The sequence below is a fragment of the Mesoplodon densirostris genome, chromosome 18 (assembly GCF_025265405.1).
Source record: "Mesoplodon densirostris isolate mMesDen1 chromosome 18, mMesDen1 primary haplotype, whole genome shotgun sequence".
In the NCBI taxonomy this organism is placed as follows: Eukaryota; Metazoa; Chordata; class Mammalia; order Artiodactyla; family Ziphiidae; genus Mesoplodon; species Mesoplodon densirostris.
The window spans coordinates 66,172,191-66,244,279 of NC_082678.1; positions in this window are offsets into that span (position 1 = coordinate 66,172,191).

The following is a 72,089-nucleotide window of genomic DNA, read 5'->3' on the forward strand; positions in this document are numbered from 1 at the left end:
GGAACAGTTCAGCAGCAGCTGGCCTGGGGCTCAGCTCACGTTTACTCACAGATGCCTCAGCACGGTCCCCCAGCTTTGCAATGAGGACACTCCTTGAATGGGGGGTGGGTTGCTGGCTGTATGGGAGGTGATTCCCCACCTCTGACCAATTTCAGAATTGTTTACCGCTGGAGCAAGTGCCCTGATAGGGTTTCCCTCTGTATAACTGGTGGGTTCAGCATTTTTTTTTTCTTTTATGGTTCAAGTTAGATTTGATTCCTCTTTTATGTATTTATAGATATAAGCATGGAAATAATTCATTCCTATAAATACATCTGTGTGAAGGGAAGAACTTTTTTCTGTTTTATTTTTAAATTTTATTTTTTTAAATTTTGAAATTTAATTTTATTTATTTTTTTATACAGCAGGTTATTATTAGTTATGTATTTTATGCATATACATGTATACAGGTCAATCCCAATCTCCCAACTCATCCCACCACCACCCCCCCATGACTTCCCACACTTCGTGTCCATACGTTTGTTCTCTACCTCTGTGTCTCTATTTCTTCCCTGCAAACCAGTTCATCTGTACCATTTTTTAGGTTCCACATATGTGCATTAATATACAATATTTGTTTTCCTCTTTCTGACTTACTTCATTCTGTATGACAGTCTCTAGATCCATCGATGTCTCTACAAATGACCCAGTTTCATTCCTTTTTATGGCTGAGTAATATTCCATTTTATATATGTACCACATCTTTATCCATTCATCTGTCTGTGGGCATTTAGGTTGCTTGCATTACCTGGCTATTGTAAATAGTGCTGCAATGAACATTGTGGTGAATGTGCCTTTTTGATTTATGGTTTTCTCTGGGTATATGCCCAGAAGTGGGATTGCTGGATCAGATGGTAATTCTATTTCTAGTTTTTTTAAGGAAACGCCATACTCTTCTCCATAGTGACTGTATCAATTTACATCCCCACCAATAGTGGAAGAGGGCTCCTTTTGTCCACACCCTCCCCAGAATTTGTTGTTTGTAGATTTTCTGAGGATGCCGATTCTAACAGGTGTGAGGTGATACCTCATTGTAGTTTTGATTTGCATTTCTCTAATAATTAGTGCTGTTGAGCAGCTTTTCATGTGCGTCTTGGCCATCTCTGTGTCTTCTTTGAAGAAACGTCTCTTTAGATCATCTGCCCATTTTTGTATTGGGTTGTTTGTTTTTTTAATATTAAGCTGCATGTGCTGTTTATATATATTGGAGATTAAACCTTTGTCCATTGATTTGTTTGCAACGATTTTCGCCCATTCTGAGGGATGCCTTTTTCCATTCCCGTTTTTTTAACAAAAAAGGAAAGAAAGAAAAAGAAGCAGAACACTAATGTGCGTAAAATATGCCTTTGGAAATGGTCGTTTTGGAATATGGACGTCCTTTGAATTTTTTGGTCGATATGTGACCCCAGGATTTGTTTTCAGGGCAGGTGTCATTTACAGGCCTGCAATGATTTTGAATATCAACTGACCATTAGCGCTGGGATTAAAGCTGCTGTTGCGTGAAACGGCCACAAGGTGGCAGCAGTCCTTCCTTACCAAATCTGGTTACTAGGGCAACAGAGCCTCAATGGAAGTCGTGTTCTAGATTGGAATTTAGAATGGAATGTGCCAGGAGAAAGCATCTCAAGTTTGTCTCACTACTTCTTGTTCGTGTTTTTAATTTTTTTAAATTTTATTTTCTATTACAACAAGTTTGATTACAATGTTTGGCTTGTTGTAGGTGTGGAAGATGTGGTTCTTTTACACATATACAGATGTCTGTTCTTCCTGGGATCCTTTTCCCGTGTACGTTAGGACAGAATGTTGAGTCGTCTTCTCTTGGTATTCCGTAGGTCTTTGGTGAATATATATGTCACCTGTGTTTGATTATGTCTGTTAACCCCGATATCGTAATGAAACCAATCCTCACACCTTTCCATTGGTGAACCATAAGTTTGTTTAATGAATCTGTGATTGCCCTTCTCCGTGGAAATATCTGCCCTGGTATCCATTTTTAGGTAATACCTATAAGTGATATGATACGATATGTGTCTTTCACTTTCTGACTTACTCCAAGTCACGTGATCACCTCTAGACTCATCTACGGGGCTGCAAATGGCATTGTGTCCTTTTTTTCCTTGGCTTCTATTCTGCCTTAGTGAGGTCCATTTTCAACCATGTGATTCCCTGAGGGTTGTGGATTAGCTGACCTGGGCAGCCTCACCCTGCCGGCCGGCCCTCCCCAGGTGTGCCTGGTTGAGGTCAATATAAACAGCGTTCCAGGCAGCAATAGCCCCTGAAGTTGCGCCTGACTCCATATTCTCTGCCCCGTCAGCAGTCTCGGGGCTGTGCTGGTGGGAGGGAGTGAGGGGCCAAGGCTTTGTTGGTGGCCCGGTGTGAGTGGGGCTCTGCTGGCCTTTCTGCAGGAGTTGCCAGGCTGCCACCTGTAAAGAAGAGGATGTGTCACCCATACCTTCCGATGGAATTTCTCTCCGGACAGAGGTGAGGAAGGATAAAAGCAGTGGGGGCCGGGACAGGAGGGGTATCTCAGGTAGGGCAATAGAAAGCTTCCAGAAGAGCGCCCGGGGCCAGGACCATCCTGGCTGGCCTGCAGGCACCAAGTTGGCCTGCGTGCTGTCGCTGGTGTGGCTCCAGGGCCCTTCCTCTAGGCTTTCAAGCCCTTGTACATATTCAGGTGTTTTACCTGGGAAGGGTGGGAACAGTTCAGCAGCAGCTGGCCTGGGGCTCAGCTCACGTTTACTCACAGATGCCTCAGCACGGTCCCCCAGCTTTGCAATGAGGACACTCCTTGAATGGGGGGTGGGTTGCTGGCTGTATGGGAAGTGATTCCCCACCTCTGACCAATTTCAGAATTGTTTACCGCTGGAGCAAGTGCCCTGATAGGTTTTCCCTCTGTATAACTGGTGGGTTCAGCATTTTTTTTTTCTTTTATGGTTCAAGTTAGATTTGATTCCTCTTTTATGTATTTATAGATATAAGCATGGAAATAATTCATTCCTATAAATACATCTGTGTGAAGGGAAGAACTTTTTTCTGTTTTATTTTTAAATTTTGAAATTTAATTTTATTTATTTTTTTATACAGCAGGTTATTATTAGTTATGTATTTTATGCATATACATGTATACAGGTCAATCCCAATCTCCCAACTCATCCCACCACCACCCCCCCATGACTTCCCACACTTCGTGTCCATACGTTTGTTCTCTACCTCTGTGTCTCTATTTCTTCCCTGCAAACCAGTTCATCTGTACCATTTTTTAGGTTCCACATATGTGCATTAATATACAATATTTGTTTTCCTCTTTCTGACTTACTTCATTCTGTATGACAGTCTCTAGATCCATCGATGTCTCTACAAATGACCCAGTTTCATTCCTTTTTATGGCTGAGTAATATTCCATTTTATATATGTACCACATCTTTATCCATTCATCTGTCTGTGGGCATTTAGGTTGCTTGCATTACCTGGCTATTGTAAATAGTGCTGCAATGAACATTGTGGTGAATGTGCCTTTTTGATTTATGGTTTTCTCTGGGTATATGCCCAGAAGTGGGATTGCTGGATCAGATGGTAATTCTATTTCTAGTTTTTTTAAGGAAACGCCATACTCTTCTCCATAGTGACTGTATCAATTTACATCCCCACCAATAGTGGAAGAGGGCTCCTTTTGTCCACACCCTCCCCAGAATTTGTTGTTTGTAGATTTTCTGAGGATGCCGATTCTAACAGGTGTGAGGTGATACCTCATTGTAGTTTTGATTTGCATTTCTCTAATAATTAGTGCTGTTGAGCAGCTTTTCATGTGCGTCTTGGCCATCTCTGTGTCTTCTTTGAAGAAACGTCTCTTTAGATCATCTGCCCATTTTTGTATTGGGTTGTTTGTTTTTTTAATATTAAGCTGCATGTGCTGTTTATATATATTGGAGATTAAACCTTTGTCCATTGATTTGTTTGCAACGATTTTCGCCCATTCTGAGGGATGCCTTTTTCCATTCCCGTTTTTTTAACAAAAAAGGAAAGAAAGAAAAAGAAGCAGAACACTAATGTGCGTAAAATATGCCTTTGGAAATGGTCGTTTTGGAATATGGACGTCCTTTGAATTTTTTGGTCGATATGTGACCCCAGGATTTGTTTTCAGGGCAGGTGTCATTTACAGGCCTGCAATGATTTTGAATATCAACTGACCATTAGCGCTGGGATTAAAGCTGCTGTTGCGTGAAACGGCCACAAGGTGGCAGCAGTCCTTCCTTACCAAATCTGGTTACTAGGGCAACAGAGCCTCAATGGAAGTCGTGTTCTAGATTGGAATTTAGAATGGAATGTGCCAGGAGAAAGCACCTCAAGTTTGTCTCACTACTTCTTGTTCGTGTTTTTAATTTTTTTAAATTTTATTTTCTATTACAACAAGTTTGATTACAATGTTTGGCTTGTTGTAGGTGTGGAAGATGTGGTTCTTTTACACATATACAGATGTCTGTTCTTCCTGGGATCCTTTTCCCGTGTACGTTAGGACAGAATGTTGAGTCGTCTTCTCTTGGTATTCCGTAGGTCTTTGGTGAATATATATGTCACCTGTGTTTGATTATGTCTGTTAACCCCGATATCGTAATGAAACCAATCCTCACACCTTTCCATTGGTGAACCATAAGTTTGTTTAATGAATCTGTGATTGCCCTTCTCCGTGGAAATATCTGCCCTGGTATCCATTTTTAGGTAATACCTATAAGTGATATGATACGATATGTGTCTTTCACTTTCTGACTTACTCCAAGTCACGTGATCACCTCTAGACTCATCTACGGGGCTGCAAATGGCATTGTGTCCTTTTTTTCCTTGGCTTCTATTCTGCCTTAGCGAGGTCCATTTTCAACCATGTGATTCCCTGAGGGTTGTGGATTAGCTGACCTGGGCAGCCTCACCCTGCCGGCCGGCCCTCCCCAGGTGTGCCTGGTTGAGGTCAATATAAACAGCGTTCCAGGCAGCAATAGCCCCTGAAGTTGCGCCTGACTCCATATTCTCTGCCCCGTCAGCAGTCTCGGGGCTGTGCTGGTGGGAGGGAGTGAGGGGCCAAGGCTTTGTTGGTGGCCCGGTGTGAGTGGGGCTCTGCTGGCCTTTCTGCAGGAGTTGCCAGGCTGCCACCTGTAAAGAAGAGGATGTGTCACCCATACCTTCCGATGGAATTTCTCTCCGGACAGAGGTGAGGAAGGATAAAAGCAGTGGGGGCCGGGACAGGAGGGGTATCTCAGGTAGGGCAATAGAAAGCTTCCAGAAGAGCGCCCGGGGCCAGGACCATCCTGGCTGGCCTGCAGGCACCAAGTTGGCCTGCGTGCTGTCGCTGGTGTGGCTCCAGGGCCCTTCCTCTAGGCTTTCAAGCCCTTGTACATATTCAGGTGTTTTACCTGGGAAGGGTGGGAACAGTTCAGCAGCAGCTGGCCTGGGGCTCAGCTCACGTTTACTCACAGATGCCTCAGCACGGTCCCCCAGCTTTGCAATGAGGACACTCCTTGAATGGGGGGTGGGTTGCTGGCTGTATGGGAGGTGATTCCCCACCTCTGACCAATTTCAGAATTGTTTACCGCTGGAGCAAGTGCCCTGATAGGGTTTCCCTCTGTATAACTGGTGGGTTCAGCATTTTTTTTTCTTTTATGGTTCAAGTTAGATTTGATTCCTCTTTTATGTATTTATAGATATAAGCATGGAAATAATTCATTCCTATAAATACATCTGTGTGAAGGGAAGAACTTTTTTCTGTTTTATTTTTAAATTTTATTTTTTTAAATTTTGAAATTTAATTTTATTTATTTTTTTATACAGCAGGTTATTATTAGTTATGTATTTTATGCATATACATGTATACAGGTCAATCCCAATCTCCCAACTCATCCCACCACCACCCCCCCATGACTTCCCACACTTCGTGTCCATACGTTTGTTCTCTACCTCTGTGTCTCTATTTCTTCCCTGCAAACCAGTTCATCTGTACCATTTTTTAGGTTCCACATATATGCATTAATATACAATATTTGTTTTCCTCTTTCTGACTTACTTCATTCTGTATGACAGTCTCTAGATCCATCGATGTCTCTACAAATGACCCAGTTTCATTCCTTTTTATGGCTGAGTAATATTCCATTTTATATATGTACCACATCTTTATCCATTCATCTGTCTGTGGGCATTTAGGTTGCTTGCATTACCTGGCTATTGTAAATAGTGCTGCAATGAACATTGTGGTGAATGTGCCTTTTTGATTTATGGTTTTCTCTGGGTATATGCCCAGAAGTGGGATTGCTGGATCAGATGGTAATTCTATTTCTAGTTTTTTTAAGGAAACGCCATACTCTTCTCCATAGTGACTGTATCAATTTACATCCCCACCAATAGTGGAAGAGGGCTCCTTTTGTCCACACCCTCCCCAGAATTTGTTGTTTGTAGATTTTCTGAGGATGCCGATTCTAACAGGTGTGAGGTGATACCTCATTGTAGTTTTGATTTGCATTTCTCTAATAATTAGTGCTGTTGAGCAGCTTTTCATGTGCGTCTTGGCCATCTCTGTGTCTTCTTTGAAGAAACGTCTCTTTAGATCATCTGCCCATTTTTGTATTGGGTTGTTTGTTTTTTTAATATTAAGCTGCATGTGCTGTTTATATATATTGGAGATTAAACCTTTGTCCATTGATTTGTTTGCAACGATTTTCGCCCATTCTGAGGGATGCCTTTTTCCATTCCCGTTTTTTTAACAAAAAAGGAAAGAAAGAAAAAGAAGCAGAACACTAATGTGCGTAAAATATGCCTTTGGAAATGGTCGTTTTGGAATATGGACGTCCTTTGAATTTTTTGGTCGATATGTGACCCCAGGATTTGTTTTCAGGGCAGGTGTCATTTACAGGCCTGCAATGATTTTGAATATCAACTGACCATTAGCGCTGGGATTAAAGCTGCTGTTGCGTGAAACGGCCACAAGGTGGCAGCAGTCCTTCCTTACCAAATCTGGTTACTAGGGCAACAGAGCCTCAATGGAAGTCGTGTTCTAGATTGGAATTTAGAATGGAATGTGCCAGGAGAAAGCACCTCAAGTTTGTCTCACTACTTCTTGTTCGTGTTTTTAATTTTTTTAAATTTTATTTTCTATTACAACAAGTTTGATTACAATGTTTGGCTTGTTGTAGGTGTGGAAGATGTGGTTCTTTTACACATATACAGATGTCTGTTCTTCCTGGGATCCTTTTCCCGTGTACGTTAGGACAGAATGTTGAGTCGTCTTCTCTTGGTATTCCGTAGGTCTTTGGTGAATATATATGTCACCTGTGTTTGATTATGTCTGTTAACCCCGATATCGTAATGAAACCAATCCTCACACCTTTCCATTGGTGAACCATAAGTTTGTTTAATGAATCTGTGATTGCCCTTCTCCGTGGAAATATCTGCCCTGGTATCCATTTTTAGGTAATACCTATAAGTGATATGATACGATATGTGTCTTTCACTTTCTGACTTACTCCAAGTCACGTGATCACCTCTAGACTCATCTACGGGGCTGCAAATGGCATTGTGTCCTTTTTTTCCTTGGCTTCTATTCTGCCTTAGCGAGGTCCATTTTCAACCATGTGATTCCCTGAGGGTTGTGGATTAGCTGACCTGGGCAGCCTCACCCTGCCGGCCGGCCCTCCCCAGGTGTGCCTGGTTGAGGTCAATATAAACAGCGTTCCAGGCAGCAATAGCCCCTGAAGTTGCGCCTGACTCCATATTCTCTGCCCCGTCAGCAGTCTCGGGGCTGTGCTGGTGGGAGGGAGTGAGGGGCCAAGGCTTTGTTGGTGGCCCGGTGTGAGTGGGGCTCTGCTGGCCTTTCTGCAGGAGTTGCCAGGCTGCCACCTGTAAAGAAGAGGATGTGTCACCCATACCTTCCGATGGAATTTCTCTCCGGACAGAGGTGAGGAAGGATAAAAGCAGTGGGGGCCGGGACAGGAGGGGTATCTCAGGTAGGGCAATAGAAAGCTTCCAGAAGAGCGCCCGGGGCCAGGACCATCCTGGCTGGCCTGCAGGCACCAAGTTGGCCTGCGTGCTGTCGCTGGTGTGGCTCCAGGGCCCTTCCTCTAGGCTTTCAAGCCCTTGTACATATTCAGGTGTTTTACCTGGGAAGGGTGGGAACAGTTCAGCAGCAGCTGGCCTGGGGCTCAGCTCACGTTTACTCACAGATGCCTCAGCACGGTCCCCCAGCTTTGCAATGAGGACACTCCTTGAATGGGGGGTGGGTTGCTGGCTGTATGGGAGGTGATTCCCCACCTCTGACCAATTTCAGAATTGTTTACCGCTGGAGCAAGTGCCCTGATAGGGTTTCCCTCTGTATAACTGGTGGGTTCAGCATTTTTTTTTTCTTTTATGGTTCAAGTTAGATTTGATTCCTCTTTTATGTATTTATAGATATAAGCATGGAAATAATTCATTCCTATAAATACATCTGTGTGAAGGGAAGAACTTTTTTCTGTTTTATTTTTAAATTTTGAAATTTAATTTTATTTATTTTTTTATACAGCAGGTTATTATTAGTTATGTATTTTATGCATATACATGTATACAGGTCAATCCCAATCTCCCAACTCATCCCACCACCACCCCCCCATGACTTCCCACACTTCGTGTCCATACGTTTGTTCTCTACCTCTGTGTCTCTATTTCTTCCCTGCAAACCAGTTCATCTGTACCATTTTTTAGGTTCCACATATGTGCATTAATATACAATATTTGTTTTCCTCTTTCTGACTTACTTCATTCTGTATGACAGTCTCTAGATCCATCGATGTCTCTACAAATGACCCAGTTTCATTCCTTTTTATGGCTGAGTAATATTCCATTTTATATATGTACCACATCTTTATCCATTCATCTGTCTGTGGGCATTTAGGTTGCTTGCATTACCTGGCTATTGTAAATAGTGCTGCAATGAACATTGTGGTGAATGTGCCTTTTTGATTTATGGTTTTCTCTGGGTATATGCCCAGAAGTGGGATTGCTGGATCAGATGGTAATTCTATTTCTAGTTTTTTTAAGGAAACGCCATACTCTTCTCCATAGTGACTGTATCAATTTACATCCCCACAAATAGTGGAAGAGGGCTCCTTTTGTCCACACCCTCCCCAGAATTTGTTGTTTGTAGATTTTCTGAGGATGCCGATTCTAACAGGTGTGAGGTGATACCTCATTGTAGTTTTGATTTGCATTTCTCTAATAATTAGTGCTGTTGAGCAGCTTTTCATGTGCGTCTTGGCCATCTCTGTGTCTTCTTTGAAGAAACGTCTCTTTAGATCATCTGCCCATTTTTGTATTGGGTTGTTTGTTTTTTTAATATTAAGCTGCATGTGCTGTTTATATATATTGGAGATTAAACCTTTGTCCATTGATTTGTTTGCAACGATTTTCGCCCATTCTGAGGGATGCCTTTTTCCATTCCCGTTTTTTTAACAAAAAAGGAAAGAAAGAAAAAGAAGCAGAACACTAATGTGCGTAAAATATGCCTTTGGAAATGGTCGTTTTGGAATATGGACGTCCTTTGAATTTTTTGGTCGATATGTGACCCCAGGATTTGTTTTCAGGGCAGGTGTCATTTACAGGCCTGCAATGATTTTGAATATCAACTGACCATTAGCGCTGGGATTAAAGCTGCTGTTGCGTGAAACGGCCACAAGGTGGCAGCAGTCCTTCCTTACCAAATCTGGTTACTAGGGCAACAGAGCCTCAATGGAAGTCGTGTTCTAGATTGGAATTTAGAATGGAATGTGCCAGGAGAAAGCACCTCAAGTTTGTCTCACTACTTCTTGTTCGTGTTTTTAATTTTTTTAAATTTTATTTTCTATTACAACAAGTTTGATTACAATGTTTGGCTTGTTGTAGGTGTGGAAGATGTGGTTCTTTTACACATATACAGATGTCTGTTCTTCCTGGGATCCTTTTCCCGTGTACGTTAGGACAGAATGTTGAGTCGTCTTCTCTTGGTATTCCGTAGGTCTTTGGTGAATATATATGTCACCTGTGTTTGATTATGTCTGTTAACCCCGATATCGTAATGAAACCAATCCTCACACCTTTCCATTGGTGAACCATAAGTTTGTTTAATGAATCTGTGATTGCCCTTCTCCGTGGAAATATCTGCCCTGGTATCCATTTTTAGGTAATACCTATAAGTGATATGATACGATATGTGTCTTTCACTTTCTGACTTACTCCAAGTCACGTGATCACCTCTAGACTCATCTACGGGGCTGCAAATGGCATTGTGTCCTTTTTTTCCTTGGCTTCTATTCTGCCTTAGCGAGGTCCATTTTCAACCATGTGATTCCCTGAGGGTTGTGGATTAGCTGACCTGGGCAGCCTCACCCTGCCGGCCGGCCCTCCCCAGGTGTGCCTGGTTGAGGTCAATATAAACAGCGTTCCAGGCAGCAATAGCCCCTGAAGTTGCGCCTGACTCCATATTCTCTGCCCCGTCAGCAGTCTCGGGGCTGTGCTGGTGGGAGGGAGTGAGGGGCCAAGGCTTTGTTGGTGGCCCGGTGTGAGTGGGGCTCTGCTGGCCTTTCTGCAGGAGTTGCCAGGCTGCCACCTGTAAAGAAGAGGATGTGTCACCCATACCTTCCGATGGAATTTCTCTCCGGACAGAGGTGAGGAAGGATAAAAGCAGTGGGGGCCGGGACAGGAGGGGTATCTCAGGTAGGGCAATAGAAAGCTTCCAGAAGAGCGCCCGGGGCCAGGACCATCCTGGCAGGCCTGCAGGCACCAAGTTGGCCTGCGTGCTGTCGCTGGTGTGGCTCCAGGGCCCTTCCTCTAGGCTTTCAAGCCCTTGTACATATTCAGGTGTTTTACCTGGGAAGGGTGGGAACAGTTCAGCAGCAGCTGGCCTGGGGCTCAGCTCACGTTTACTCACAGATGCCTCAGCACGGTCCCCCGGCTTTGCAATGAGGACACTCCTTGAATGGGGGGTGGGTTGCTGGCTGTATGGGAGGTGATTCCCCACCTCTGACCAATTTCAGAATTGTTTACCGCTGGAGCAAGTGCCCTGATAGGGTTTCCCTCTGTATAACTGGTGGGTTCAGCATTTTTTTTTTCTTTTATGGTTCAAGTTAGATTTGATTCCTCTTTTATGTATTTATAGATATAAGCATGGAAATAATTCATTCCTATAAATACATCTGTGTGAAGGGAAGAACTTTTTTCTGTTTTATTTTTAAATTTTATTTTTTTAAATTTTGAAATTTAATTTTATTTATTTTTTTATACAGCAGGTTATTATTAGTTATGTATTTTATGCATATACATGTATACAGGTCAATCCCAATCTCCCAACTCATCCCACCACCACCCCCCCATGACTTCCCACACTTCGTGTCCATACGTTTGTTCTCTACCTCTGTGTCTCTATTTCTTCCCTGCAAACCAGTTCATCTGTACCATTTTTTAGGTTCCACATATGTGCATTAATATACAATATTTGTTTTCCTCTTTCTGACTTACTTCATTCTGTATGACAGTCTCTAGATCCATCGATGTCTCTACAAATGACCCAGTTTCATTCCTTTTTATGGCTGAGTAATATTCCATTTTATATATGTACCACATCTTTATCCATTCATCTGTCTGTGGGCATTTAGGTTGCTTGCATTACCTGGCTATTGTAAATAGTGCTGCAATGAACATTGTGGTGAATGTGCCTTTTTGATTTATGGTTTTCTCTGGGTATATGCCCAGAAGTGGGATTGCTGGATCAGATGGTAATTCTATTTCTAGTTTTTTTAAGGAAACGCCATACTCTTCTCCATAGTGACTGTATCAATTTACATCCCCACCAATAGTGGAAGAGGGCTCCTTTTGTCCACACCCTCCCCAGAATTTGTTGTTTGTAGATTTTCTGAGGATGCCGATTCTAACAGGTGTGAGGTGATACCTCATTGTAGTTTTGATTTGCATTTCTCTAATAATTAGTGCTGTTGAGCAGCTTTTCATGTGCGTCTTGGCCATCTCTGTGTCTTCTTTGAAGAAACGTCTCTTTAGATCATCTGCCCATTTTTGTATTGGGTTGTTTGTTTTTTTAATATTAAGCTGCATGTGCTGTTTATATATATTGGAGATTAAACCTTTGTCCATTGATTTGTTTGCAACGATTTTCGCCCATTCTGAGGGATGCCTTTTTCCATTCCCGTTTTTTTAACAAAAAAGGAAAGAAAGAAAAAGAAGCAGAACACTAATGTGCGTAAAATATGCCTTTGGAAATGGTCGTTTTGGAATATGGACGTCCTTTGAATTTTTTGGTCGATATGTGACCCCAGGATTTGTTTTCAGGGCAGGTGTCATTTACAGGCCTGCAATGATTTTGAATATCAACTGACCATTAGCGCTGGGATTAAAGCTGCTGTTGCGTGAAACGGCCACAAGGTGGCAGCAGTCCTTCCTTACCAAATCTGGTTACTAGGGCAACAGAGCCTCAATGGAAGTCGTGTTCTAGATTGGAATTTAGAATGGAATGTGCCAGGAGAAAGCACCTCAAGTTTGTCTCACTACTTCTTGTTCGTGTTTTTAAATTTTTTAAATTTTATTTTCTATTACAACAAGTTTGATTACAATGTTTGGCTTGTTGTAGGTGTGGAAGATGTGGTTCTTTTACACATATACAGATGTCTGTTCTTCCTGGGATCCTTTTCCCGTGTACGTTAGGACAGAATGTTGAGTCGTCTTCTCTTGGTATTCCGTAGGTCTTTGGTGAATATATATGTCACCTGTGTTTGATTATGTCTGTTAACCCCGATATCGTAATGAAACCAATCCTCACACCTTTCCATTGGTGAACCATAAGTTTGTTTAATGAATCTGTGATTGCCCTTCTCCGTGGAAATATCTGCCCTGGTATCCATTTTTAGGTAATACCTATAAGTGATATGATACGATATGTGTCTTTCACTTTCTGACTTACTCCAAGTCACGTGATTACCTCTAGACTCATCTACGGGGCTGCAAATGGCATTGTGTCCTTTTTTTCCTTGGCTTCTATTCTGCCTTAGCGAGGTCCATTTTCAACCATGTGATTCCCTGAGGGTTGTGGATTAGCTGACCTGGGCAGCCTCACCCTGCCGGCCGGCCCTCCCCAGGTGTGCCTGGTTGAGGTCAATATAAACAGCGTTCCAGGCAGCAATAGCCCCTGAAGTTGCGCCTGACTCCATATTCTCTGCCCCGTCAGCAGTCTCGGGGCTGTGCTGGTGGGAGGGAGTGAGGGGCCAAGGCTTTGTTGGTGGCCCGGTGTGAGTGGGGCTCTGCTGGCCTTTCTGCAGGAGTTGCCAGGCTGCCACCTGTAAAGAAGAGGATGTGTCACCCATACCTTCCGATGGAATTTCTCTCCGGACAGAGGTGAGGAAGGATAAAAGCAGTGGGGGCCGGGACAGGAGAGGTATCTCAGGTAGGGCAATAGAAAGCTTCCAGAAGAGCGCCCGGGGCCAGGACCATCCTGGCTGGCCTGCAGGCACCAAGTTGGCCTGCGTGCTGTCACTGGTGTGGCTCCAGGGCCCTTCCTCTAGGCTTTCAAGCCCTTGTACATATTCAGGTGTTTTACCTGGGAAGGGTGGGAACAGTTCAGCAGCAGCTGGCCTGGGGCTCAGCTCACGTTTACTCACAGATGCCTCAGCACGGTCCCCCAGCTTTGCAATGAGGACACTCCTTGAATGGGGGGTGGGTTTCTGGCTGTATGGGAGGTGATTCCCCACCTCTGACCAATTTCAGAATTGTTTACCGCTGGAGCAAGTGCCCTGATAGGGTTTCCCTCTGTATAACTGGTGGGTTCAGCATTTTTTTTTCTTTTATGGTTCAAGTTAGATTTGATTCCTCTTTTATGTATTTATAGATATAAGCATGGAAATAATTCATTCCTATAAATACATCTGTGTGAAGGGAAGAACTTTTTTCTGTTTTATTTTTAAATTTTATTTTTTTAAATTTTGAAATTTAATTTTATTTATTTTTTTATACAGCAGGTTATTATTAGTTATGTATTTTATGCATATACATGTATACAGGTCAATCCCAATCTCCCAACTCATCCCACCACCACCCCCCCATGACTTCCCACACTTCGTGTCCATACGTTTGTTCTCTACCTCTGTGTCTCTATTTCTTCCCTGCAAACCAGTTCATCTGTACCATTTTTTAGGTTCCACATATATGCATTAATATACAATATTTGTTTTCCTCTTTCTGACTTACTTCATTCTGTATGACAGTCTCTAGATCCATCGATGTCTCTACAAATGACCCAGTTTCATTCCTTTTTATGGCTGAGTAATATTCCATTTTATATATGTACCACATCTTTATCCATTCATCTGTCTGTGGGCATTTAGGTTGCTTGCATTACCTGGCTATTGTAAATAGTGCTGCAATGAACATTGTGGTGAATGTGCCTTTTTGATTTATGGTTTTCTCTGGGTATATGCCCAGAAGTGGGATTGCTGGATCAGATGGTAATTCTATTTCTAGTTTTTTTAAGGAAACGCCATACTCTTCTCCATAGTGACTGTATCAATTTACATCCCCACCAATAGTGGAAGAGGGCTCCTTTTGTCCACACCCTCCCCAGAATTTGTTGTTTGTAGATTTTCTGAGGATGCCGATTCTAACAGGTGTGAGGTGATACCTCATTGTAGTTTTGATTTGCATTTCTCTAATAATTAGTGCTGTTGAGCAGCTTTTCATGTGCGTCTTGGCCATCTCTGTGTCTTCTTTGAAGAAACGTCTCTTTAGATCATCTGCCCATTTTTGTATTGGGTTGTTTGTTTTTTTAATATTAAGCTGCATGTGCTGTTTATATATATTGGAGATTAAACCTTTGTCCATTGATTTGTTTGCAACGATTTTCGCCCATTCTGAGGGATGCCTTTTTCCATTCCCGTTTTTTTAACAAAAAAGGAAAGAAAGAAAAAGAAGCAGAACACTAATGTGCGTAAAATATGCCTTTGGAAATGGTCGTTTTGGAATATGGACGTCCTTTGAATTTTTTGGTCGATATGTGACCCCAGGATTTGTTTTCAGGGCAGGTGTCATTTACAGGCCTGCAATGATTTTGAATATCAACTGACCATTAGCGCTGGGATTAAAGCTGCTGTTGCGTGAAACGGCCACAAGGTGGCAGCAGTTCTCCCTTACCAAATCTGGTTACTAGGGCAACAGAGCCTCAATGGAAGTCGTGTTCTAGATTGGAATTTAGAATGGAATGTGCCAGGAGAAAGCCTCTCAAGTTTGTCTCACTACTTCTTGTTCGTGTTTTTAATTTTTTTTTATTTTCTATTACAGCAAGTTTGATTACAATGTTTGGCTTGTTGTAGGTGTGGAAGATGTGGTTCTTTTACACATATACAGATGTCTGTTCTTCCTGGGATCCTTTTCCCATGTACATTAGGACAGAATGTTGAGTCGTCTTCTCTTGGTATTCCGTAGGTCTTTGGTGAATATATATGTCACCTGTGTTTGATTATGTCTGTTAACCCCGATATCATAATGAAACCAATCCTCACACCTTTCCATTGGTGAACCATAAGTTTGTTTAATGAATCTGTGATTGCCCTTCTCCGTGGAAATATCTGCCCTGGTATCCATTTTTAGGTAATACCTATAAGTGATATGATACGATATGTGTCTTTCACTTTCTGACTTACTCCAAGTCACGTGATTACCTCTAGACTCATCTACGGGGCTGCAAATGGCATTGTGTCCTTTTTTTCCTTGGCTTGTATTCTGCCTTAGCGAGGTCCATTTTCAACCATGTGATTCCCTGAGGGTTGTGGATTAGCTGACCTGGGCAGCCTCACCCTGCCGGCCGGCCCTCCCCAGGTGTGCCTGGTTGAGGTCAATATAAACAGCGTTCCAGGCAGCAATAGCCCCTGAAGTTGCGCCTGACTCCATATTCTCTGCCCCGTCAGCAGTCTCGGGGCTGTGCTGGTGGGAGGGAGTGAGGGGCCAAGGCTTTGTTGGTGGCCCGGTGTGAGTGGGGCTCTGCTGGCCTTTCTGCAGGAGTTGCCAGGCTGCCACCTGTAAAGAAGAGGATGTGTCACCCATACCTTCCGATGGAATTTCTCTCCGGACAGAGGTGAGGAAGGATAAAAGCAGTGGGGGCCGGGACAGGAGGGGTATCTCAGGTAGGGCAATAGAAAGCTTCCAGAAGAGCGCCCGGGGCCAGGACCATCCTGGCTGGCCTGCAGGCACCAAGTTGGCCTGCGTGCTGTCGCTGGTGTGGCTCCAGGGCCCTTCCTCTAGGCTTTCAAGCCCTTGTACATATTCAGGTGTTTTACCTGGGAAGGGTGGGAACAGTTCAGCAGCAGCTGGCCTGGGGCTCAGCTCACGTTTACTCACAGATGCCTCAGCACGGTCCCCCAGCTTTGCAATGAGGACACTCCTTGAATGGGGGGTGGGTTGCTGGCTGTATGGGAGGTGATTCCCCACCTCTGACCAATTTCAGAATTGTTTACCGCTGGAGCAAGTGCCCTGATAGGGTTTCCCTCTGTATAACTGGTGGGTTCAGCATTTTTTTTTTCTTTTATGGTTCAAGTTAGATTTGATTCCTCTTTTATGTATTTATAGATATAAGCATGGAAATAATTCATTCCTATAAATACATCTGTGTGAAGGGAAGAACTTTTTTCTGTTTTATTTTTAAATTTTATTTTTTTAAATTTTGAAATTTAATTTTATTTATTTTTTTATACAGCAGGTTATTATTAGTTATGTATTTTATGCATATACATGTATACAGGTCAATCCCAATCTCCCAACTCATCCCACCACCACCCCCCCAAGACTTCCCACACTTCGTGTCCATACGTTTGTTCTCTACCTCTGTGTCTCTATTTCTTCCCTGCAAACCAGTTCATCTGTACCATTTTTTAGGTTCCACATATATGCATTAATATACAATATTTGTTTTCCTCTTTCTGACTTACTTCATTCTGTATGACAGTCTCTAGATCCATCGATGTCTCTACAAATGACCCAGTTTCATTCCTTTTTATGGCTGAGTAATATTCCATTTTATATATGTACCACATCTTTATCCATTCATCTGTCTGTGGGCATTTAGGTTGCTTGCATTACCTGGCTATTGTAAATAGTGCTGCAATGAACATTGTGGTGAATGTGCCTTTTTGATTTATGGTTTTCTCTGGGTATATGCCCAGAAGTGGGATTGCTGGATCAGATGGTAATTCTATTTCTAGTTTTTTTAAGGAAACGCCATACTCTTCTCCATAGTGACTGTATCAATTTACATCCCCACCAATAGTGGAAGAGGGCTCCTTTTGTCCACACCCTCCCCAGAATTTGTTGTTTGTAGATTTTCTGAGGATGCCGATTCTAACAGGTGTGAGGTGATACCTCATTGTAGTTTTGATTTGCATTTCTCTAATAATTAGTGCTGTTGAGCAGCTTTTCATGTGCGTCTTGGCCATCTCTGTGTCTTCTTTGAAGAAACGTCTCTTTAGATCATCTGCCCATTTTTGTATTGGGTTGTTTGTTTTTTTAATATTAAGCTGCATGTGCTGTTTATATATATTGGAGATTAAACCTTTGTCCATTGATTTGTTTGCAACGATTTTCGCCCATTCTGAGGGATGCCTTTTTCCATTCCCGTTTTTTTAACAAAAAAGGAAAGAAAGAAAAAGAAGCAGAACACTAATGTGCGTAAAATATGCCTTTGGAAATGGTCGTTTTGGAATATGGACGTCCTTTGAATTTTTTGGTCGATATGTGACCCCAGGATTTGTTTTCAGGGCAGGTGTCATTTACAGGCCTGCAATGATTTTGAATATCAACTGACCATTAGCGCTGGGATTAAAGCTGCTGTTGCGTGAAACGGCCACAAGGTGGCAGCAGTCCTTCCTTACCAAATCTGGTTACTAGGGCAACAGAGCCTCAATGGAAGTCGTGTTCTAGATTGGAATTTAGAATGGAATGTGCCAGGAGAAAGCACCTCAAGTTTGTCTCACTACTTCTTGTTCGTGTTTTTAATTTTTTTAAATTTTATTTTCTATTACAACAAGTTTGATTACAATGTTTGGCTTGTTGTAGGTGTGGAAGATGTGGTTCTTTTACACATATACAGATGTCTGTTCTTCCTGGGATCCTTTTCCCGTGTACGTTAGGACAGAATGTTGAGTCGTCTTCTCTTGGTATTCCGTAGGTCTTTGGTGAATATATATGTCACCTGTGTTTGATTATGTCTGTTAACCCCGATATCATAATGAAACCAATCCTCACACCTTTCCATTGGTGAACCATAAGTTTGTTTAATGAATCTGTGATTGCCCTTCTCCGTGGAAATATCTGCCCTGGTATCCATTTTTAGGTAATACCTATAAGTGATATGATACGATATGTGTCTTTCACTTTCTGACTTACTCCAAGTCACGTGATCACCTCTAGACTCATCTACGGGGCTGCAAATGGCATTGTGTCCTTTTTTTCCTTGGCTTCTATTCTGCCTTAGCGAGGTCCATTTTCAACCATGTGATTCCCTGAGGGTTGTGGATTAGCTGACCTGGGCAGCCTCACCCTGCCGGCCGGCCCTCCCCAGGTGTGCCTGGTTGAGGTCAATATAAACAGCGTTCCAGGCAGCAATAGCCCCTGAAGTTGCGCCTGACTCCATATTCTCTGCCCCGTCAGCAGTCTCGGGGCTGTGCTGGTGGGAGGGAGTGAGGGGCCAAGGCTTTGTTGGTGGCCCGGTGTGAGTGGGGCTCTGCTGGCCTTTCTGCAGGAGTTGCCAGGCTGCCACCTGTAAAGAAGAGGATGTGTCACCCATACCTTCCGATGGAATTTCTCTCCGGACAGAGGTGAGGAAGGATAAAAGCAGTGGGGGCCGGGACAGGAGGGGTATCTCAGGTAGGGCAATAGAAAGCTTCCAGAAGAGCGCCCGGGGCCAGGACCATCCTGGCTGGCCTGCAGGCACCAAGTTGGCCTGCGTGCTGTCGCTGGTGTGGCTCCAGGGCCCTTCCTCTAGGCTTTCAAGCCCTTGTACATATTCAGGTGTTTTACCTGGGAAGGGTGGGAACAGTTCAGCAGCAGCTGGCCTGGGGCTCAGCTCACGTTTACTCACAGATGCCTCAGCACGGTCCCCCAGCTTTGCAATGAGGACACTCCTTGAATGGGGGGTGGGTTGCTGGCTGTATGGGAGGTGATTCCCCACCTCTGACCAATTTCAGAATTGTTTACCGCTGGAGCAAGTGCCCTGATAGGGTTTCCCTCTGTATAACTGGTGGGTTCAGCATTTTTTTTTTCTTTTATGGTTCAAGTTAGATTTGATTCCTCTTTTATGTATTTATAGATATAAGCATGGAAATAATTCATTCCTATAAATACATCTGTGTGAAGGGAAGAACTTTTTTCTGTTTTATTTTTAAATTTTATTTTTTTAAATTTTGAAATTTAATTTTATTTATTTTTTTATACAGCAGGTTATTATTAGTTATGTATTTTATGCATATACATGTATACAGGTCAATCCCAATCTCCCAACTCATCCCACCACCACCCCCCCATGACTTCCCACACTTCGTGTCCATACGTTTGTTCTCTACCTCTGTGTCTCTATTTCTTCCCTGCAAACCAGTTCATCTGTACCATTTTTTAGGTTCCACATATATGCATTAATATACAATATTTGTTTTCCTCTTTCTGACTTACTTCATTCTGTATGACAGTCTCTAGATCCATCGATGTCTCTACAAATGACCCAGTTTCATTCCTTTTTATGGCTGAGTAATATTCCATTTTATATATGTACCACATCTTTATCCATTCATCTGTCTGTGGGCATTTAGGTTGCTTGCATTACCTGGCTATTGTAAATAGTGCTGCAATGAACATTGTGGTGAATGTGCCTTTTTGATTTATGGTTTTCTCTGGGTATATGCCCAGAAGTGGGATTGCTGGATCAGATGGTAATTCTATTTCTAGTTTTTTTAAGGAAACGCCATACTCTTCTCCATAGTGACTGTATCAATTTACATCCCCACCAATAGTGGAAGAGGGCTCCTTTTGTCCACACCCTCCCCAGAATTTGTTGTTTGTAGATTTTCTGAGGATGCCGATTCTAACAGGTGTGAGGTGATACCTCATTGTAGTTTTGATTTGCATTTCTCTAATAATTAGTGCTGTTGAGCAGCTTTTCATGTGCGTCTTGGCCATCTCTGTGTCTTCTTTGAAGAAACGTCTCTTTAGATCATCTGCCCATTTTTGTATTGGGTTGTTTGTTTTTTTAATATTAAGCTGCATGTGCTGTTTATATATATTGGAGATTAAACCTTTGTCCATTGATTTGTTTGCAACGATTTTCGCCCATTCTGAGGGATGCCTTTTTCCATTCCCGTTTTTTTAACAAAAAAGGAAAGAAAGAAAAAGAAGCAGAACACTAATGTGCGTAAAATATGCCTTTGGAAATGGTCGTTTTGGAATATGGACGTCCTTTGAATTTTTTGGTCGATATGTGACCCCAGGATTTGTTTTCAGGGCAGGTGTCATTTACAGGCCTGCAATGATTTTGAATATCAACTGACCATTAGCGCTGGGATTAAAGCTGCTGTTGCGTGAAACGGCCACAAGGTGGCAGCAGTCCTTCCTTACCAAATCTGGTTACTAGGGCAACAGAGCCTCAATGGAAGTCGTGTTCTAGATTGGAATTTAGAATGGAATGTGCCAGGAGAAAGCACCTCAAGTTTGTCTCACTACTTCTTGTTCGTGTTTTTAATTTTTTTAAATTTTATTTTCTATTACAACAAGTTTGATTACAATGTTTGGCTTGTTGTAGGTGTGGAAGATGTGGTTCTTTTACACATATACAGATGTCTGTTCTTCCTGGGATCCTTTTCCCGTGTACGTTAGGACAGAATGTTGAGTCGTCTTCTCTTGGTATTCCGTAGGTCTTTGGTGAATATATATGTCACCTGTGTTTGATTATGTCTGTTAACCCCGATATCATAATGAAACCAATCCTCACACCTTTCCATTGGTGAACCATAAGTTTGTTTAATGAATCTGTGATTGCCCTTCTCCGTGGAAATATCTGCCCTGGTATCCATTTTTAGGTAATACCTATAAGTGATATGATACGATATGTGTCTTTCACTTTCTGACTTACTCCAAGTCACGTGATCACCTCTAGACTCATCTACGGGGCTGCAAATGGCATTGTGTCCTTTTTTTCCTTGGCTTCTATTCTGCCTTAGCGAGGTCCATTTTCAACCATGTGATTCCCTGAGGGTTGTGGATTAGCTGACCTGGGCAGCCTCACCCTGCCGGCCGGCCCTCCCCAGGTGTGCCTGGTTGAGGTCAATATAAACAGCGTTCCAGGCAGCAATAGCCCCTGAAGTTGCGCCTGACTCCATATTCTCTGCCCCGTCAGCAGTCTCGGGGCTGTGCTGGTGGGAGGGAGTGAGGGGCCAAGGCTTTGTTGGTGGCCCGGTGTGAGTGGGGCTCTGCTGGCCTTTCTGCAGGAGTTGCCAGGCTGCCACCTGTAAAGAAGAGGATGTGTCACCCATACCTTCCGATGGAATTTCTCTCCGGACAGAGGTGAGGAAGGATAAAAGCAGTGGGGGCCGGGACAGGAGGGGTATCTCAGGTAGGGCAATAGAAAGCTTCCAGAAGAGCGCCCGGGGCCAGGACCATCCTGGCTGGCCTGCAGGCACCAAGTTGGCCTGCGTGCTGTCGCTGGTGTGGCTCCAGGGCCCTTCCTCTAGGCTTTCAAGCCCTTGTACATATTCAGGTGTTTTACCTGGGAAGGGTGGGAACAGTTCAGCAGCAGCTGGCCTGGGGCTCAGCTCACGTTTACTCACAGATGCCTCAGCACGGTCCCCCAGCTTTGCAATGAGGACACTCCTTGAATGGGGGGTGGGTTGCTGGCTGTATGGGAGGTGATTCCCCACCTCTGACCAATTTCAGAATTGTTTACCGCTGGAGCAAGTGCCCTGATAGGGTTTCCCTCTGTATAACTGGTGGGTTCAGCATTTTTTTTTTCTTTTATGGTTCAAGTTAGATTTGATTCCTCTTTTATGTATTTATAGATATAAGCATGGAAATAATTCATTCCTATAAATACATCTGTGTGAAGGGAAGAACTTTTTTCTGTTTTATTTTTAAATTTTGAAATTTAATTTTATTTATTTTTTTATACAGCAGGTTATTATTAGTTATGTATTTTATGCATATACATGTATACAGGTCAATCCCAATCTCCCAACTCATCCCACCACCACCCCCCCATGACTTCCCACACTTCGTGTCCATACGTTTGTTCTCTACCTCTGTGTCTCTATTTCTTCCCTGCAAACCAGTTCATCTGTACCATTTTTTAGGTTCCACATATGTGCATTAATATACAATATTTGTTTTCCTCTTTCTGACTTACTTCATTCTGTATGACAGTCTCTAGATCCATCGATGTCTCTACAAATGACCCAGTTTCATTCCTTTTTATGGCTGAGTAATATTCCATTTTATATATGTACCACATCTTTATCCATTCATCTGTCTGTGGGCATTTAGGTTGCTTGCATTACCTGGCTATTGTAAATAGTGCTGCAATGAACATTGTGGTGAATGTGCCTTTTTGATTTATGGTTTTCTCTGGGTATATGCCCAGAAGTGGGATTGCTGGATCAGATGGTAATTCTATTTCTAGTTTTTTTAAGGAAACGCCATACTCTTCTCCATAGTGACTGTATCAATTTACATCCCCACCAATAGTGGAAGAGGGCTCCTTTTGTCCACACCCTCCCCAGAATTTGTTGTTTGTAGATTTTCTGAGGATGCCGATTCTAACAGGTGTGAGGTGATACCTCATTGTAGTTTTGATTTGCATTTCTCTAATAATTAGTGCTGTTGAGCAGCTTTTCATGTGCGTCTTGGCCATCTCTGTGTCTTCTTTGAAGAAACGTCTCTTTAGATCATCTGCCCATTTTTGTATTGGGTTGTTTGTTTTTTTAATATTAAGCTGCATGTGCTGTTTATATATATTGGAGATTAAACCTTTGTCCATTGATTTGTTTGCAACGATTTTCGCCCATTCTGAGGGATGCCTTTTTCCATTCCCGTTTTTTTAACAAAAAAGGAAAGAAAGAAAAAGAAGCAGAACACTAATGTGCGTAAAATATGCCTTTGGAAATGGTCGTTTTGGAATATGGACGTCCTTTGAATTTTTTGGTCGATATGTGACCCCAGGATTTGTTTTCAGGGCAGGTGTCATTTACAGGCCTGCAATGATTTTGAATATCAACTGACCATTAGCGCTGGGATTAAAGCTGCTGTTGCGTGAAACGGCCACAAGGTGGCAGCAGTCTTTCCTTACCAAATCTGGTTACTAGGGCAACAGAGCCTCAATGGAAGTCGTGTTCTAGATTGGAATTTAGAATGGAATGTGCCAGGAGAAAGCACCTCAAGTTTGTCTCACTACTTCTTGTTCGTGTTTTTAATTTTTTTAAATTTTATTTTCTATTACAACAAGTTTGATTACAATGTTTGGCTTGTTGTAGGTGTGGAAGATGTGGTTCTTTTACACATATACAGATGTCTGTTCTTCCTGGGATCCTTTTCCCGTGTACGTTAGGACAGAATGTTGAGTCGTCTTCTCTTGGTATTCCGTAGGTCTTTGGTGAATATATATGTCACCTGTGTTTGATTATGTCTGTTAACCCCGATATCATAATGAAACCAATCCTCACACCTTTCCATTGGTGAACCATAAGTTTGTTTAATGAATCTGTGATTGCCCTTCTCCGTGGAAATATCTGCCCTGGTATCCATTTTTAGGTAATACCTATAAGTGATATGATACGATATGTGTCTTTCACTTTCTGACTTACTCCAAGTCACGTGATTACCTCTAGACTCATCTACGGGGCTGCAAATGGCATTGTGTCCTTTTTTTCCTTGGCTTCTATTCTGCCTTAGCGAGGTCCATTTTCAACCATGTGATTCCCTGAGGGTTGTGGATTAGCTGACCTGGGCAGCCTCACCCTGCCGGCCGGCCCTCCCCAGGTGTGCCTGGTTGAGGTCAATATAAACAGCGTTCCAGGCAGCAATAGCCCCTGAAGTTGCGCCTGACTCCATATTCTCTGCCCCGTCAGCAGTCTCGGGGCTGTGCTGGTGGGAGGGAGTGAGGGGCCAAGGCTTTGTTGGTGGCCCAGTGTGAGTGGGGCTCTGCTGGCCTTTCTGCAGGAGTTGCCAGGCTGCCACCTGTAAAGAAGAGGATGTGTCACCCATACCTTCCGATGGAATTTCTCTCCGGACAGAGGTGAGGAAGGATAAAAGCAGTGGGGGCCGGGACAGGAGGGGTATCTCAGGTAGGGCAATAGAAAGCTTCCAGAAGAGCACCCGGGGCCAGGACCATCCTGGCTGGCCTGCAGGCACCAAGTTGGCCTGCGTGCTGTCGCTGGTGTGGCTCCAGGGCCCTTCCTCTAGGCTTTCAAGCCCTTGTACATATTCAGGTGTTTTACCTGGGAAGGGTGGGAACAGTTCAGCAGCAGCTGGCCTGGGGCTCAGCTCACGTTTACTCACAGATGCCTCAGCACGGTCCCCCAGCTTTGCAATGAGGACACTCCTTGAATGGGGGGTGGGTTGCTGGCTGTATGGGAGGTGATTCCCCACCTCTGACCAATTTCAGAATTGTTTACCGCTGGAGCAAGTGCCCTGATAGGGTTTCCCTCTGTATAACTGGTGGGTTCAGCATTTTTTTTTTCTTTTATGGTTCAAGTTAGATTTGATTCCTCTTTTATGTATTTATAGATATAAGCATGGAAATAATTCATTCCTATAAATACATCTGTGTGAAGGGAAGAACTTTTTTCTGTTTTATTTTTAAATTTTATTTTTTTAAATTTTGAAATTTAATTTTATTTATTATTTTATACAGCAGGTTATTATTAGTTATGTATTTTATGCATATACATGTATACAGGTCAATCCCAATCTCCCAACTCATCCCACCACCACCCCCCCATGACTTCCCACACTTCGTGTCCATACGTTTGTTCTCTACCTCTGTGTCTCTATTTCTTCCCTGCAAACCAGTTCATCTGTACCATTTTTTAGGTTCCACATATATGCATTAATATACAATATTTGTTTTCCTCTTTCTGACTTACTTCATTCTGTATGACAGTCTCTAGATCCATCGATGTCTCTACAAATGACCCAGTTTCATTCCTTTTTATGGCTGAGTAATATTCCATTTTATATATGTACCACATCTTTATCCATTCATCTGTCTGTGGGCATTTAGGTTGCTTGCATTACCTGGCTATTGTAAATAGTGCTGCAATGAACATTGTGGTGAATGTGCCTTTTTGATTTATGGTTTTCTCTGGGTATATGCCCAGAAGTGGGATTGCTGGATCAGATGGTAATTCTATTTCTAGTTTTTTTAAGGAAACGCCATACTCTTCTCCATAGTGACTGTATCAATTTACATCCCCACCAATAGTGGAAGAGGGCTCCTTTTGTCCACACCCTCCCCAGAATTTGTTGTTTGTAGATTTTCTGAGGATGCCGATTCTAACAGGTGTGAGGTGATACCTCATTGTAGTTTTGATTTGCATTTCTCTAATAATTAGTGCTGTTGAGCAGCTTTTCATGTGCGTCTTGGCCATCTCTGTGTCTTCTTTGAAGAAACGTCTCTTTAGATCATCTGCCCATTTTTGTATTGGGTTGTTTGTTTTTTTTAATATTAAGCTGCATGTGCTGTTTATATATATTGGAGATTAAACCTTTGTCCATTGATTTGTTTGCAACGATTTTCGCCCATTCTGAGGGATGCCTTTTTCCATTCCCGTTTTTTTAACAAAAAAGGAAAGAAAGAAAAAGAAGCAGAACACTAATGTGCGTAAAATATGCCTTTGGAAATGGTCGTTTTGGAATATGGACGTCCTTTGAATTTTTTGGTCGATATGTGACCCCAGGATTTGTTTTCAGGGCAGGTGTCATTTACAGGCCTGCAATGATTTTGAATATCAACTGACCATTAGCGCTGGGATTAAAGCTGCTGTTGCGTGAAACGGCCACAAGGTGGCAGCAGTTCTCCCTTACCAAATCTGGTTACTAGGGCAACAGAGCCTCAATGGAAGTCGTGTTCTAGATTGGAATTTAGAATGGAATGTGCCAGGAGAAAGCCTCTCAAGTTTGTCTCACTACTTCTTGTTCGTGTTTTTAATTTTTTTTTATTTTCTATTACAGCAAGTTTGATTACAATGTTTGGCTTGTTGTAGGTGTGGAAGATGTGGTTCTTTTACACATATACAGATGTCTGTTCTTCCTGGGATCCTTTTCCCATGTACATTAGGACAGAATGTTGAGTCGTCTTCTCTTGGTATTCCGTAGGTCTTTGGTGAATATATATGTCACCTGTGTTTGATTATGTCTGTTAACCCCGATATCATAATGAAACCAATCCTCACACCTTTCCATTGGTGAACCATAAGTTTGTTTAATGAATCTGTGATTGCCCTTCTCCGTGGAAATATCTGCCCTGGTATCCATTTTTAGGTAATACCTATAAGTGATATGATACGATATGTGTCTTTCACTTTCTGACTTACTCCAAGTCACATGATTACCTCTAGACTCATCTACGGGGCTGCAAATGGCATTGTGTCCTTTTTTTCCTTGGCTTCTATTCTGCCTTAGCGAGGTCCATTTTCAACCATGTGATTCCCTGAGGGTTGTGGATTAGCTGACCTGGGCAGCCTCACCCTGCCGGCCGGCCCTCCCCAGGTGTGCCTGGTTGAGGTCAATATAAACAGCGTTCCAGGCAGCAATAGCCCCTGAAGTTGCGCCTGACTCCATATTCTCTGCCCCGTCAGCAGTCTCGGGGCTGTGCTGGTGGGAGGGAGTGAGGGGCCAAGGCTTTGTTGGTGGCCCGGTGTGAGTGGGGCTCTGCTGGCCTTTCTGCAGGAGTTGCCAGGCTGCCACCTGTAAAGAAGAGGATGTGTCACCCATACCTTCCGATGGAATTTCTCTCCGGACAGAGGTGAGGAAGGATAAAAGCAGTGGGGGCCGGGACAGGAGGGGTATCTCAGGTAGGGCAATAGAAAGCTTCCAGAAGAGCGCCCGGGGCCAGGACCATCCTGGCTGGCCTGCAGGCACCAAGTTGGCCTGCGTGCTGTCGCTGGTGTGGCTCCAGGGCCCTTCCTCTAGGCTTTCAAGCCCTTGTACATATTCAGGTGTTTTACCTGGGAAGGGTGGGAACAGTTCAGCAGCAGCTGGCCTGGGGCTCAGCTCACGTTTACTCACAGATGCCTCAGCACGGTCCCCCAGCTTTGCAATGAGGACACTCCTTGAATGGGGGGTGGGTTGCTGGCTGTATGGGAGGTGATTCCCCACCTCTGACCAATTTCAGAATTGTTTACCGCTGGAGCAAGTGCCCTGATAGGGTTTCCCTCTGTATAACTGGTGGGTTCAGCATTTTTTTTTTCTTTTATGGTTCAAGTTAGATTTGATTCCTCTTTTATGTATTTATAGATATAAGCATGGAAATAATTCATTCCTATAAATACATCTGTGTGAAGGGAAGAACTTTTTTCTGTTTTATTTTTAAATTTTATTTTTTTAAATTTTGAAATTTAATTTTATTTATTTTTTTATACAGCAGGTTATTATTAGTTATGTATTTTATGCATATACATGTATACAGGTCAATCCCAATCTCCCAACTCATCCCACCACCACCCCCCCAAGACTTCCCACACTTCGTGTCCATACGTTTGTTCTCTACCTCTGTGTCTCTATTTCTTCCCTGCAAACCAGTTCATCTGTACCATTTTTTAGGTTCCACATATATGCATTAATATACAATATTTGTTTTCCTCTTTCTGACTTACTTCATTCTGTATGACAGTCTCTAGATCCATCGATGTCTCTACAAATGACCCAGTTTCATTCCTTTTTATGGCTGAGTAATATTCCATTTTATATATGTACCACATCTTTATCCATTCATCTGTCTGTGGGCATTTAGGTTGCTTGCATTACCTGGCTATTGTAAATAGTGCTGCAATGAACATTGTGGTGAATGTGCCTTTTTGATTTATGGTTTTCTCTGGGTATATGCCCAGAAGTGGGATTGCTGGATCAGATGGTAATTCTATTTCTAGTTTTTTTAAGGAAACGCCATACTCTTCTCCATAGTGACTGTATCAATTTACATCCCCACCAATAGTGGAAGAGGGCTCCTTTTGTCCACACCCTCCCCAGAATTTGTTGTTTGTAGATTTTCTGAGGATGCCGATTCTAACAGGTGTGAGGTGATACCTCATTGTAGTTTTGATTTGCATTTCTCTAATAATTAGTGCTGTTGAGCAGCTTTTCATGTGCGTCTTGGCCATCTCTGTGTCTTCTTTGAAGAAACGTCTCTTTAGATCATCTGCCCATTTTTGTATTGGGTTGTTTGTTTTTTTAATATTAAGCTGCATGTGCTGTTTATATATATTGGAGATTAAACCTTTGTCCATTGATTTGTTTGCAACGATTTTCGCCCATTCTGAGGGATGCCTTTTTCCATTCCCGTTTTTTTAACAAAAAAGGAAAGAAAGAAAAAGAAGCAGAACACTAATGTGCGTAAAATATGCCTTTGGAAATGGTCGTTTTGGAATATGGACGTCCTTTGAATTTTTTGGTCGATATGTGACCCCAGGATTTGTTTTCAGGGCAGGTGTCATTTACAGGCCTGCAATGATTTTGAATATCAACTGACCATTAGCGCTGGGATTAAAGCTGCTGTTGCGTGAAACGGCCACAAGGTGGCAGCAGTCCTTCCTTACCAAATCTGGTTACTAGGGCAACAGAGCCTCAATGGAAGTCGTGTTCTAGATTGGAATTTAGAATGGAATGTGCCAGGAGAAAGCACCTCAAGTTTGTCTCACTACTTCTTGTTCGTGTTTTTAATTTTTTTAAATTTTATTTTCTATTACAACAAGTTTGATTACAATGTTTGGCTTGTTGTAGGTGTGGAAGATGTGGTTCTTTTACACATATACAGATGTCTGTTCTTCCTGGGATCCTTTTCCCGTGTACGTTAGGACAGAATGTTGAGTCGTCTTCTCTTGGTATTCCGTAGGTCTTTGGTGAATATATATGTCACCTGTGTTTGATTATGTCTGTTAACCCCGATATCATAATGAAACCAATCCTCACACCTTTCCATTGGTGAACCATAAGTTTGTTTAATGAATCTGTGATTGCCCTTCTCCGTGGAAATATCTGCCCTGGTATCCATTTTTAGGTAATACCTATAAGTGATATGATACGATATGTGTCTTTCACTTTCTGACTTACTCCAAGTCACGTGATCACCTCTAGACTCATCTACGGGGCTGCAAATGGCATTGTGTCCTTTTTTTCCTTGGCTTCTATTCTGCCTTAGCGAGGTCCATTTTCAACCATGTGATTCCCTGAGGGTTGTGGATTAGCTGACCTGGGCAGCCTCACCCTGCCGGCCGGCCCTCCCCAGGTGTGCCTGGTTGAGGTCAATATAAACAGCGTTCCAGGCAGCAATAGCCCCTGAAGTTGCGCCTGACTCCATATTCTCTGCCCCGTCAGCAGTCTCGGGGCTGTGCTGGTGGGAGGGAGTGAGGGGCCAAGGCTTTGTTGGTGGCCCGGTGTGAGTGGGGCTCTGCTGGCCTTTCTGCAGGAGTTGCCAGGCTGCCACCTGTAAAGAAGAGGATGTGTCACCCATACCTTCCGATGGAATTTCTCTCCGGACAGAGGTGAGGAAGGATAAAAGCAGTGGGGGCCGGGACAGGAGGGGTATCTCAGGTAGGGCAATAGAAAGCTTCCAGAAGAGCGCCCGGGGCCAGGACCATCCTGGCTGGCCTGCAGGCACCAAGTTGGCCTGCGTGCTGTCGCTGGTGTGGCTCCAGGGCCCTTCCTCTAGGCTTTCAAGCCCTTGTACATATTCAGGTGTTTTACCTGGGAAGGGTGGGAACAGTTCAGCAGCAGCTGGCCTGGGGCTCAGCTCACGTTTACTCACAGATGCCTCAGCACGGTCCCCCAGCTTTGCAATGAGGACACTCCTTGAATGGGGGGTGGGTTGCTGGCTGTATGGGAGGTGATTCCCCACCTCTGACCAATTTCAGAATTGTTTACCGCTGGAGCAAGTGCCCTGATAGGGTTTCCCTCTGTATAACTGGTGGGTTCAGCATTTTTTTTTTCTTTTATGGTTCAAGTTAGATTTGATTCCTCTTTTATGTATTTATAGATATAAGCATGGAAATAATTCATTCCTATAAATACATCTGTGTGAAGGGAAGAACTTTTTTCTGTTTTATTTTTAAATTTTGAAATTTAATTTTATTTATTTTTTTATACAGCAGGTTATTATTAGTTATGTATTTTATGCATATACATGTATACAGGTCAATCCCAATCTCCCAACTCATCCCACCACCACCCCCCCATGACTTCCCACACTTCGTGTCCATACGTTTGTTCTCTACCTCTGTGTCTCTATTTCTTCCCTGCAAACCAGTTCATCTGTACCATTTTTTAGGTTCCACATATGTGCATTAATATACAATATTTGTTTTCCTCTTTCTGACTTACTTCATTCTGTATGACAGTCTCTAGATCCATCGATGTCTCTACAAATGACCCAGTTTCATTCCTTTTTATGGCTGAGTAATATTCCATTTTATATATGTACCACATCTTTATCCATTCATCTGTCTGTGGGCATTTAGGTTGCTTGCATTACCTGGCTATTGTAAATAGTGCTGCAATGAACATTGTGGTGAATGTGCCTTTTTGATTTATGGTTTTCTCTGGGTATATGCCCAGAAGTGGGATTGCTGGATCAGATGGTAATTCTATTTCTAGTTTTTTTAAGGAAACGCCATACTCTTCTCCATAGTGACTGTATCAATTTACATCCCCACCAATAGTGGAAGAGGGCTCCTTTTGTCCACACCCTCCCCAGAATTTGTTGTTTGTAGATTTTCTGAGGATGCCGATTCTAACAGGTGTGAGGTGATACCTCATTGTAGTTTTGATTTGCATTTCTCTAATAATTAGTGCTGTTGAGCAGCTTTTCATGTGCGTCTTGGCCATCTCTGTGTCTTCTTTGAAGAAACGTCTCTTTAGATCATCTGCCCATTTTTGTATTGGGTTGTTTGTTTTTTTAATATTAAGCTGCATGTGCTGTTTATATATATTGGAGATTAAACCTTTGTCCATTGATTTGTTTGCAACGATTTTCGCCCATTCTGAGGGATGCCTTTTTCCATTCCCGTTTTTTTAACAAAAAAGGAAAGAAAGAAAAAGAAGCAGAACACTAATGTGCGTAAAATATGCCTTTGGAAATGGTCGTTTTGGAATATGGACGTCCTTTGAATTTTTTGGTCGATATGTGACCCCAGGATTTGTTTTCAGGGCAGGTGTCATTTACAGGCCTGCAATGATTTTGAATATCAACTGACCATTAGCGCTGGGATTAAAGCTGCTGTTGCGTGAAACGGCCACAAGGTGGCAGCAGTCCTTCCTTACCAAATCTGGTTACTAGGGCAACAGAGCCTCAATGGAAGTCGTGTTCTAGATTGGAATTTAGAATGGAATGTGCCAGGAGAAAGCACCTCAAGTTTGTCTCACTACTTCTTGTTCGTGTTTTTAATTTTTTTAAATTTTATTTTCTATTACAACAAGTTTGATTACAATGTTTGGCTTGTTGTAGGTGTGGAAGATGTGGTTCTTTTACACATATACAGATGTCTGTTCTTCCTGGGATCCTTTTCCCGTGTACGTTAGGACAGAATGTTGAGTCGTCTTCTCTTGGTATTCCGTAGGTCTTTGGTGAATATATATGTCACCTGTGTTTGATTATGTCTGTTAACCCCGATATCATAATGAAACCAATCCTCACACCTTTCCATTGGTGAACCATAAGTTTGTTTAATGAATCTGTGATTGCCCTTCTCCGTGGAAATATCTGCCCTGGTATCCATTTTTAGGTAATACCTATAAGTGATATGATACGATATGTGTCTTTCACTTTCTGACTTACTCCAAGTCACGTGATTACCTCTAGACTCATCTACGGGGCTGCAAATGGCATTGTGTCCTTTTTTTCCTTGGCTTCTATTCTGCCTTAGCGAGGTCCATTTTCAACCATGTGATTCCCTGAGGGTTGTGGATTAGCTGACCTGGGCAGCCTCACCCTGCCGGCCGGCCCTCCCCAGGTGTGCCTGGTTGAGGTCAATATAAACAGCGTTCCAGGCAGCAATAGCCCCTGAAGTTGCGCCTGACTCCATATTCTCTGCCCCGTCAGCAGTCTCGGGGCTGTGCTGGTGGGAGGGAGTGAGGGGCCAAGGCTTTGTTGGTGGCCCAGTGTGAGTGGGGCTCTGCTGGCCTTTCTGCAGGAGTTGCCAGGCTGCCACCTGTAAAGAAGAGGATGTGTCACCCATACCTTCCGATGGAATTTCTCTCCGGACAGAGGTGAGGAAGGATAAAAGCAGTGGGGGCCGGGACAGGAGGGGTATCTCAGGTAGGGCAATAGAAAGCTTCCAGAAGAGCACCCGGGGCCAGGACCATCCTGGCTGGCCTGCAGGCACCAAGTTGGCCTGCGTGTTGTTGCTGGTGTGGCTCCACGGCCCTTCCTCTAGGCTTTCAAGCCCTTGTACATATTCAGGTGTTTTACCTGGGAAGGGTGGGAACAGTTCAGCAGCAGCTGGCCTGGGGCTCAGCTCACGTTTACTCACAGATGCCTCAGCACGGTCCCCCAGCTTTGCAATGAGGACACTCCTTGAATGGGGGGTGGGTTGCTGGCTGTATGGGAGGTGATTCCCCACCTCTGACCAATTTCAGAATTGTTTACCGCTGGAGCAAGTGCCCTGATAGGGTTTCCCTCTGTATAACTGGTGGGTTCAGCATTTTTTTTTCTTTTATGGTTCAAGTTAGATTTGATTCCTCTTTTATGTATTTATAGATATAAGCATGGAAATAATTCATTCCTATAAATACATCTGTGTGAAGGGAAGAACTTTTTTCTGTTTTATTTTTAAATTTTATTTTTTTAAATTTTGAAATTTAATTTTATTTATTTTTTTATACAGCAGGTTATTATTAGTTATGTATTTTATGCATATACATGTATACAGGTCAATCCCAATCTCCCAACTCATCCCACCACCACCCCCCCATGACTTCCCACACTTCGTGTCCATACGTTTGTTCTCTACCTCTGTGTCTCTATTTCTTCCCTGCAAACCAGTTCATCTGTACCATTTTTTAGGTTCCACATATATGCATTAATATACAATATTTGTTTTCCTCTTTCTGACTTACTTCATTCTGTATGACAGTCTCTAGATCCATCGATGTCTCTACAAATGACCCAGTTTCATTCCTTTTTATGGCTGAGTAATATTCCATTTTATATATGTACCACATCTTTATCCATTCATCTGTCTGTGGGCATTTAGGTTGCTTGCATTACCTGGCTATTGTAAATAGTGCTGCAATGAACATTGTGGTGAATGTGCCTTTTTGATTTATGGTTTTCTCTGGGTATATGCCCAGAAGTGGGATTGCTGGATCAGATGGTAATTCTATTTCTAGTTTTTTTAAGGAAACGCCATACTCTTCTCCATAGTGACTGTATCAATTTACATCCCCACCAATAGTGGAAGAGGGCTCCTTTTGTCCACACCCTCCCCAGAATTTGTTGTTTGTAGATTTTCTGAGGATGCCGATTCTAACAGGTGTGAGGTGATACCTCATTGTAGTTTTGATTTGCATTTCTCTAATAATTAGTGCTGTTGAGCAGCTTTTCATGTGCGTCTTGGCCATCTCTGTGTCTTCTTTGAAGAAACGTCTCTTTAGATCATCTGCCCATTTTTGTATTGGGTTGTTTGTTTTTTTTAATATTAAGCTGCATGTGCTGTTTATATATATTGGAGATTAAACCTTTGTCCATTGATTTGTTTGCAACGATTTTCGCCCATTCTGAGGGATGCCTTTTTCCATTCCCGTTTTTTTAACAAAAAAGGAAAGAAAGAAAAAGAAGCAGAACACTAATGTGCGTAAAATATGCCTTTGGAAATGGTCGTTTTGGAATATGGACGTCCTTTGAATTTTTTGGTCGATATGTGACCCCAGGATTTGTTTTCAGGGCAGGTGTCATTTACAGGCCTGCAATGATTTTGAATATCAACTGACCATTAGCGCTGGGATTAAAGCTGCTGTTGCGTGAAACGGCCACAAGGTGGCAGCAGTTCTCCCTTACCAAATCTGGTTACTAGGGCAACAGAGCCTCAATGGAAGTCGTGTTCTAGATTGGAATTTAGAATGGAATGTGCCAGGAGAAAGCCTCTCAAGTTTGTCTCACTACTTCTTGTTCGTGTTTTTAATTTTTTTTTATTTTCTATTACAGCAAGTTTGATTACAATGTTTGGCTTGTTGTAGGTGTGGAAGATGTGGTTCTTTTACACATATACAGATGTCTGTTCTTCCTGGGATCCTTTTCCCATGTACATTAGGACAGAATGTTGAGTCGTCTTCTCTTGGTATTCCGTAGGTCTTTGGTGAATATATATGTCACCTGTGTTTGATTATGTCTGTTAACCCCGATATCATAATGAAACCAATCCTCACACCTTTCCATTGGTGAACCATAAGTTTGTTTAATGAATCTGTGATTGCCCTTCTCCGTGGAAATATCTGCCCTGGTATCCATTTTTAGGTAATACCTATAAGTGATATGATACGATATGTGTCTTTCACTTTCTGACTTACTCCAAGTCACATGATTACCTCTAGACTCATCTACGGGGCTGCAAATGGCATTGTGTCCTTTTTTTCCTTGGCTTCTATTCTGCCTTAGCGAGGTCCATTTTCAACCATGTGATTCCCTGAGGGTTGTGGATTAGCTGACCTGGGCAGCCTCACCCTGCCGGCCGGCCCTCCCCAGGTGTGCCTGGTTGAGGTCAATATAAACAGTGTTCCAGGCAGCAATAGCCCCTGAAGTTGCGCCTGACTCCATATTCTCTGCCCCGTCAGCAGTCTCGGGGCTGTGCTGGTGGGAGGGAGTGAGGGGCCAAGGCTTTGTTGGTGGCCCAGTGTGAGTGGGGCTCTGCTGGCCTTTCTGCAGGAGTTGCCAGGCTGCCACCTGTAAAGAAGAGGATGTGTCACCCATACCTTCCGATGGAATTTCTCTCCGGACAGAGGTGAGGAAGGATAAAAGCAGTGGGGGCCGGGACAGGAGGGGTATCTCAGGTAGGGCAATAGAAAGCTTCCAGAAGAGCGCCCGGGGCCAGGACCATCCTGGCTGGCCTGCAGGCACCAAGTTGGCCTGCGTGCTGTCGCTGGTGTGGCTCCAGGGCCCTTCCTCTAGGCTTTCAAGCCCTTGTATATATTCAGGTGTTTTACCTGGGAAGGGTGGGAACAGTTCAGCAGCAGCTGGCCTGGGGCTCAGCTCACGTTTACTCACAGATGCCTCAGCACGGTCCCCCAGCTTTGCAATGAGGACACTCCTTGAATGGGGGGTGGGTTGCTGGCTGTATGGGAGGTGATTCCCCACCTCTGACCAATTTCAGAATTGTTTACCGCTGGAGCAAGTGCCCTGATAGGGTTTCCCTCTGTATAACTGGTGGGTTCAGCATTTTTTTTTCTTTTATGGTTCAAGTTAGATTTGATTCCTCTTTTATGTATTTATAGATATAAGCATGGAAATAATTCATTCCTATAAATACATCTGTGTGAAGGGAAGAACTTTTTTCTGTTTTATTTTTAAATTTTATTTTTTTAAATTTTGAAATTTAATTTTATTTATTTTTTTATACAGCAGGTTATTATTAGTTATGTATTTTATGCATATACATGTATACAGGTCAATCCCAATCTCCCAACTCATCCCACCACCACCCCCCCATGACTTCCCACACTTCGTGTCCATACGTTTGTTCTCTACCTCTGTGTCTCTATTTCTTCCCTGCAAACCAGTTCATCTGTACCATTTTTTAGGTTCCACATATATGCATTAATATACAATATTTGTTTTCCTCTTTCTGACTTACTTCATTCTGTATGACAGTCTCTAGATCCATCGATGTCTCTACAAATGACCCAGTTTCATTCCTTTTTATGGCTGAGTAATATTCCATTTTATATATGTACCACATCTTTATCCATTCATCTGTCTGTGGGCATTTAGGTTGCTTGCATTACCTGGCTATTGTAAATAGTGCTGCAATGAACATTGTGGTGAATGTGCCTTTTTGATTTATGGTTTTCTCTGGGTATATGCCCAGAAGTGGGATTGCTGGATCAGATGGTAATTCTATTTCTAGTTTTTTTAAGGAAACGCCATACTCTTCTCCATAGTGACTGTATCAATTTACATCCCCACCAATAGTGGAAGAGGGCTCCTTTTGTCCACACCCTCCCCAGAATTTGTTGTTTGTAGATTTTCTGAGGATGCCGATTCTAACAGGTGTGAGGTGATACCTCATTGTAGTTTTGATTTGCATTTCTCTAATAATTAGTGCTGTTGAGCAGCTTTTCATGTGCGTCTTGGCCATCTCTGTGTCTTCTTTGAAGAAACGTCTCTTTAGATCATCTGCCCATTTTTGTATTGGGTTGTTTGTTTTTTTAATATTAAGCTGCATGTGCTGTTTATATATATTGGAGATTAAACCTTTGTCCATTGATTTGTTTGCAACGATTTTCGCCCATTCTGAGGGATGCCTTTTTCCATTCCCGTTTTTTTAACAAAAAAGGAAAGAAAGAAAAAGAAGCAGAACACTAATGTGCGTAAAATATGCCTTTGGAAATGGTCGTTTTGGAATATGGACGTCCTTTGAATTTTTTGGTCGATATGTGACCCCAGGATTTGTTTTCAGGGCAGGTGTCATTTACAGGCCTGCAATGATTTTGAATATCAACTGACCATTAGCGCTGGGATTAAAGCTGCTGTTGCGTGAAACGGCCACAAGGTGGCAGCAGTCCTTCCTTACCAAATCTGGTTACTAGGGCAACAGAGCCTCAATGGAAGTCGTGTTCTAGATTGGAATTTAGAATGGAATGTGCCAGGAGAAAGCACCTCAAGTTTGTCTCACTACTTCTTGTTCGTGTTTTTAATTTTTTTAAATTTTATTTTCTATTACAACAAGTTTGATTACAATGTTTGGCTTGTTGTAGGTGTGGAAGATGTGGTTCTTTTACACATATACAGATGTCTGTTCTTCCTGGGATCCTTTTCCCGTGTACGTTAGGACAGAATGTTGAGTCGTCTTCTCTTGGTATTCCGTAGGTCTTTGGTGAATATATATGTCACCTGTGTTTGATTATGTCTGTTAACCCCGATATCATAATGAAACCAATCCTCACACCTTTCCATTGGTGAACCATAAGTTTGTTTAATGAATCTGTGATTGCCCTTCTCCGTGGAAATATCTGCCCTGGTATCCATTTTTAGGTAATACCTATAAGTGATATGATACGATATGTGTCTTTCACTTTCTGACTTACTCCAAGTCACGTGATTACCTCTAGACTCATCTACGGGGCTGCAAATGGCATTGTGTCCTTTTTTTCCTTGGCTTCTATTCTGCCTTAGCGAGGTCCATTTTCAACCATGTGATTCCCTGAGGGTTGTGGATTAGCTGACCTGGGCAGCCTCACCCTGCCGGCCGGCCCTCCCCAGGTGTGCCTGGTTGAGGTCAATATAAACAGCGTTCCAGGCAGCAATAGCCCCTGAAGTTGCGCCTGACTCCATATTCTCTGCCCCGTCAGCAGTCTCGGGGCTGTGCTGGTGGGAGGGAGTGAGGGGCCAAGGCTTTGTTGGTGGCCCAGTGTGAGTGGGGCTCTGCTGGCCTTTCTGCAGGAGTTGCCAGGCTGCCACCTGTAAAGAAGAGGATGTGTCACCCATACCTTCCGATGGAATTTCTCTCCGGACAGAGGTGAGGAAGGATAAAAGCAGTGGGGGCCGGGACAGGAGGGGTATCTCAGGTAGGGCAATAGAAAGCTTCCAGAAGAGCACCCGGGGCCAGGACCATCCTGGCTGGCCTGCAGGCACCAAGTTGGCCTGCGTGCTGTCGCTGGTGTGGCTCCAGGGCCCTTCCTCTAGGCTTTCAAGCCCTTGTACATATTCAGGTGTTTTACCTGGGAAGGGTGGGAACAGTTCAGCAGCAGCTGGCCTGGGGCTCAGCTCACGTTTACTCACAGATGCCTCAGCACGGTCCCCCAGCTTTGCAATGAGGACACTCCTTGAATGGGGGGTGGGTTGCTGGCTGTATGGGAGGTGATTCCCCACCTCTGACCAATTTCAGAATTGTTTACCGCTGGAGCAAGTGCCCTGATAGGGTTTCCCTCTGTATAACTGGTGGGTTCAGCATTTTTTTTTTCTTTTATGGTTCAAGTTAGATTTGATTCCTCTTTTATGTATTTATAGATATAAGCATGGAAATAATTCATTCCTATAAATACATCTGTGTGAAGGGAAGAACTTTTTTCTGTTTTATTTTTAAATTTTATTTTTTTAAATTTTGAAATTTAATTTTATTTATTTTTTTATACAGCAGGTTATTATTAGTTATGTATTTTATGCATATACATGTATACAGGTCAATCCCAATCTCCCAACTCATCCCACCACCACCCCCCCATGACTTCCCACACTTCGTGTCCATACGTTTGTTCTCTACCTCTGTGTCTCTATTTCTTCCCTGCAAACCAGTTCATCTGTACCATTTTTTAGGTTCCACATATATGCATTAATATACAATATTTGTTTTCCTCTTTCTGACTTACTTCATTCTGTATGACAGTCTCTAGATCCATCGATGTCTCTACAAATGACCCAGTTTCATTCCTTTTTATGGCTGAGTAATATTCCATTTTATATATGTACCACATCTTTATCCATTCATCTGTCTGTGGGCATTTAGGTTGCTTGCATTACCTGGCTATTGTAAATAGTGCTGCAATGAACATTGTGGTGAATGTGCCTTTTTGATTTATGGTTTTCTCTGGGTATATGCCCAGAAGTGGGATTGCTGGATCAGATGGTAATTCTATTTCTAGTTTTTTTAAGGAAACGCCATACTCTTCTCCATAGTGACTGTATCAATTTACATCCCCACCAATAGTGGAAGAGGGCTCCTTTTGTCCACACCCTCCCCAGAATTTGTTGTTTGTAGATTTTCTGAGGATGCCGATTCTAACAGGTGTGAGGTGATACCTCATTGTAGTTTTGATTTGCATTTCTCTAATAATTAGTGCTGTTGAGCAGCTTTTCATGTGCGTCTTGGCCATCTCTGTGTCTTCTTTGAAGAAACGTCTCTTTAGATCATCTGCCCATTTTTGTATTGGGTTGTTTGTTTTTTTAATATTAAGCTGCATGTGCTGTTTATATATATTGGAGATTAAACCTTTGTCCATTGATTTGTTTGCAACGATTTTCGCCCATTCTGAGGGATGCCTTTTTCCATTCCCGTTTTTTTAACAAAAAAGGAAAGAAAGAAAAAGAAGCAGAACACTAATGTGCGTAAAATATGCCTTTGGAAATGGTCGTTTTGGAATATGGACGTCCTTTGAATTTTTTGGTCGATATGTGACCCCAGGATTTGTTTTCAGGGCAGGTGTCATTTACAGGCCTGCAATGATTTTGAATATCAACTGACCATTAGCGCTGGGATTAAAGCTGCTGTTGCGTGAAACGGCCACAAGGTGGCAGCAGTTCTCCCTTACCAAATCTGGTTACTAGGGCAACAGAGCCTCAATGGAAGTCGTGTTCTAGATTGGAATTTAGAATGGAATGTGCCAGGAGAAAGCCTCTCAAGTTTGTCTCACTACTTCTTGTTCGTGTTTTTAATTTTTTTTTATTTTCTATTACAGCAAGTTTGATTACAATGTTTGGCTTGTTGTAGGTGTGGAAGATGTGGTTCTTTTACACATATACAGATGTCTGTTCTTCCTGGGATCCTTTTCCCATGTACATTAGGACAGAATGTTGAGTCGTCTTCTCTTGGTATTCCGTAGGTCTTTGGTGAATATATATGTCACCTGTGTTTGATTATGTCTGTTAACCCCGATATCATAATGAAACCAATCCTCACACCTTTCCATTGGTGAACCATAAGTTTGTTTAATGAATCTGTGATTGCCCTTCTCCGTGGAAATATCTGCCCTGGTATCCATTTTTAGGTAATACCTATAAGTGATATGATACGATATGTGTCTTTCACTTTCTGACTTACTCCAAGTCACATGATTACCTCTAGACTCATCTACGGGGCTGCAAATGGCATTGTGTCCTTTTTTTCCTTGGCTTCTATTCTGCCTTAGCGAGGTCCATTTTCAACCATGTGATTCCCTGAGGGTTGTGGATTAGCTGACCTGGGCAGCCTCACCCTGCCGGCCGGCCCTCCCCAGGTGTGCCTGGTTGAGGTCAATATAAACAGTGTTCCAGGCAGCAATAGCCCCTGAAGTTGCGCCTGACTCCATATTCTCTGCCCCGTCAGCAGTCTCGGGGCTGTGCTGGTGGGAGGGAGTGAGGGGCCAAGGCTTTGTTGGTGGCCCAGTGTGAGTGGGGCTCTGCTGGCCTTTCTGCAGGAGTTGCCAGGCTGCCACCTGTAAAGAAGAGGATGTGTCACCCATACCTTCCGATGGAATTTCTCTCCGGACAGAGGTGAGGAAGGATAAAAGCAGTGGGGGCCGGGACAGGAGGGGTATCTCAGGTAGGGCAATAGAAAGCTTCCAGAAGAGCGCCCGGGGCCAGGACCATCCTGGCTGGCCTGCAGGCACCAAGTTGGCCTGCGTGCTGTCGCTGGTGTGGCTCCAGGGCCCTTCCTCTAGGCTTTCAAGCCCTTGTACATATTCAGGTGTTTTACCTGGGAAGGGTGGGAACAGTTCAGCAGCAGCTGGCCTGGGGCTCAGCTCACGTTTACTCACAGATGCCTCAGCACGGTCCCCCAGCTTTGCAATGAGGACACTCCTTGAATGGGGGGTGGGTTGCTGGCTGTATGGGAGGTGATTCCCCACCTCTGACCAATTTCAGAATTGTTTACCGCTGGAGCAAGTGCCCTGATAGGGTTTCCCTCTGTATAACTGGTGGGTTCAGCATTTTTTTTTCTTTTATGGTTCAAGTTAGATTTGATTCCTCTTTTATGTATTTATAGATATAAGCATGGAAATAATTCATTCCTATAAATACATCTGTGTGAAGGGAAGAACTTTTTTCTGTTTTATTTTTAAATTTTATTTTTTTAAATTTTGAAATTTAATTTTATTTATTTTTTTATACAGCAGGTTATTATTAGTTATGTATTTTATGCATATACATGTATACAGGTCAATCCCAATCTCCCAACTCATCCCACCACCACCCCCCCATGACTTCCCACACTTCGTGTCCATACGTTTGTTCTCTACCTCTGTGTCTCTATTTCTTCCCTGCAAACCAGTTCATCTGTACCATTTTTTAGGTTCCACATATATGCATTAATATACAATATTTGTTTTCCTCTTTCTGACTTACTTCATTCTGTATGACAGTCTCTAGATCCATCGATGTCTCTACAAATGACCCAGTTTCATTCCTTTTTATGGCTGAGTAATATTCCATTTTATATATGTACCACATCTTTATCCATTCATCTGTCTGTGGGCATTTAGGTTGCTTGCATTACCTGGCTATTGTAAATAGTGCTGCAATGAACATTGTGGTGAATGTGCCTTTTTGATTTATGGTTTTCTCTGGGTATATGCCCAGAAGTGGGATTGCTGGATCAGATGGTAATTCTATTTCTAGTTTTTTTAAGGAAACGCCATACTCTTCTCCATAGTGACTGTATCAGTTTACATCCCCACCAATAGTGGAAGAGGGCTCCTTTTGTCCACACCCTCCCCAGAATTTGTTGTTTGTAGATTTTCTGAGGATGCCGATTCTAACAGGTGTGAGGTGATACCTCATTGTAGTTTTGATTTGCATTTCTCTAATAATTAGTGCTGTTGAGCAGCTTTTCATGTGCGTCTTGGCCATCTCTGTGTCTTCTTTGAAGAAACGTCTCTTTAGATCATCTGCCCATTTTTGTATTGGGTTGTTTGTTTTTTTAATATTAAGCTGCATGTGCTGTTTATATATATTGGAGATTAAACCTTTGTCCATTGATTTGTTTGCAACGATTTTCGCCCATTCTGAGGGATGCCTTTTTCCATTCCCGTTTTTTTAACAAAAAAGGAAAGAAAGAAAAAGAAGCAGAACACTAATGTGCGTAAAATATGCCTTTGGAAATGGTCGTTTTGGAATATGGACGTCCTTTGAATTTTTTGGTCGATATGTGACCCCAGGATTTGTTTTCAGGGCAGGTGTCATTTACAGGCCTGCAATGATTTTGAATATCAACTGACCATTAGCGCTGGGATTAAAGCTGCTGTTGCGTGAAACGGCCACAAGGTGGCAGCAGTCCTTCCTTACCAAATCTGGTTACTAGGGCAACAGAGCCTCAATGGAAGTCGTGTTCTAGATTGGAATTTAGAATGGAATGTGCCAGGAGAAAGCACCTCAAGTTTGTCTCACTACTTCTTGTTCGTGTTTTTAATTTTTTTAAATTTTATTTTCTATTACAACAAGTTTGATTACAATGTTTGGCTTGTTGTAGGTGTGGAAGATGTGGTTCTTTTACACATATACAGATGTCTGTTCTTCCTGGGATCCTTTTCCCGTGTACGTTAGGACAGAATGTTGAGTCGTCTTCTCTTGGTATTCCGTAGGTCTTTGGTGAATATATATGTCACCTGTGTTTGATTATGTCTGTTAACCCCGATATCGTAATGAAACCAATCCTCACACCTTTCCATTGGTGAACCATAAGTTTGTTTAATGAATCTGTGATTGCCCTTCTCCGTGGAAATATCTGCCCTGGTATCCATTTTTAGGTAATACCTATAAGTGATATGATACGATATGTGTCTTTCACTTTCTGACTTACTCCAAGTCACGTGATTACCTCTAGACTCATCTACGGGGCTGCAAATGGCATTGTGTCCTTTTTTTCCTTGGCTTCTATTCTGCCTTAGCGAGGTCCATTTTCAACCATGTGATTCCCTGAGGGTTGTGGATTAGCTGACCTGGGCAGCCTCACCCTGCCGGCCGGCCCTCCCCAGGTGTGCCTGGTTGAGGTCAATATAAACAGCGTTCCAGGCAGCAATAGCCCCTGAAGTTGCGCCTGACTCCATATTCTCTGCCCCGTCAGCAGTCTCGGGGCTGTGCTGGTGGGAGGGAGTGAGGGGCCAAGGCTTTGTTGGTGGCCCGGTGTGAGTGGGGCTCTGCTGGCCTTTCTGCAGGAGTTGCCAGGCTGCCACCTGTAAAGAAGAGGATGTGTCACCCATACCTTCCGATGGAATTTCTCTCCGGACAGAGGTGAGGAAGGATAAAAGCAGTGGGGGCCGGGACAGGAGGGGTATCTCAGGTAGGGCAATAGAAAGCTTCCAGAAGAGCGCCCGGGGCCAGGACCATCCTGGCTGGCCTGCAGGCACCAAGTTGGCCTGCGTGCTGTCGCTGGTGTGGCTCCAGGGCCCTTCCTCTAGGCTTTCAAGCCCTTGTACATATTCAGGTGTTTTACCTGGGAAGGGTGGGAACAGTTCAGCAGCAGCTGGCCTGGGGCTCAGCTCACGTTTACTCACAGATGCCTCAGCACGGTCCCCCAGCTTTGCAATGAGGACACTCCTTGAATGGGGGGTGGGTTGCTGGCTGTATGGGAGGTGATTCCCCACCTCTGACCAATTTCAGAATTGTTTACCGCTGGAGCAAGTGCCCTGATAGGGTTTCCCTCTGTATAACTGGTGGGTTCAGCATTTTTTTTTCTTTTATGGTTCAAGTTAGATTTGATTCCTCTTTTATGTATTTATAGATATAAGCATGGAAATAATTCATTCCTATAAATACATCTGTGTGAAGGGAAGAACTTTTTTCTGTTTTATTTTTAAATTTTATTTTTTTAAATTTTGAAATTTAATTTTATTTATTTTTTTATACAGCAGGTTATTATTAGTTATGTATTTTATGCATATACATGTATACAGGTCAATCCCAATCTCCCAACTCATCCCACCACCACCCCCCCATGACTTCCCACACTTCGTGTCCATACGTTTGTTCTCTACCTCTGTGTCTCTATTTCTTCCCTGCAAACCAGTTCATCTGTACCATTTTTTAGGTTCCACATATATGCATTAATATACAATATTTGTTTTCCTCTTTCTGACTTACTTCATTCTGTATGACAGTCTCTAGATCCATCGATGTCTCTACAAATGACCCAGTTTCATTCCTTTTTATGGCTGAGTAATATTCCATTTTATATATGTACCACATCTTTATCCATTCATCTGTCTGTGGGCATTTAGGTTGCTTGCATTACCTGGCTATTGTAAATAGTGCTGCAATGAACATTGTGGTGAATGTGCCTTTTTGATTTATGGTTTTCTCTGGGTATATGCCCAGAAGTGGGATTGCTGGATCAGATGGTAATTCTATTTCTAGTTTTTTTAAGGAAACGCCATACTCTTCTCCATAGTGACTGTATCAATTTACATCCCCACCAATAGTGGAAGAGGGCTCCTTTTGTCCACACCCTCCCCAGAATTTGTTGTTTGTAGATTTTCTGAGGATGCCGATTCTAACAGGTGTGAGGTGATACCTCATTGTAGTTTTGATTTGCATTTCTCTAATAATTAGTGCTGTTGAGCAGCTTTTCATGTGCGTCTTGGCCATCTCTGTGTCTTCTTTGAAGAAACGTCTCTTTAGATCATCTGCCCATTTTTGTATTGGGTTGTTTGTTTTTTTAATATTAAGCTGCATGTGCTGTTTATATATATTGGAGATTAAACCTTTGTCCATTGATTTGTTTGCAACGATTTTCGCCCATTCTGAGGGATGCCTTTTTCCATTCCCGTTTTTTTAACAAAAAAGGAAAGAAAGAAAAAGAAGCAGAACACTAATGTGCGTAAAATATGCCTTTGGAAATGGTCGTTTTGGAATATGGACGTCCTTTGAATTTTTTGGTCGATATGTGACCCCAGGATTTGTTTTCAGGGCAGGTGTCATTTACAGGCCTGCAATGATTTTGAATATCAACTGACCATTAGCGCTGGGATTAAAGCTGCTGTTGCGTGAAACGGCCACAAGGTGGCAGCAGTTCTCCCTTACCAAATCTGGTTACTAGGGCAACAGAGCCTCAATGGAAGTCGTGTTCTAGATTGGAATTTAGAATGGAATGTGCCAGGAGAAAGCCTCTCAAGTTTGTCTCACTACTTCTTGTTCGTGTTTTTAATTTTTTTTTATTTTCTATTACAGCAAGTTTGATTACAATGTTTGGCTTGTTGTAGGTGTGGAAGATGTGGTTCTTTTACACATATACAGATGTCTGTTCTTCCTGGGATCCTTTTCCCATGTACATTAGGACAGAATGTTGAGTCGTCTTCTCTTGGTATTCCGTAGGTCTTTGGTGAATATATATGTCACCTGTGTTTGATTATGTCTGTTAACCCCGATATCGTAATGAAACCAATCCTCACACCTTTCCATTGGTGAACCATAAGTTTGTTTAATGAATCTGTGATTGCCCTTCTCCGTGGAAATATCTGCCCTGGTATCCATTTTTAGGTAATACCTATAAGTGATATGATACGATATGTGTCTTTCACTTTCTGACTTACTCCAAGTCACGTGATTACCTCTAGACTCATCTACGGGGCTGCAAATGGCATTGTGTCCTTTTTTCCCTTGGCTTCTATTCTGCCTTAGCGAGGTCCATTTTCAACCATGTGATTCCCTGAGGGTTGTGGATTAGCTGACCTGGGCAGCCTCACCCTGCCGGCCGGCCCTCCCCAGGTGTGCCTGGTTGAGGTCAATATAAACAGCGTTCCAGGCAGCAATAGCCCCTGAAGTTGCACCTGACTCCATATTCTCTGCCCCGTCAGCAGTCTCGGGGCTGTGCTGGTGGGAGGGAGTGAGGGGCCAAGGCTTTGTTGGTGGCCCGGTGTGAGTGGGGCTCTGCTGGCCTTTCTGCAGGAGTTGCCAGGCTGCCACCTGTAAAGAAGAGGATGTGTCACCCATACCTTCCGATGGAATTTCTCTCCGGACAGAGGTGAGGAAGGATAAAAGCAGTGGGGGCCGGGACAGGAGGGGTATCTCAGGTAGGGCAATAGAAAGCTTCCAGAAGAGCGCCCGGGGCCAGGACCATCCTGGCTGGCCTGCAGGCACCAAGTTGGCCTGCGTGCTGTCGCTGGTGTGGCTCCAGGGCCCTTCCTCTAGGCTTTCAAGCCCTTGTACATATTCAGGTGTTTTACCTGGGAAGGGTGGGAACAGTTCAGCAGCAGCTGGCCTGGGGCTCAGCTCACGTTTACTCACAGATGCCTCAGCACGGTCCCCCAGCTTTGCAATGAGGACACTCCTTGAATGGGGGGTGGGTTGCTGGCTGTATGGGAGGTGATTCCCCACCTCTGACCAATTTCAGAATTGTTTACCGCTGGAGCAAGTGCCCTGATAGGGTTTCCCTCTGTATAACTGGTGGGTTCAGCATTTTTTTTTTCTTTTATGGTTCAAGTTAGATTTGATTCCTCTTTTATGTATTTATAGATATAAGCATGGAAATAATTCATTCCTATAAATACATCTGTGTGAAGGGAAGAACTTTTTTCTGTTTTATTTTTAAATTTTATTTTTTTAAATTTTGAAATTTAATTTTATTTATTTTTTTATACAGCAGGTTATTATTAGTTATGTATTTTATGCATATACATGTATACAGGTCAATCCCAATCTCCCAACTCATCCCACCACCACCCCCCCATGACTTCCCACACTTCGTGTCCATACGTTTGTTCTCTACCTCTGTGTCTCTATTTCTTCCCTGCAAACCAGTTCATCTGTACCATTTTTTAGGTTCCACATATATGCATTAATATACAATATTTGTTTTCCTCTTTCTGACTAACTTCATTCTGTATGACAGTCTCTAGATCCATCGATGTCTCTACAAATGACCCAGTTTCATTCCTTTTTATGGCTGAGTAATATTCCATTTTATATATGTACCACATCTTTATCCATTCATCTGTCTGTGGGCATTTAGGTTGCTTGCATTACCTGGCTATTGTAAATAGTGCTGCAATGAACATTGTGGTGAATGTGCCTTTTTGATTTATGGTTTTCTCTGGGTATATGCCCAGAAGTGGGATTGCTGGATCAGATGGTAATTCTATTTCTAGTTTTTTTAAGGAAACGCCATACTCTTCTCCATAGTGACTGTATCAATTTACATCCCCACCAATAGTGGAAGAGGGCTCCTTTTGTCCACACCCTCCCCAGAATTTGTTGTTTGTAGATTTTCTGAGGATGCCGATTCTAACAGGTGTGAGGTGATACCTCATTGTAGTTTTGATTTGCATTTCTCTAATAATTAGTGCTGTTGAGCAGCTTTTCATGTGCGTCTTGGCCATCTCTGTGTCTTCTTTGAAGAAACGTCTCTTTAGATCATCTGCCCATTTTTGTATTGGGTTGTTTGTTTTTTTAATATTAAGCTGCATGTGCTGTTTATATATATTGGAGATTAAACCTTTGTCCATTGATTTGTTTGCAACGATTTTCGCCCATTCTGAGGGATGCCTTTTTCCATTCCCGTTTTTTTAACAAAAAAGGAAAGAAAGAAAAAGAAGCAGAACACTAATGTGCGTAAAATATGCCTTTGGAAATGGTCGTTTTGGAATATGGACGTCCTTTGAATTTTTTGGTCGATATGTGACCCCAGGATTTGTTTTCAGGGCAGGTGTCATTTACAGGCCTGCAATGATTTTGAATATCGACTGACCATTAGCGCTGGGATTAAAGCTGCTGTTGCGTGAAACGGCCACAAGGTGGCAGCAGTCCTTCCTTACCAAATCTGGTTACTAGGGCAACAGAGCCTCAATGGAAGTCGTGTTCTAGATTGGAATTTAGAATGGAATGTGCCAGGAGAAAGCACCTCAAGTTTGTCTCACTACTTCTTGTTCGTGTTTTTAATTTTTTTAAATTTTATTTTCTATTACAACAAGTTTGATTACAATGTTTGGCTTGTTGTAGGTGTGGAAGATGTGGTTCTTTTACACATATACAGATGTCTGTTCTTCCTGGGATCCTTTTCCCGTGTACGTTAGGACAGAATGTTGAGTCGTCTTCTCTTGGTATTCCGTAGGTCTTTGGTGAATATATATGTCACCTGTGTTTGATTATGTCTGTTAACCCCGATATCGTAATGAAACCAATCCTCACACCTTTCCATTGGTGAACCATAAGTTTGTTTAATGAATCTGTGATTGCCCTTCTCCGTGGAAATATCTGCCCTGGTATCCATTTTTAGGTAATACCTATAAGTGATATGATACGATATGTGTCTTTCACTTTCTGACTTACTCCAAGTCACGTGATTACCTCTAGACTCATCTACGGGGCTGCAAATGGCATTGTGTCCTTTTTTTCCTTGGCTTCTATTCTGCCTTAGCGAGGTCCATTTTCAACCATGTGATTCCCTGAGGGTTGTGGATTAGCTGACCTGGGCAGCCTCACCCTGCCGGCCGGCCCTCCCCAGGTGTGCCTGGTTGAGGTCAATATAAACAGCGTTCCAGGCAGCAATAGCCCCTGAAGTTGCGCCTGACTCCATATTCTCTGCCCCGTCAGCAGTCTCGGGGCTGTGCTGGTGGGAGGGAGTGAGGGGCCAAGGCTTTGTTGGTGGCCCGGTGTGAGTGGGGCTCTGCTGGCCTTTCTGCAGGAGTTGCCAGGCTGCCACCTGTAAAGAAGAGGATGTGTCACCCATACCTTCCGATGGAATTTCTCTCCGGACAGAGGTGAGGAAGGATAAAAGCAGTGGGGGCCGGGACAGGAGGGGTATCTCAGGTAGGGCAATAGAAAGCTTCCAGAAGAGCGCCCGGGGCCAGGACCATCCTGGCTGGCCTGCAGGCACCAAGTTGGCCTGCGTGCTGTCGCTGGTGTGGCTCCAGGGCCCTTCCTCTAGGCTTTCAAGCCCTTGTACATATTCAGGTGTTTTACCTGGGAAGGGTGGGAACAGTTCAGCAGCAGCTGGCCTGGGGCTCAGCTCACGTTTACTCACAGATGCCTCAGCACGGTCCCCCAGCTTTGCAATGAGGACACTCCTTGAATGGGGGGTGGGTTGCTGGCTGTATGGGAGGTGATTCCCCACCTCTGACCAATTTCAGAATTGTTTACCGCTGGAGCAAGTGCCCTGATAGGGTTTCCCTCTGTATAACTGGTGGGTTCAGCATTTTTTTTTCTTTTATGGTTCAAGTTAGATTTGATTCCTCTTTTATGTATTTATAGATATAAGCATGGAAATAATTCATTCCTATAAATACATCTGTGTGAAGGGAAGAACTTTTTTCTGTTTTATTTTTAAATTTTATTTTTTTAAATTTTGAAATTTAATTTTATTTATTTTTTTATACAGCAGGTTATTATTAGTTATGTATTTTATGCATATACATGTATACAGGTCAATCCCAATCTCCCAACTCATCCCACCACCACCCCCCCATGACTTCCCACACTTCGTGTCCATACGTTTGTTCTCTACCTCTGTGTCTCTATTTCTTCCCTGCAAACCAGTTCATCTGTACCACTTTTTAGGTTCCACATATATGCATTAATATACAATATTTGTTTTCCTCTTTCTGACTTACTTCATTCTGTATGACAGTCTCTAGATCCATCGATGTCTCTACAAATGACCCAGTTTCATTCCTTTTTATGGCTGAGTAATATTCCATTTTATATATGTACCACATCTTTATCCATTCATCTGTCTGTGGGCATTTAGGTTGCTTGCATTACCTGGCTATTGTAAATAGTGCTGCAATGAACATTGTGGTGAATGTGCCTTTTTGATTTATGGTTTTCTCTGGGTATATGCCCAGAAGTGGGATTGCTGGATCAGATGGTAATTCTATTTCTAGTTTTTTTAAGGAAACGCCATACTCTTCTCCATAGTGACTGTATCAGTTTACATCCCCACCAATAGTGGAAGAGGGCTCCTTTTGTCCACACCCTCCCCAGAATTTGTTGTTTGTAGATTTTCTGAGGATGCCGATTCTAACAGGTGTGAGGTGATACCTCATTGTAGTTTTGATTTGCATTTCTCTAATAATTAGTGCTGTTGAGCAGCTTTTCATGTGCGTCTTGGCCATCTCTGTGTCTTCTTTGAAGAAACGTCTCTTTAGATCATCTGCCCATTTTTGTATTGGGTTGTTTGTTTTTTTAATATTAAGCTGCATGTGCTGTTTATATATATTGGAGATTAAACCTTTGTCCATTGATTTGTTTGCAACGATTTTCGCCCATTCTGAGGGATGCCTTTTTCCATTCCCGTTTTTTTAACAAAAAAGGAAAGAAAGAAAAAGAAGCAGAACACTAATGTGCGTAAAATATGCCTTTGGAAATGGTCGTTTTGGAATATGGACGTCCTTTGAATTTTTTGGTCGATATGTGACCCCAGGATTTGTTTTCAGGGCAGGTGTCATTTACAGGCCTGCAATGATTTTGAATATCGACTGACCATTAGCGCTGGGATTAAAGCTGCTGTTGCGTGAAACGGCCACAAGGTGGCAGCAGTCCTTCCTTACCAAATCTGGTTACTAGGGCAACAGAGCCTCAATGGAAGTCGTGTTCTAGATTGGAATTTAGAATGGAATGTGCCAGGAGAAAGCCCCTCAAGTTTGTCTCACTACTTCTTGTTCGTGTTTTTAATTTTTTTAAATTTTATTTTCTATTACAACAAGTTTGATTACAATGTTTGGCTTGTTGTAGGTGTGGAAGATGTGGTTCTTTTACACATATACAGATGTCTGTTCTTCCTGGGATCCTTTTCCCGTGTACGTTAGGACAGAATGTTGAGTCGTCTTCTCTTGGTATTCCGTAGGTCTTTGGTGAATATATATGTCACCTGTGTTTGATTATGTCTGTTAACCCCGATATCGTAATGAAACCAATCCTCACACCTTTCCATTGGTGAACCATAAGTTTGTTTAATGAATCTGTGATTGCCCTTCTCCGTGGAAATATCTGCCCTGGTATCCATTTTTAGGTAATACCTATAAGTGATATGATACGATATGTGTCTTTCACTTTCTGACTTACTCCAAGTCACGTGATTACCTCTAGACTCATCTACGGGGCTGCAAATGGCATTGTGTGTTTTTTTTCCTTGGCTTCTATTCTGCCTTAGCGAGGTCCATTTTCAACCATGTGATTCCCTGAGGGTTGTGGATTAGCTGACCTGGGCAGCCTCACCCTGCCGGCCGGCCCTCCCCAGGTGTGCCTGGTTGAGGTCAATATAAACAGCGTTCCAGGCAGCAATAGCCCCTGAAGTTGCGCCTGACTCCATATTCTCTGCCCCGTCAGCAGTCTCGGGGCTGTGCTGGTGGGAGGGAGTGAGGGGCCAAGGCTTTGTTGGTGGCCCAGTGTGAGTGGGGCTCTGCTGGCCTTTCTGCAGGAGTTGCCAGGCTGCCACCTGTAAAGAAGAGGATGTGTCACCCATACCTTCCGATGGAATTTCTCTCCGGACAGAGGTGAGGAAGGATAAAAGCAGTGGGGGCCGGGACAGGAGGGGTATCTCAGGTAGGGCAATAGAAAGCTTCCAGAAGAGCGCCCGGGGCCAGGACCATCCTGGCTGGCCTGCAGGCACCAAGTTGGCCTGCGTGCTGTCGCTGGTGTGGCTCCAGGGCCCTTCCTCTAGGCTTTCAAGCCCTTGTACATATTCAGGTGTTTTACCTGGGAAGGGTGGGAACAGTTCAGCAGCAGCTGGCCTGGGGCTCAGCTCACGTTTACTCACAGATGCCTCAGCACGGTCCCCCAGCTTTGCAATGAGGACACTCCTTGAATGGGGGGTGGGTTGCTGGCTGTATGGGAGGTGATTCCCCACCTCTGACCAATTTCAGAATTGTTTACCGCTGGAGCAAGTGCCCTGATAGGGTTTCCCTCTGTATAACTGGTGGGTTCAGCATTTTTTTCTTTTATGGTTCAAGTTAGATTTGATTCCTCTTTTATGTATTTATAGATATAAGCATGGAAATAATTCATTCCTATAAATACATCTGTGTGAAGGGAAGAACTTTTTTCTGTTTTATTTTTAAATTTTATTTTTTTAAATTTTGAAATTTAATTTTATTTATTTTTTTATACAGCAGGTTATTATTAGTTATGTATTTTATGCATATACATGTATACAGGTCAATCCCAATCTCCCAACTCATCCCACCACCACCCCCCCATGACTTCCCACACTTCGTGTCCATACGTTTGTTCTCTACCTCTGTGTCTCTATTTCTTCCCTGCAAACCAGTTCATCTGTACCATTTTTTAGGTTCCACATATATGCATTAATATACAATATTTGTTTTCCTCTTTCTGACTTACTTCATTCTGTATGACAGTCTCTAGATCCATCGATGTCTCTACAAATGACCCAGTTTCATTCCTTTTTATGGCTGAGTAATATTCCATTTTATATATGTACCACATCTTTATCCATTCATCTGTCTGTGGGCATTTAGGTTGCTTGCATTACCTGGCTATTGTAAATAGTGCTGCAATGAACATTGTGGTGAATGTGCCTTTTTGATTTATGGTTTTCTCTGGGTATATGCCCAGAAGTGGGATTGCTGGATCAGATGGTAATTCTATTTCTAGTTTTTTTAAGGAAACGCCATACTCTTCTCCATAGTGACTGTATCAATTTACACCCCCACCAATAGTGGAAGAGGGCTCCTTTTGTCCACACCCTCCCCAGAATTTGTTGTTTGTAGATTTTCTGAGGATGCCGATTCTAACAGGTGTGAGGTGATACCTCATTGTAGTTTTGATTTGCATTTCTCTAATAATTAGTGCTGTTGAGCAGCTTTTCATGTGCGTCTTGGCCATCTCTGTGTCTTCTTTGAAGAAACGTCTCTTTAGATCATCTGCCCATTTTTGTATTGGGTTGTTTGTTTTTTTAATATTAAGCTGCATGTGCTGTTTATATATATTGGAGATTAAACCTTTGTCCATTGATTTGTTTGCAACGATTTTCGCCCATTCTGAGGGATGCCTTTTTCCATTCCCGTTTTTTTAACAAAAAAGGAAAGAAAGAAAAAGAAGCAGAACACTAATGTGCGTAAAATATGCCTTTGGAAATGGTCGTTTTGGAATATGGACGTCCTTTGAATTTTTTGGTCGATATGTGACCCCAGGATTTGTTTTCAGGGCAGGTGTCATTTACAGGCCTGCAATGATTTTGAATATCGACTGACCATTAGCGCTGGGATTAAAGCTGCTGTTGCGTGAAACGGCCACAAGGTGGCAGCAGTCCTTCCTTACCAAATCTGGTTACTAGGGCAACAGAGCCTCAATGGAAGTCGTGTTCTAGATTGGAATTTAGAATGGAATGTGCCAGGAGAAAGCACCTCAAGTTTGTCTCACTACTTCTTGTTCGTGTTTTTAATTTTTTTAAATTTTATTTTCTATTACAACAAGTTTGATTACAATGTTTGGCTTGTTGTAGGTGTGGAAGATGTGGTTCTTTTACACATATACAGATGTCTGTTCTTCCTGGGATCCTTTTCCCGTGTACGTTAGGACAGAATGTTGAGTCGTCTTCTCTTGGTATTCCGTAGGTCTTTGGTGAATATATATGTCACCTGTGTTTGATTATGTCTGTTAACCCCGATATCGTAATGAAACCAATCCTCACACCTTTCCATTGGTGAACCATAAGTTTGTTTAATGAATCTGTGATTGCCCTTCTCCGTGGAAATATCTGCCCTGGTATCCATTTTTAGGTAATACCTATAAGTGATATGATACGATATGTGTCTTTCACTTTCTGACTTACTCCAAGTCACGTGATTACCTCTAGACTCATCTACGGGGCTGCAAATGGCATTGTGTCCTTTTTTTCCTTGGCTTCTATTCTGCCTTAGCGAGGTCCATTTTCAACCATGTGATTCCCTGAGGGTTGTGGATTAGCTGACCTGGGCAGCCTCACCCTGCCGGCCGGCCCTCCCCAGATGTGCCTGGTTGAGGTCAATATAAACAGCGTTCCAGGCAGCAATAGCCCCTGAAGTTGCGCCTGACTCCATATTCTCTGCCCCGTCAGCAGTCTCGGGGCTGTGCTGGTGGGAGGGAGTGAGGGGCCAAGGCTTTGTTGGTGGCCCGGTGTGAGTGGGGCTCTGCTGGCCTTTCTGCAGGAGTTGCCAGGCTGCCACCTGTAAAGAAGAGGATGTGTCACCCATACCTTCCGATGGAATTTCTCTCCGGACAGAGGTGAGGAAGGATAAAAGCAGTGGGGGCCGGGACAGGAGGGGTATCTCAGGTAGGGCAATAGAAAGCTTCCAGAAGAGCGCCCGGGGCCAGGACCATCCTGGCTGGCCTGCAGGCACCAAGTTGGCCTGCGTGCTGTCACTGGTGTGGCTCCAGGGCCCTTCCTCTAGGCTTTCAAGCCCTTGTACATATTCAGGTGTTTTACCTGGGAAGGGTGGGAACAGTTCAGCAGCAGCTGGCCTGGGGCTCAGCTCACGTTTACTCACAGATGCCTCAGCACGGTCCCCCAGCTTTGCAATGAGGACACTCCTTGAATGGGGGGTGGGTTGCTGGCTGTATGGGAGGTGATTCCCCACCTCTGACCAATTTCAGAATTGTTTACCGCTGGAGCAAGTGCCCTGATAGGGTTTCCCTCTGTATAACTGGTGGGTTCAGCATTTTTTTTTCTTTTATGGTTCAAGTTAGATTTGATTCCTCTTTTATGTATTTATAGATATAAGCATGGAAATAATTCATTCCTATAAATACATCTGTGTGAAGGGAAGAACTTTTTTCTGTTTTATTTTTAAATTTTATTTTTTTAAATTTTGAAATTTAATTTTATTTATTTTTTTATACAGCAGGTTATTATTAGTTATGTATTTTATGCATATACATGTATACAGGTCAATCCCAATCTCCCAACTCATCCCACCACCACCCCCCCATGACTTCCCACACTTCGTGTCCATACGTTTGTTCTCTACCTCTGTGTCTCTATTTCTTCCCTGCAAACCAGTTCATCTGTACCATTTTTTAGGTTCCACATATATGCATTAATATACAATATTTGTTTTCCTCTTTCTGACTTACTTCATTCTGTATGACAGTCTCTAGATCCATCGATGTCTCTACAAATGACCCAGTTTCATTCCTTTTTATGGCTGAGTAATATTCCATTTTATATATGTACCACATCTTTATCCATTCATCTGTCTGTGGGCATTTAGGTTGCTTGCATTACCTGGCTATTGTAAATAGTGCTGCAATGAACATTGTGGTGAATGTGCCTTTTTGATTTATGGTTTTCTCTGGGTATATGCCCAGAAGTGGGATTGCTGGATCAGATGGTAATTCTATTTCTAGTTTTTTTAAGGAAACGCCATACTCTTCTCCATAGTGACTGTATCAGTTTACATCCCCACCAATAGTGGAAGAGGGCTCCTTTTGTCCACACCCTCCCCAGAATTTGTTGTTTGTAGATTTTCTGAGGATGCCGATTCTAACAGGTGTGAGGTGATACCTCATTGTAGTTTTGATTTGCATTTCTCTAATAATTAGTGCTGTTGAGCAGCTTTTCATGTGCGTCTTGGCCATCTCTGTGTCTTCTTTGAAGAAACGTCTCTTTAGATCATCTGCCCATTTTTGTATTGGGTTGTTTGTTTTTTTAATATTAAGCTGCATGTGCTGTTTATATATATTGGAGATTAAACCTTTGTCCATTGATTTGTTTGCAACGATTTTCGCCCATTCTGAGGGATGCCTTTTTCCATTCCCGTTTTTTTAACAAAAAAGGAAAGAAAGAAAAAGAAGCAGAACACTAATGTGCGTAAAATATGCCTTTGGAAATGGTCGTTTTGGAATATGGACGTCCTTTGAATTTTTTGGTCGATATGTGACCCCAGGATTTGTTTTCAGGGCAGGTGTCATTTACAGGCCTGCAATGATTTTGAATATCAACTGACCATTAGCGCTGGGATTAAAGCTGCTGTTGCGTGAAACGGCCACAAGGTGGCAGCAGTCCTTCCTTACCAAATCTGGTTACTAGGGCAACAGAGCCTCAATGGAAGTCGTGTTCTAGATTGGAATTTAGAATGGAATGTGCCAGGAGAAAGCCCCTCAAGTTTGTCTCACTACTTCTTGTTCGTGTTTTTAATTTTTTTAAATTTTATTTTCTATTACAACAAGTTTGATTACAATGTTTGGCTTGTTGTAGGTGTGGAAGATGTGGTTCTTTTACACATATACAGATGTCTGTTCTTCCTGGGATCCTTTTCCCGTGTACGTTAGGACAGAATGTTGAGTCGTCTTCTCTTGGTATTCCGTAGGTCTTTGGTGAATATATATGTCACCTGTGTTTGATTATGTCTGTTAACCCCGATATCGTAATGAAACCAATCCTCACACCTTTCCATTGGTGAACCATAAGTTTGTTTAATGAATCTGTGATTGCCCTTCTCCGTGGAAATATCTGCCCTGGTATCCATTTTTAGGTAATACCTATAAGTGATATGATACGATATGTGTCTTTCACTTTCTGACTTACTCCAAGTCACGTGATTACCTCTAGACTCATCTACGGGGCTGCAAATGGCATTGTGTCCTTTTTTTCCTTGGCTTCTATTCTGCCTTAGCGAGGTCCATTTTCAACCATGTGATTCCCTGAGGGTTGTGGATTAGCTGACCTGGGCAGCCTCACCCTGCCGGCCGGCCCTCCCCAGGTGTGCCTGGTTGAGGTCAATATAAACAGCGTTCCAGGCAGCAATAGCCCCTGAAGTTGCGCCTGACTCCATATTCTCTGCCCCGTCAGCAGTCTCGGGGCTGTGCTGGTGGGAGGGAGTGAGGGGCCAAGGCTTTGTTGGTGGCCCAGTGTGAGTGGGGCTCTGCTGGCCTTTCTGCAGGAGTTGCCAGGCTGCCACCTGTAAAGAAGAGGATGTGTCACCCATACCTTCCGATGGAATTTCTCTCCGGACAGAGGTGAGGAAGGATAAAAGCAGTGGGGGCCGGGACAGGAGGGGTATCTCAGGTAGGGCAATAGAAAGCTTCCAGAAGAGCGCCCGGGGCCAGGACCATCCTGGCTGGCCTGCAGGCACCAAGTTGGCCTGCGTGCTGTCGCTGGTGTGGCTCCAGGGCCCTTCCTCTAGGCTTTCAAGCCCTTGTACATATTCAGGTGTTTTACCTGGGAAGGGTGGGAACAGTTCAGCAGCAGCTGGCCTGGGGCTCAGCTCACGTTTACTCACAGATGCCTCAGCACGGTCCCCCAGCTTTGCAATGAGGACACTCCTTGAATGGGGGGTGGGTTGCTGGCTGTATGGGAGGTGATTCCCCACCTCTGACCAATTTCAGAATTGTTTACCGCTGGAGCAAGTGCCCTGATAGGGTTTCCCTCTGTATAACTGGTGGGTTCAGCATTTTTTTCTTTTATGGTTCAAGTTAGATTTGATTCCTCTTTTATGTATTTATAGATATAAGCATGGAAATAATTCATTCCTATAAATACATCTGTGTGAAGGGAAGAACTTTTTTCTGTTTTATTTTTAAATTTTATTTTTTTAAATTTTGAAATTTAATTTTATTTATTTTTTTATACAGCAGGTTATTATTAGTTATGTATTTTATGCATATACATGTATACAGGTCAATCCCAATCTCCCAACTCATCCCACCACCACCCCCCCATGACTTCCCACACTTCGTGTCCATACGTTTGTTCTCTACCTCTGTGTCTCTATTTCTTCCCTGCAAACCAGTTCATCTGTACCATTTTTTAGGTTCCACATATATGCATTAATATACAATATTTGTTTTCCTCTTTCTGACTTACTTCATTCTGTATGACAGTCTCTAGATCCATCGATGTCTCTACAAATGACCCAGTTTCATTCCTTTTTATGGCTGAGTAATATTCCATTTTATATATGTACCACATCTTTATCCATTCATCTGTCTGTGGGCATTTAGGTTGCTTGCATTACCTGGCTATTGTAAATAGTGCTGCAATGAACATTGTGGTGAATGTGCCTTTTTGATTTATGGTTTTCTCTGGGTATATGCCCAGAAGTGGGATTGCTGGATCAGATGGTAATTCTATTTCTAGTTTTTTTAAGGAAACGCCATACTCTTCTCCATAGTGACTGTATCAATTTACACCCCCACCAATAGTGGAAGAGGGCTCCTTTTGTCCACACCCTCCCCAGAATTTGTTGTTTGTAGATTTTCTGAGGATGCCGATTCTAACAGGTGTGAGGTGATACCTCATTGTAGTTTTGATTTGCATTTCTCTAATAATTAGTGCTGTTGAGCAGCTTTTCATGTGCGTCTTGGCCATCTCTGTGTCTTCTTTGAAGAAACGTCTCTTTAGATCATCTGCCCATTTTTGTATTGGGTTGTTTGTTTTTTTAATATTAAGCTGCATGTGCTGTTTATATATATTGGAGATTAAACCTTTGTCCATTGATTTGTTTGCAACGATTTTCGCCCATTCTGAGGGATGCCTTTTTCCATTCCCGTTTTTTTAACAAAAAAGGAAAGAAAGAAAAAGAAGCAGAACACTAATGTGCGTAAAATATGCCTTTGGAAATGGTCGTTTTGGAATATGGACGTCCTTTGAATTTTTTGGTCGATATGTGACCCCAGGATTTGTTTTCAGGGCAGGTGTCATTTACAGGCCTGCAATGATTTTGAATATCGACTGACCATTAGCGCTGGGATTAAAGCTGCTGTTGCGTGAAACGGCCACAAGGTGGCAGCAGTCCTTCCTTACCAAATCTGGTTACTAGGGCAACAGAGCCTCAATGGAAGTCGTGTTCTAGATTGGAATTTAGAATGGAATGTGCCAGGAGAAAGCACCTCAAGTTTGTCTCACTACTTCTTGTTCGTGTTTTTAATTTTTTTAAATTTTATTTTCTATTACAACAAGTTTGATTACAATGTTTGGCTTGTTGTAGGTGTGGAAGATGTGGTTCTTTTACACATATACAGATGTCTGTTCTTCCTGGGATCCTTTTCCCGTGTACGTTAGGACAGAATGTTGAGTCGTCTTCTCTTGGTATTCCGTAGGTCTTTGGTGAATATATATGTCACCTGTGTTTGATTATGTCTGTTAACCCCGATATCGTAATGAAACCAATCCTCACACCTTTCCATTGGTGAACCATAAGTTTGTTTAATGAATCTGTGATTGCCCTTCTCCGTGGAAATATCTGCCCTGGTATCCATTTTTAGGTAATACCTATAAGTGATATGATACGATATGTGTCTTTCACTTTCTGACTTACTCCAAGTCACGTGATCACCTCTAGACTCATCTACGGGGCTGCAAATGGCATTGTGTCCTTTTTTTCCTTGGCTTCTATTCTGCCTTAGCGAGGTCCATTTTCAACCATGTGATTCCCTGAGGGTTGTGGATTAGCTGACCTGGGCAGCCTCACCCTGCCGGCCGGCCCTCCCCAGGTGTGCCTGGTTGAGGTCAATATAAACAGCGTTCCAGGCAGCAATAGCCCCTGAAGTTGCGCCTGACTCCATATTCTCTGCCCCGTCAGCAGTCTCGGGGCTGTGCTGGTGGGAGGGAGTGAGGGGCCAAGGCTTTGTTGGTGGCCCAGTGTGAGTGGGGCTCTGCTGGCCTTTCTGCAGGAGTTGCCAGGCTGCCACCTGTAAAGAAGAGGATGTGTCACCCATACCTTCCGATGGAATTTCTCTCCGGACAGAGGTGAGGAAGGATAAAAGCAGTGGGGGCCGGGACAGGAGGGGTATCTCAGGTAGGGCAATAGAAAGCTTCCAGAAGAGCGCCCGGGGCCAGGACCATCCTGGCTGGCCTGCAGGCACCAAGTTGGCCTGCGTGCTGTCGCTGGTGTGGCTCCAGGGCCCTTCCTCTAGGCTTTCAAGCCCTTGTACATATTCAGGTGTTTTACCTGGGAAGGGTGGGAACAGTTCAGCAGCAGCTGGCCTGGGGCTCAGCTCACGTTTACTCACAGATGCCTCAGCACGGTCCCCCAGCTTTGCAATGAGGACACTCCTTGAATGGGGGGTGGGTTGCTGGCTGTATGGGAGGTGATTCCCCACCTCTGACCAATTTCAGAATTGTTTACCGCTGGAGCAAGTGCCCTGATAGGGTTTCCCTCTGTATAACTGGTGGGTTCAGCATTTTTTTCTTTTATGGTTCAAGTTAGATTTGATTCCTCTTTTATGTATTTATAGATATAAGCATGGAAATAATTCATTCCTATAAATACATCTGTGTGAAGGGAAGAACTTTTTTCTGTTTTATTTTTAAATTTTATTTTTTTAAATTTTGAAATTTAATTTTATTTATTTTTTTATACAGCAGGTTATTATTAGTTATGTATTTTATGCATATACATGTATACAGGTCAATCCCAATCTCCCAACTCATCCCACCACCACCCCCCCATGACTTCCCACACTTCGTGTCCATACGTTTGTTCTCTACCTCTGTGTCTCTATTTCTTCCCTGCAAACCAGTTCATCTGTACCATTTTTTAGGTTCCACATATATGCATTAATATACAATATTTGTTTTCCTCTTTCTGACTTACTTCATTCTGTATGACAGTCTCTAGATCCATCGATGTCTCTACAAATGACCCAGTTTCATTCCTTTTTATGGCTGAGTAATATTCCATTTTATATATGTACCACATCTTTATCCATTCATCTGTCTGTGGGCATTTAGGTTGCTTGCATTACCTGGCTATTGTAAATAGTGCTGCAATGAACATTGTGGTGAATGTGCCTTTTTGATTTATGGTTTTCTCTGGGTATATGCCCAGAAGTGGGATTGCTGGATCAGATGGTAATTCTATTTCTAGTTTTTTTAAGGAAACGCCATACTCTTCTCCATAGTGACTGTATCAATTTACACCCCCACCAATAGTGGAAGAGGGCTCCTTTTGTCCACACCCTCCCCAGAATTTGTTGTTTGTAGATTTTCTGAGGATGCCGATTCTAACAGGTGTGAGGTGATACCTCATTGTAGTTTTGATTTGCATTTCTCTAATAATTAGTGCTGTTGAGCAGCTTTTCATGTGCGTCTTGGCCATCTCTGTGTCTTCTTTGAAGAAACGTCTCTTTAGATCATCTGCCCATTTTTGTATTGGGTTGTTTGTTTTTTTAATATTAAGCTGCATGTGCTGTTTATATATATTGGAGATTAAACCTTTGTCCATTGATTTGTTTGCAACGATTTTCGCCCATTCTGAGGGATGCCTTTTTCCATTCCCGTTTTTTTAACAAAAAAGGAAAGAAAGAAAAAGAAGCAGAACACTAATGTGCGTAAAATATGCCTTTGGAAATGGTCGTTTTGGAATATGGACGTCCTTTGAATTTTTTGGTCGATATGTGACCCCAGGATTTGTTTTCAGGGCAGGTGTCATTTACAGGCCTGCAATGATTTTGAATATCAACTGACCATTAGCGCTGGGATTAAAGCTGCTGTTGCGTGAAACGGCCACAAGGTGGCAGCAGTCCTTCCTTACCAAATCTGGTTACTAGGGCAACAGAGCCTCAATGGAAGTCGTGTTCTAGATTGGAATTTAGAATGGAATGTGCCAGGAGAAAGCACCTCAAGTTTGTCTCACTACTTCTTGTTCGTGTTTTTAATTATTTTTTATTTTATTTTCTATTACAACAAGTTTGATTACAATGTTTGGCTTGTTGTAGGTGTGGAAGATGTGGTTCTTTTACACATATACAGATGTCTGTTCTTCCTGGGATCCTTTTCCCGTGTACGTTAGGACAGAATGTTGAGTCGTCTTCTCTTGGTATTCCGTAGGTCTTTGGTGAATATATATGTCACCTGTGTTTGATTATGTCTGTTAACCCCGATATCGTAATGAAACCAATCCTCACACCTTTCCATTGGTGAACCATAAGTTTGTTTAATGAATCTGTGATTGCCCTTCTCCGTGGAAATATCTGCCCTGGTATCCATTTTTAGGTAATACCTATAAGTGATATGATACGATATGTGTCTTTCACTTTCTGACTTACTCCAAGTCACGTGATCACCTCTAGACTCATCTACGGGGCTGCAAATGGCATTGTGTCCTTTTTTTCCTTGGCTTCTATTCTGCCTTAGCGAGGTCCATTTTCAACCATGTGATTCCCTGAGGGTTGTGGATTAGCTGACCTGGGCAGCCTCACCCTGCCGGCCGGCCCTCCCCAGGTGTGCCTGGTTGAGGTCAATATAAACAGCGTTCCAGGCAGCAATAGCCCCTGAAGTTGCGCCTGACTCCATATTCTCTGCCCCGTCAGCAGTCTCGGGGCTGTGCTGGTGGGAGGGAGTGAGGGGCCAAGGCTTTGTTGGTGGCCCGGTGTGAGTGGGGCTCTGCTGGCCTTTCTGCAGGAGTTGCCAGGCTGCCACCTGTAAAGAAGAGGATGTGTCACCCATACCTTCCGATGGAATTTCTCTCCGGACAGAGGTGAGGAAGGATAAAAGCAGTGGGGGCCGGGACAGGAGGGGTATCTCAGGTAGGGCAATAGAAAGCTTCCAGAAGAGCGCCCGGGGCCAGGACCATCCTGGCTGGCCTGCAGGCACCAAGTTGGCCTGCGTGCTGTCGCTGGTGTGGCTCCAGGGCCCTTCCTCTAGGCTTTCAAGCCCTTGTACATATTCAGGTGTTTTACCTGGGAAGGGTGGGAACAGTTCAGCAGCAGCTGGCCTGGGGCTCAGCTCACGTTTACTCACAGATGCCTCAGCACGGTCCCCCAGCTTTGCAATGAGGACACTCCTTGAATGGGGGGTGGGTTGCTGGCTGTATGGGAGGTGATTCCCCACCTCTGACCAATTTCAGAATTGTTTACCGCTGGAGCAAGTGCCCTGATAGGGTTTCCCTCTGTATAACTGGTGGGTTCAGCATTTTTTTCTTTTATGGTTCAAGTTAGATTTGATTCCTCTTTTATGTATTTATAGATATAAGCATGGAAATAATTCATTCCTATAAATACATCTGTGTGAAGGGAAGAACTTTTTTCTGTTTTATTTTTAAATTTTATTTTTTTAAATTTTGAAATTTAATTTTATTTATTTTTTTATACAGCAGGTTATTATTAGTTATGTATTTTATGCATATACATGTATACAGGTCAATCCCAATCTCCCAACTCATCCCACCACCACCCCCCCATGACTTCCCACACTTCGTGTCCATACGTTTGTTCTCTACCTCTGTGTCTCTATTTCTTCCCTGCAAACCAGTTCATCTGTACCATTTTTTAGGTTCCACATATATGCATTAATATACAATATTTGTTTTCCTCTTTCTGACTTACTTCATTCTGTATGACAGTCTCTAGATCCATCGATGTCTCTACAAATGACCCAGTTTCATTCCTTTTTATGGCTGAGTAATATTCCATTTTATATATGTACCACATCTTTATCCATTCATCTGTCTGTGGGCATTTAGGTTGCTTGCATTACCTGGCTATTGTAAATAGTGCTGCAATGAACATTGTGGTGAATGTGCCTTTTTGATTTATGGTTTTCTCTGGGTATATGCCCAGAAGTGGGATTGCTGGATCAGATGGTAATTCTATTTCTAGTTTTTTTAAGGAAACGCCATACTCTTCTCCATAGTGACTGTATCAATTTACACCCCCACCAATAGTGGAAGAGGGCTCCTTTTGTCCACACCCTCCCCAGAATTTGTTGTTTGTAGATTTTCTGAGGATGCCGATTCTAACAGGTGTGAGGTGATACCTCATTGTAGTTTTGATTTGCATTTCTCTAATAATTAGTGCTGTTGAGCAGCTTTTCATGTGCGTCTTGGCCATCTCTGTGTCTTCTTTGAAGAAACGTCTCTTTAGATCATCTGCCCATTTTTGTATTGGGTTGTTTGTTTTTTTAATATTAAGCTGCATGTGCTGTTTATATATATTGGAGATTAAACCTTTGTCCATTGATTTGTTTGCAACGATTTTCGCCCATTCTGAGGGATGCCTTTTTCCATTCCCGTTTTTTTAACAAAAAAGGAAAGAAAGAAAAAGAAGCAGAACACTAATGTGCGTAAAATATGCCTTTGGAAATGGTCGTTTTGGAATATGGACGTCCTTTGAATTTTTTGGTCGATATGTGACCCCAGGATTTGTTTTCAGGGCAGGTGTCATTTACAGGCCTGCAATGATTTTGAATATCAACTGACCATTAGCGCTGGGATTAAAGCTGCTGTTGCGTGAAACGGCCACAAGGTGGCAGCAGTCCTTCCTTACCAAATCTGGTTACTAGGGCAACAGAGCCTCAATGGAAGTCGTGTTCTAGATTGGAATTTAGAATGGAATGTGCCAGGAGAAAGCCCCTCAAGTTTGTCTCACTACTTCTTGTTCGTGTTTTTAATTTTTTTAAATTTTATTTTCTATTACAACAAGTTTGATTACAATGTTTGGCTTGTTGTAGGTGTGGAAGATGTGGTTCTTTTACACATATACAGATGTCTGTTCTTCCTGGGATCCTTTTCCCGTGTACGTTAGGACAGAATGTTGAGTCGTCTTCTCTTGGTATTCCGTAGGTCTTTGGTGAATATATATGTCACCTGTGTTTGATTATGTCTGTTAACCCCGATATCGTAATGAAACCAATCCTCACACCTTTCCATTGGTGAACCATAAGTTTGTTTAATGAATCTGTGATTGCCCTTCTCCGTGGAAATATCTGCCCTGGTATCCATTTTTAGGTAATACCTATAAGTGATATGATACGATATGTGTCTTTCACTTTCTGACTTACTCCAAGTCACGTGATCACCTCTAGACTCATCTACGGGGCTGCAAATGGCATTGTGTCCTTTTTTTACTTGGCTTCTATTCTGCCTTAGCGAGGTCCATTTTCAACCATGTGATTCCCTGAGGGTTGTGGATTAGCTGACCTGGGCAGCCTCACCCTGCCGGCCGGCCCTCCCCAGGTGTGCCTGGTTGAGGTCAATATAAACAGCGTTCCAGGCAGCAATAGCCCCTGAAGTTGCGCCTGACTCCATATTCTCTGCCCCGTCAGCAGTCTCGGGGCTGTGCTGGTGGGAGGGAGTGAGGGGCCAAGGCTTTGTTGGTGGCCCGGTGTGAGTGGGGCTCTGCTGGCCTTTCTGCAGGAGTTGCCAGGCTGCCACCTGTAAAGAAGAGGATGTGTCACCCATACCTTCCGATGGAATTTCTCTCCGGACAGAGGTGAGGAAGGATAAAAGCAGTGGGGGCCGGGACAGGAGGGGTATCTCAGGTAGGGCAATAGAAAGCTTCCAGAAGAGCGCCCGGGGCCAGGACCATCCTGGCTGGCCTGCAGGCACCAAGTTGGCCTGCGTGCTGTCGCTGGTGTGGCTCCAGGGCCCTTCCTCTAGGCTTTCAAGCCCTTGTACATATTCAGGTGTTTTACCTGGGAAGGGTGGGAACAGTTCAGCAGCAGCTGGCCTGGGGCTCAGCTCACGTTTACTCACAGATGCCTCAGCACGGTCCCCCAGCTTTGCAATGAGGACACTCCTTGAATGGGGGGTGGGTTGCTGGCTGTATGGGAGGTGATTCCCCACCTCTGACCAATTTCAGAATTGTTTACCGCTGGAGCAAGTGCCCTGATAGGGTTTCCCTCTGTATAACTGGTGGGTTCAGCATTTTTTTTTCTTTTATGGTTCAAGTTAGATTTGATTCCTCTTTTATGTATTTATAGATATAAGCATGGAAATAATTCATTCCTATAAATACATCTGTGTGAAGGGAAGAACTTTTTTCTGTTTTATTTTTAAATTTTATTTTTTTAAATTTTGAAATTTAATTTTATTTATTTTTTTATACAGCAGGTTATTATTAGTTATGTATTTTATGCATATACATGTATACAGGTCAATCCCAATCTCCCAACTCATCCCACCACCACCCCCCCATGACTTCCCACACTTCGTGTCCATACGTTTGTTCTCTACCTCTGTGTCTCTATTTCTTCCCTGCAAACCAGTTCATCTGTACCATTTTTTAGGTTCCACATATATGCATTAATATACAATATTTGTTTTCCTCTTTCTGACTTACTTCATTCTGTATGACAGTCTCTAGATCCATCGATGTCTCTACAAATGACCCAGTTTCATTCCTTTTTATGGCTGAGTAATATTCCATTTTATATATGTACCACATCTTTATCCATTCATCTGTCTGTGGGCATTTAGGTTGCTTGCATTACCTGGCTATTGTAAATAGTGCTGCAATGAACATTGTGGTGAATGTGCCTTTTTGATTTATGGTTTTCTCTGGGTATATGCCCAGAAGTGGGATTGCTGGATCAGATGGTAATTCTATTTCTAGTTTTTTTAAGGAAACGCCATACTCTTCTCCATAGTGACTGTATCAATTTACATCCCCACCAATAGTGGAAGAGGGCTCCTTTTGTCCACACCCTCCCCAGAATTTGTTGTTTGTAGATTTTCTGAGGATGCCGATTCTAACAGGTGTGAGGTGATACCTCATTGTAGTTTTGATTTGCATTTCTCTAATAATTAGTGCTGTTGAGCAGCTTTTCATGTGCGTCTTGGCCATCTCTGTGTCTTCTTTGAAGAAACGTCTCTTTAGATCATCTGCCCATTTTTGTATTGGGTTGTTTGTTTTTTTAATATTAAGCTGCATGTGCTGTTTATATATATTGGAGATTAAACCTTTGTCCATTGATTTGTTTGCAACGATTTTCGCCCATTCTGAGGGATGCCTTTTTCCATTCCCGTTTTTTTAACAAAAAAGGAAAGAAAGAAAAAGAAGCAGAACACTAATGTGCGTAAAATATGCCTTTGGAAATGGTCGTTTTGGAATATGGACGTCCTTTGAATTTTTTGGTCGATATGTGACCCCAGGATTTGTTTTCAGGGCAGGTGTCATTTACAGGCCTGCAATGATTTTGAATATCAACTGACCATTAGCGCTGGGATTAAAGCTGCTGTTGCGTGAAACGGCCACAAGGTGGCAGCAGTCCTTCCTTACCAAATCTGGTTACTAGGGCAACAGAGCCTCAATGGAAGTCGTGTTCTAGATTGGAATTTAGAATGGAATGTGCCAGGAGAAAGCACCTCAAGTTTGTCTCACTACTTCTTGTTCGTGTTTTTAATTTTTTTAAATTTTATTTTCTATTACAACAAGTTTGATTACAATGTTTGGCTTGTTGTAGGTGTGGAAGATTTGGTTCTTTTACACATATACAGATGTCTGTTCTTCCTGGGATCCTTTTCCCGTGTACGTTAGGACAGAATGTTGAGTCGTCTTCTCTTGGTATTCCGTAGGTCTTTGGTGAATATATATGTCACCTGTGTTTGATTATGTCTGTTAACCCCGATATCGTAATGAAACCAATCCTCACACCTTTCCATTGGTGAACCATAAGTTTGTTTAATGAATCTGTGATTGCCCTTCTCCGTGGAAATATCTGCCCTGGTATCCATTTTTAGGTAATACCTATAAGTGATATGATACGATATGTGTCTTTCACTTTCTGACTTACTCCAAGTCACGTGATTACCTCTAGACTCATCTACGGGGCTGCAAATGGCATTGTGTCCTTTTTTCCCTTGGCTTCTATTCTGCCTTAGCGAGGTCCATTTTCAACCATGTGATTCCCTGAGGGTTGTGGATTAGCTGACCTGGGCAGCCTCACCCTGCCGGCCGGCCCTCCCCAGGTGTGCCTGGTTGAGGTCAATATAAACAGCGTTCCAGGCAGCAATAGCCCCTGAAGTTGCGCCTGACTCCATATTCTCTGCCCCGTCAGCAGTCTCGGGGCTGTGCTGGTGGGAGGGAGTGAGGGGCCAAGGCTTTGTTGGTGGCCCGGTGTGAGTGGGGCTCTGCTGGCCTTTCTGCAGGAGTTGCCAGGCTGCCACCTGTAAAGAAGAGGATGTGTCACCCATACCTTCCGATGGAATTTCTCTCCGGACAGAGGTGAGGAAGGATAAAAGCAGTGGGGGCCGGGACAGGAGGGGTATCTCAGGTAGGGCAATAGAAAGCTTCCAGAAGAGCGCCCGGGGCCAGGACCATCCTGGCTGGCCTGCAGGCACCAAGTTGGCCTGCGTGCTGTCGCTGGTGTGGCTCCAGGGCCCTTCCTCTAGGCTTTCAAGCCCTTGTACATATTCAGGTGTTTTACCTGGGAAGGGTGGGAACAGTTCAGCAGCAGCTGGCCTGGGGCTCAGCTCACGTTTACTCACAGATGCCTCAGCACGGTCCCCCAGCTTTGCAATGAGGACACTCCTTGAATGGGGGGTGGGTTGCTGGCTGTATGGGAGGTGATTCCCCACCTCTGACCAATTTCAGAATTGTTTACCGCTGGAGCAAGTGCCCTGATAGGGTTTCCCTCTGTATAACTGGTGGGTTCAGCATTTTTTTTTTCTTTTATGGTTCAAGTTAGATTTGATTCCTCTTTTATGTATTTATAGATATAAGCATGGAAATAATTCATTCCTATAAATACATCTGTGTGAAGGGAAGAACTTTTTTCTGTTTTATTTTTAAATTTTATTTTTTTAAATTTTGAAATTTAATTTTATTTATTTTTTTATACAGCAGGTTATTATTAGTTATGTATTTTATGCATATACATGTATACAGGTCAATCCCAATCTCCCAACTCATCCCACCACCACCCCCCCATGACTTCCCACACTTCGTGTCCATACGTTTGTTCTCTACCTCTGTGTCTCTATTTCTTCCCTGCAAACCAGTTCATCTGTACCATTTTTTAGGTTCCACATATATGCATTAATATACAATATTTGTTTTCCTCTTTCTGACTTACTTCATTCTGTATGACAGTCTCTAGATCCATCGATGTCTCTACAAATGACCCAGTTTCATTCCTTTTTATGGCTGAGTAATATTCCATTTTATATATGTACCACATCTTTATCCATTCATCTGTCTGTGGGCATTTAGGTTGCTTGCATTACCTGGCTATTGTAAATAGTGCTGCAATGAACATTGTGGTGAATGTGCCTTTTTGATTTATGGTTTTCTCTGGGTATATGCCCAGAAGTGGGATTGCTGGATCAGATGGTAATTCTATTTCTAGTTTTTTTAAGGAAACGCCATACTCTTCTCCATAGTGACTGTATCAATTTACATCCCCACCAATAGTGGAAGAGGGCTCCTTTTGTCCACACCCTCCCCAGAATTTGTTGTTTGTAGATTTTCTGAGGATGCCGATTCTAACAGGTGTGAGGTGATACCTCATTGTAGTTTTGATTTGCATTTCTCTAATAATTAGTGCTGTTGAGCAGCTTTTCATGTGCGTCTTGGCCATCTCTGTGTCTTCTTTGAAGAAACGTCTCTTTAGATCATCTGCCCATTTTTGTATTGGGTTGTTTGTTTTTTTAATATTAAGCTGCATGTGCTGTTTATATATATTGGAGATTAAACCTTTGTCCATTGATTTGTTTGCAACGATTTTCGCCCATTCTGAGGGATGCCTTTTTCCATTCCCGTTTTTTTAACAAAAAAGGAAAGAAAGAAAAAGAAGCAGAACACTAATGTGCGTAAAATATGCCTTTGGAAATGGTCGTTTTGGAATATGGACGTCCTTTGAATTTTTTGGTCGATATGTGACCCCAGGATTTGTTTTCAGGGCAGGTGTCATTTACAGGCCTGCAATGATTTTGAATATCAACTGACCATTAGCGCTGGGATTAAAGCTGCTGTTGCGTGAAACGGCCACAAGGTGGCAGCAGTCCTTCCTTACCAAATCTGGTTACTAGGGCAACAGAGCCTCAATGGAAGTCGTGTTCTAGATTGGAATTTAGAATGGAATGTGCCAGGAGAAAGCACCTCAAGTTTGTCTCACTACTTCTTGTTCGTGTTTTTAATTTTTTTAAATTTTATTTTCTATTACAACAAGTTTGATTACAATGTTTGGCTTGTTGTAGGTGTGGAAGATGTGGTTCTTTTACACATATACAGATGTCTGTTCTTCCTGGGATCCTTTTCCCGTGTACGTTAGGACAGAATGTTGAGTCGTCTTCTCTTGGTATTCCGTAGGTCTTTGGTGAATATATATGTCACCTGTGTTTGATTATGTCTGTTAACCCCGATATCGTAATGAAACCAATCCTCACACCTTTCCATTGGTGAACCATAAGTTTGTTTAATGAATCTGTGATTGCCCTTCTCCGTGGAAATATCTGCCCTGGTATCCATTTTTAGGTAATACCTATAAGTGATATGATACGATATGTGTCTTTCACTTTCTGACTTACTCCAAGTCACGTGATTACCTCTAGACTCATCTACGGGGCTGCAAATGGCATTGTGTGTTTTTTTTCCTTGGCTTCTATTCTGCCTTAGCGAGGTCCATTTTCAACCATGTGATTCCCTGAGGGTTGTGGATTAGCTGACCTGGGCAGCCTCACCCTGCCGGCCGGCCCTCCCCAGGTGTGCCTGGTTGAGGTCAATATAAACAGCGTTCCAGGCAGCAATAGCCCCTGAAGTTGCGCCTGACTCCATATTCTCTGCCCCGTCAGCAGTCTCGGGGCTGTGCTGGTGGGAGGGAGTGAGGGGCCAAGGCTTTGTTGGTGGCCCGGTGTGAGTGGGGCTCTGCTGGCCTTTCTGCAGGAGTTGCCAGGCTGCCACCTGTAAAGAAGAGGATGTGTCACCCATACCTTCCGATGGAATTTCTCTCCGGACAGAGGTGAGGAAGGATAAAAGCAGTGGGGGCCGGGACAGGAGGGGTATCTCAGGTAGGGCAATAGAAAGCTTCCAGAAGAGCGCCCGGGGCCAGGACCATCCTGGCTGGCCTGCAGGCACCAAGTTGGCCTGCGTGCTGTCGCTGGTGTGGCTCCAGGGCCCTTCCTCTAGGCTTTCAAGCCCTTGTACATATTCAGGTGTTTTACCTGGGAAGGGTGGGAACAGTTCAGCAGCAGCTGGCCTGGGGCTCAGCTCACGTTTACTCACAGATGCCTCAGCACGGTCCCCCAGCTTTGCAATGAGGACACTCCTTGAATGGGGGGTGGGTTGCTGGCTGTATGGGAGGTGATTCCCCACCTCTGACCAATTTCAGAATTGTTTACCGCTGGAGCAAGTGCCCTGATAGGGTTTCCCTCTGTATAACTGGTGGGTTCAGCATTTTTTTTTCTTTTATGGTTCAAGTTAGATTTGATTCCTCTTTTATGTATTTATAGATATAAGCATGGAAATAATTCATTCCTATAAATACATCTGTGTGAAGGGAAGAACTTTTTTCTGTTTTATTTTTAAATTTTATTTTTTTAAACTTTGAAATTTAATTTTATTTATTTTTTTATACAGCAGGTTATTATTAGTTATGTATTTTATGCATATACATGTATACAGGTCAATCCCAATCTCCCAACTCATCCCACCACCACCCCCCCATGACTTCCCACACTTCGTGTCCATACGTTTGTTCTCTACCTCTGTGTCTCTATTTCTTCCCTGCAAACCAGTTCATCTGTACCATTTTTTAGGTTCCACATATATGCATTAATATACAATATTTGTTTTCCTCTTTCTGACTTACTTCATTCTGTATGACAGTCTCTAGATCCATCGATGTCTCTACAAATGACCCAGTTTCATTCCTTTTTATGGCTGAGTAATATTCCATTTTATATATGTACCACATCTTTATCCATTCATCTGTCTGTGGGCATTTAGGTTGCTTGCATTACCTGGCTATTGTAAATAGTGCTGCAATGAACATTGTGGTGAATGTGCCTTTTTGATTTATGGTTTTCTCTGGGTATATGCCCAGAAGTGGGATTGCTGGATCAGATGGTAATTCTATTTCTAGTTTTTTTAAGGAAACGCCATACTCTTCTCCATAGTGACTGTATCAATTTACATCCCCACCAATAGTGGAAGAGGGCTCCTTTTGTCCACACCCTCCCCAGAATTTGTTGTTTGTAGATTTTCTGAGGATGCCGATTCTAACAGGTGTGAGGTGATACCTCATTGTAGTTTTGATTTGCATTTCTCTAATAATTAGTGCTGT